At 31.7% G+C, this 70,347-nt stretch overlaps 11 protein-coding genes across 13 annotated transcripts in view; 10 read left to right on the forward strand and 1 right to left on the reverse strand.

The window, feature by feature from the left end:
• The window catches only part of LOC115723383 (NADPH-dependent aldehyde reductase-like protein, chloroplastic), a 1,354-nt gene extending 1,093 nt beyond the window's left edge, over nucleotides 1-261 (forward strand). Inside the window, exon 2 of the mRNA XM_030652856.2 lies at nucleotides 1-261. This exon is cut by the window's left edge and continues 381 nt beyond it. Coding sequence (XP_030508716.2) covers nucleotides 1-28 — 28 coding nt within the window. The 3' untranslated portion in view covers nucleotides 29-261.
• Nucleotides 262-1,318: 1,057 nt separating this feature from the next.
• LOC115724190 (NADPH-dependent aldehyde reductase-like protein, chloroplastic) lies at nucleotides 1,319-3,959 on the forward strand. Its single transcript, XM_030653664.2, has 3 exons — nucleotides 1,319-1,782; nucleotides 2,554-3,005; nucleotides 3,281-3,959. Exons 1-2 carry the CDS (start codon nucleotides 1,382-1,384, stop codon nucleotides 2,960-2,962), a joined length of 810 nt encoding a protein of 269 aa, XP_030509524.2. The 5' UTR covers nucleotides 1,319-1,381; the 3' UTR covers nucleotides 2,963-3,005; nucleotides 3,281-3,959.
• On the reverse strand, nucleotides 3,175-6,134 carry LOC115724189 (probable glycosyltransferase At5g03795). The gene is made up of 5 exons (XM_030653663.2): nucleotides 6,004-6,134; nucleotides 5,689-5,887; nucleotides 5,500-5,602; nucleotides 4,773-5,343; nucleotides 3,175-3,756 (listed from the first exon to the last, which is right to left on the reverse strand). The coding sequence occupies exons 2-5, from the start codon at nucleotides 5,857-5,859 to the stop codon at nucleotides 3,267-3,269; spliced, it is 1,335 nt and encodes a 444-aa protein (XP_030509523.2). The 5' UTR covers nucleotides 5,860-5,887; nucleotides 6,004-6,134; the 3' UTR covers nucleotides 3,175-3,266.
• A 2,024-nt stretch (nucleotides 6,135-8,158) lies between these two features.
• Nucleotides 8,159-12,297, forward strand: LOC115723244 (uncharacterized). Of its 2 annotated transcripts, none has more exons than XM_030652685.2 (7): nucleotides 8,159-8,640; nucleotides 9,533-9,587; nucleotides 10,250-10,324; nucleotides 10,441-10,532; nucleotides 11,164-11,245; nucleotides 11,815-11,898; nucleotides 11,995-12,297. In XM_030652685.2, the coding sequence occupies exons 1-7, from the start codon at nucleotides 8,285-8,287 to the stop codon at nucleotides 12,100-12,102; spliced, it is 852 nt and encodes a 283-aa protein (XP_030508545.2). In that variant the 5' UTR covers nucleotides 8,159-8,284; the 3' UTR covers nucleotides 12,103-12,297. The 2 variants fall into 2 exon arrangements, with proteins under 2 accessions (XP_030508545.2, XP_030508546.2); XM_030652686.2 differs by having other exon boundaries at nucleotides 11,815-11,889.
• Nucleotides 12,298-13,113: 816 nt separating this feature from the next.
• Nucleotides 13,114-15,093, forward strand: LOC115723964 (shikimate O-hydroxycinnamoyltransferase-like). Its single transcript, XM_030653423.2, has 2 exons — nucleotides 13,114-13,530; nucleotides 14,179-15,093. Exons 1-2 carry the CDS (start codon nucleotides 13,114-13,116, stop codon nucleotides 15,091-15,093), a joined length of 1,332 nt encoding a protein of 443 aa, XP_030509283.2.
• A 6,543-nt stretch (nucleotides 15,094-21,636) lies between these two features.
• On the forward strand, nucleotides 21,637-24,412 carry LOC133031069 (probable O-methyltransferase 3). The gene is made up of 2 exons (XM_061104324.1): nucleotides 21,637-22,477; nucleotides 23,844-24,412. The coding sequence occupies exons 1-2, from the start codon at nucleotides 21,668-21,670 to the stop codon at nucleotides 24,153-24,155; spliced, it is 1,122 nt and encodes a 373-aa protein (XP_060960307.1). The 5' UTR covers nucleotides 21,637-21,667; the 3' UTR covers nucleotides 24,156-24,412.
• A 705-nt stretch (nucleotides 24,413-25,117) lies between these two features.
• On the forward strand, nucleotides 25,118-27,054 carry LOC115723965 (shikimate O-hydroxycinnamoyltransferase-like). Its single transcript, XM_030653424.2, has 2 exons — nucleotides 25,118-25,534; nucleotides 26,140-27,054. The coding sequence occupies exons 1-2, from the start codon at nucleotides 25,118-25,120 to the stop codon at nucleotides 27,052-27,054; spliced, it is 1,332 nt and encodes a 443-aa protein (XP_030509284.2).
• A 5,816-nt stretch (nucleotides 27,055-32,870) lies between these two features.
• LOC115722957 (probable O-methyltransferase 3) lies at nucleotides 32,871-35,807 on the forward strand. Its single transcript, XM_061104325.1, has 2 exons — nucleotides 32,871-33,705; nucleotides 35,108-35,807. Exons 1-2 carry the CDS (start codon nucleotides 32,896-32,898, stop codon nucleotides 35,417-35,419), a joined length of 1,122 nt encoding a protein of 373 aa, XP_060960308.1. The 5' UTR covers nucleotides 32,871-32,895; the 3' UTR covers nucleotides 35,420-35,807.
• A 6,128-nt stretch (nucleotides 35,808-41,935) lies between these two features.
• LOC133031534 (shikimate O-hydroxycinnamoyltransferase-like) lies at nucleotides 41,936-44,705 on the forward strand. The gene is made up of 4 exons (XM_061105056.1): nucleotides 41,936-42,009; nucleotides 42,879-43,068; nucleotides 43,154-43,161; nucleotides 43,790-44,705. Exons 1-4 carry the CDS (start codon nucleotides 41,936-41,938, stop codon nucleotides 44,703-44,705), a joined length of 1,188 nt encoding a protein of 395 aa, XP_060961039.1.
• Nucleotides 44,706-49,596: 4,891 nt separating this feature from the next.
• On the forward strand, nucleotides 49,597-54,970 carry LOC115722956 (probable O-methyltransferase 3). Its single transcript, XM_061104326.1, has 2 exons — nucleotides 49,597-50,444; nucleotides 54,632-54,970. Exons 1-2 carry the CDS (start codon nucleotides 49,632-49,634, stop codon nucleotides 54,938-54,940), a joined length of 1,122 nt encoding a protein of 373 aa, XP_060960309.1. The 5' UTR covers nucleotides 49,597-49,631; the 3' UTR covers nucleotides 54,941-54,970.
• A 9,477-nt stretch (nucleotides 54,971-64,447) lies between these two features.
• LOC115723966 (shikimate O-hydroxycinnamoyltransferase-like) lies at nucleotides 64,448-66,976 on the forward strand. Of its 2 annotated transcripts, XM_061104312.1 has the most exons (3): nucleotides 64,448-64,962; nucleotides 65,286-65,512; nucleotides 66,127-66,959. In XM_061104312.1, exons 2-3 carry the CDS (start codon nucleotides 65,384-65,386, stop codon nucleotides 66,427-66,429), a joined length of 432 nt encoding a protein of 143 aa, XP_060960295.1. In that variant the 5' UTR covers nucleotides 64,448-64,962; nucleotides 65,286-65,383; the 3' UTR covers nucleotides 66,430-66,959. The 2 variants fall into 2 exon arrangements, with proteins under 2 accessions (XP_060960295.1, XP_030509285.1); XM_030653425.2 differs by lacking the exon at nucleotides 64,448-64,962 and having other exon boundaries at nucleotides 65,013-65,512; nucleotides 66,127-66,976.
• Nucleotides 66,977-70,347: the final 3,371 nt, after the last annotated feature.

Raw genomic sequence — 70,347 nt, forward strand, 5'->3', positions numbered from 1 at the left:
CATTCGTGCAAATGGGGGGTATGTTTAAGATCAAATCTATTGAAAAGATGCCAACTTTCAAAGATTTTGATCGTGGTTTTATCATAATAATAAGCATTAGAGTCTAAACTCGTTGAAAATGTGAAATAAAATCAATGGTTAGTGTTAGATGATACGATGATGATGAAAATGTATAATGGGAACTTTGTAATTTTTTTTAGTCAAAACTCAAATTGTAGTTGCTTGATTTTTCAATGAGAAGTGTAAGAGAGTGTTTGTAATTGGCACTTGTTTAAGCTGTGGATCAAGCTGTTTTTGGTACGGGTGTTCGTGGTGCGGGTGGTGCGAGTTGTAGTATTTTTTTAAATCAAACTGCAATTGCACTGCGAGATTTTAAAATTGCAAAAATACATTGTAGTGCGGTATGATTTGAACGTTTTCTTAAACAATATTGAATTGTCTCTAAAAAAAATAAAATAATATACGTATATTATATCTATTTGTTCTATTATAAAAATTAGTGATTTTATAATATAGTGCAGTGCGGTTTAAATTGTAATTATTAAATTCAAATTACAAACTGCATTGCATTGCACGATTTGACAAAAATACAAACTGCAATCGCACTATAAAAAATTTTAAACTACATTTTTTATACAGTGTAGTGTGGTACATTGCAGCTAATTTGTGCAATTTCAATGTTTCAATCAACGCTCCTAATTTTTGGTATAATTTTATTGTGGCATTGGGTGAAGTGGTGAACCTTTGGTTTTAAAATTGCATTATATTAATATAAGAGATAACTATTCAATCCTTTTAAGTAAGTCATAATTATTATTTATTTATTTTTTGAAAAAATGTTTTATGGTATAGTTATTAGTTCATATAAGATAGAAATTCTAGTAACTCTACATGTTTTTTGTCAAAATGATTTCAAATATAGGAATAAAAAAAAGTCAGCTATAGGACTTTAGTAATAGAGAAGGAAATAATATATTTCAAATTATTTTTAGCAAATAGAGTAATTTGCGTCATAAATACTTAAGTTTAACTCTTAATTATAAATAAATATTTAAGTTTAATTTTAAGTTTTAATTAAGTAACTAACTGTTGAGTGTAAAGAGAATTACTATATAACAATCTTTAATTGGTTCAAGTCATTAAATTTTTTATTTTTTTTAAAAAAAATTAATTTAAATATATCAATAAAAAAATAACATCTCAATAATAAATTAATTTATTTACAAAGAGACGAATTATGTTGCAAATTACTCTTAAAAAAAAAGAAAAAAAAGAGAAGGGGTATTTAGGTAATTTTCATTTTGATGGCATTGTCATTGTTAATAATATTGCTCCAATTCAATGGCCACCACCAATAATATCTTCTCCGTTATTAGTTCCGATGACCACACCAACTGAAACCCAAAACCCTTCTCCACTCCTACACCGAGTCGCCATTGTCACCGGCGCCTCCCGCGGAATCGGCCGAGCCATTGCTCTTCATCTGGCCTCACTCGGCGCTCGCATTGTCGTCAATTACACATCCAACTCCACTCAAGCCGAACAAGTAATTGCCGAAATCAACGCCTCATCTACCTCCACTGCCGCCGACGCCGCTGCACTTCGAGCCGTCGCAGTCCGAGCCGACGTGTCCGATCCAGACCAAGTCAAGTCCCTCTTCGATTCGGCTGAGCAGTTCTTCAATGTTCAACCTCACATTATGGTAAATTCAGCTGGAGTCATCGATTCCACATACCCTTCTATCTCTAACACCTCAATTGAAACCTTCGATCGCACATTCAGGTCCATACTCATATAAAAATTGTTTCTTTAATGAAATCTTCAACATAAACATCAAATATTTTGTCTCGTTATTAAACTTGTTAATAAACTTTTTGTCTTCACAATTTTTTTAATTGTTTAAACAATTGGTTATTGGAAATGTATTACAATAGGAATTTATTTTCAGGTAATTATTCATTTTCTGGGATTGTATAGTCCATGATTGCTTCTTACAAATTATAACTGTTTGAATAAATTCTTGTGGGGTTTTAGACACTTGATAACTGTGTCTTACTAACCAACTGAACTGTCATGTTAGTTAAGTTAGTTATGTCTGTTAGTTCTGTTAAGTTCTCTCTGTGTCAAGGTTAACTCCTACTCCTAGTGCTAGCCTATAAATGAGTTTGAAGCCTTGTCTTAGATGATGATGTTTTTAGAACTGTTTTCTTTGTAAAATCGATTGACAAAAGAGGATTGTTAAAGAGAGTCTATTGTGTTTGATATGTTAAGATAGAGCAAGTCACCATTGGAGTCGAAACCACTTGTTCTCAATCCTTGTAACTCTGTAATTCAATCTCCAAAGGGCAGTTCCTCCCAAGGATTAGACACCAGAAAAGGGTGTTGAACATCGTTACAACTTGTGTTACTTTTCTTTACTATATTCATTCTTGATCATTGTTCTAATGCAGTTTCTAGCAATCTGTTTCTTGTTTGTTTTTGATTCTTGACTAGTGTTTTGATACCACAATTCTCTATGATAATAGTTTGTACATTTTGTTTTTTATTTCTTAGTGTGAATGCAAGAGGGACATTCTTGTGCCTTAGAGAGGCAGCAAATAGATTAAAGCGAGGGGGCGGTGGTCGAATCATATCGGTTACTAGCCACCAAATGGGGGCATTGAGGCCAGGCTTTGGGGCATACGCGGGGTCAAAGGCTGCAGTGGAGTCTATGACGCAGATACTTGCAAAGGAGTTGAAGGGGACGGGGATCACAGCCAACTGCGTAGCCCCGGGGCCGATCGCAACAGATATGTTCTATATGGGAAAGACTGAGGAACAAATTCAGAAAGCGGCGGAGGATAATCCTCTGAACCGGCTCGGTAAGCCTGAGGATGTGGCGGCTGTGGTGGGATTCTTGGCCAGTGATGGTAGTGAATGGGTTAATGGACAAGTGATTCGTGCAAATGGTGGATATGTATGAAAATTTCTTGACTGTGGACTGAAAAATTATGCTCAAGAATGTGGTTAGTTAGCTAAAATAATCTCATTGAATGTAATTTCTATCTTTGAGTATTAAAGTTAACTATAATTAAACTACTTATGATCAAATTAATTTTTCAAAAAATTCACTTTTGTAAGTTATTTTGCTAATAAATATTCTCATAACATCCTATTTTACTCTAAAAAACCACATTTTCCCAACTCAGATTTCTTCAACATCTATTTTTTTGAAATTACAATTTATTCCACCAAAAAAAAGAAAAACATATAATCAATTCCATTGGTTAATAATTTTCAGGAAATCTCAAGAAACTTCTACGAAGCCAAAGCTCATACATAACCATGTGAAAAGCATCATAGTCAATAGGTTTAAGATGCCATTGAAAGTGTTTTCTCACCTTCAACACATTACTTTGTAACCTCAAATATTCATCATAACTGATATTTTTAAGGATTTCTTTGAGCAAAGGAATGTCCATAGTTGGAACAATGACTGAGAATGTTTTCCAATCCAATATGTCATTGAAAGGTAGATCATAGTAGTTGGCAATTACAACAGGAACACAACCATAGTAGAGTGAATCCGCAATTCGAGCTGTGTTTACTTCGAAACCTTTGACATGGAGACAAAACTTGCTCCCAAGAAGCTCATCAGCATAGGGTGTTTTAAGCCTACCATAGTGTACAAAGATTTCGGTGTCATTTCTCCACACTTGAAGAAGCTTTTCTCGTACTGGCGAGTTGATTCCTCCCGCGAAAAATGCAAGCTTTTTCCTGTAATTTTTTTACCACAAAAATGAAAAGTGACCTATTTGGTATGGGATAGATACATGATGACGCATAATGTGAGACTTTGTTTTGAGAAGTTTACACCATAATTTTCGAGTTCTTAGTAGATATTCGATTGAATACAATGATACTAAGAGGTACTAATAATGTTCAACACCATATTAATACAAATGAAGACATTGTGATAATTTAATGTTACGAGAATCTATCATATATATTGAGCATCACTGATGTTATGGGTATCGCTCTATCGACAACTAGACTATAGGCACGAGTTGATCAAGCCCATACCTACGACCTCCACTACGAAGCCCTCAAATTTTTAAAATACTATTTTTTTTGGAGTAAGTTGAAAAATGCCTCTTTTATTAATCTATTAACTAAATTTACCTCTAAAATTTTTTTAATTGAAACATACCTCTTTTTATATGTATTGTACCTAAAATGCCCTGACATAAGAGAGTCACATGGAGAGTTTCTTGAAATTAAAGGGGCAGAATTGGTACAGTGTTTAAAAAAAGAGGTAAAAGTAATAGACTTTTAAAAAGAGGGTAAAAATAAAAGAGTACAATATAAAAAAGGTATAGAGTCTAATTTCCTCATTTTTTTTTACATATAAAAGGGTCCTTGCTTTTTTAAAAACAACAAATTTTGTACTAAGCTCAAGATTGCTTTTAACTTTTAAAGATAGGTAGAGTAGGTCCATGGTTAGGGCCTCTATTTGCAGAGGCCCCCAAAAAGTCATTTTTTCATAAAAAAAATTGTAGTATAATAAATACAAATTTATTAGTGTTTCACTCAATTCAGATGAGACAAACCACATATTAAATAAAAATAAATTGTCAAATGAAGTAACAAAGAAACACAAAATGCATTTCTTAAGTTTCATTTAGTCTTAACATTATTCTACATGTTTCTTCTAGAAAATCATTCAACATAACATAACCCTTACAAAGGCCTTGTTATGATGCAGTAGAAAGAAATAACCTAGTTATTATTACCTCTTGGGTGAAAAAAGATTAGGAGGGTTATTTTTCCTTGGCCAAATTTGAGGAAGACAAGCATCTTTATGGGCAATGTAGGCAGCTACAAAATAGCTTGATGAACAAACAACTTGAATAACATTAAATTTCACTTCACTTGTTTTCTCCATAGCTGATTTTCCAATAGAATGACAAGCAACATAGAAATGGTCACCACCATCACTCCTATTCCAATAAGGATATTTCTGACTAACATTTGTTATGTAATCTCTGATGAAATTTTGTATGCCTTCAACACCAATTCGCGTGTCATGTCTCAACCGAGCAATCGAAAAGGGCAAGAAGAAGAGATCGGCCTCTTTCGGGTTCTTGGTGATGAATTGGCTGTTGAAGAGGGATTTCTTGAAGTAACTTTCACTTGCATAGTTACCACTTGGCTCAAAATTTACTGGCAAGAGAATATTTGCAAAAGGGTCATTTTTTTTGTGGGGATAGACATATATTTTGAAGCTCTTTTTCATTTGTTTGTAATCTTCTTGGAATATGTTCTCATCATGGAACACATTGTTGGTGTTATTGACATAGTTTCCTATACCAATAAAAAAAGAATAGGTAAGATTTCTATACATATGTGATTTGGGTTTTCATGGATTAGAAGATAATAAGATTAGCAAAAGTGTCCATAAAAGAAGTTAAGTATTCTTATTAACTAATTAATAACAAAACTAATAAAATTTATAATTACCATTATCAATGCTTAGACTTAGACTTTGATTATGGAGATTAGGCTGTGAAGATTGGAGATGTTTTTTTATAACCCCTTCTCCTAATTTTCCATTATGAATTTTCTGTTACATTGTAAGAACATTAAGCATATATAAATATAAAATATATGATACTCTATAATCATATATAGATACAAAAACCCACAAACCTTTTTCTTTGTTTTCCTTGGAATTGAATGAATATTAGCTCCAGATTTTGCATAATTAAGCAAAGTAAGAGATGAAAACCTAGCAAAAAATAAGTGTTGAAATAGAGAGAAAAATGATAATATTATGACAAGGAAAGCTATCCATTTTGCATTATTAGATTTCACCACCATCTTCCTTCTTCATTCTACCATCACAATTCTGCACCCAATAAACAAAATATATATTCAAATAAAAAAAATTGTTACTTTAATATTTATAAGAGTATTATAATAACATGAAAATTTAATGATGGTATGAGAGAAAGAATGACTCACCTTGTAGAGAGAGAAAGAGAGAGAGATGAAAGTGAAGAAGTTTTAAGTTAACTCTAGCCTTTGTTTTGGTTACAAAACATGAAATTGGGTTAAGTTTATATATACTAGTTAGTTACCTACTCTACTCTACTTTTCTCCCTCTCCTAATTTTGAAGAATGATGTGCTTATTTTCTAAATTTGTTCACCCAAAAATATTACCATTTTGTTTACTTAAACCATTTTTTCAAAATCACATATTTGTAACATTTTAGTTTTAGACTGTTTTATAAAATTTATAAATTAGATGAGAAAATAAATCTTGTATTTTTTAAAATAAAATAAATAGATTTTTGAATTCAATTTTTGATAATTTTTTTTAATATAACTAACTTAATTAATTTTATGATCATGTTCATATGTTATTCACAGTTTTAATATTAATTATATATATATATCTATAATTAATTTTCATAAGAAAATATATTGATATTAAAAGATGTAAGTGGTTAATATGTAAATTCATATAATTAATTACTTTCTATAATTGAGAACTATATGGAAAGTAGTTTTTATGTATAATTCTTTGATTTTAATATGATTAATGAATAATTTGATTGTTCATTGAAATCTAAGTACGTAGTTTACTTGCAAAAACAACACAATATATAATAATATCATTATCAACATTAATTGCTTTCAAATTCAAACAGAAATTATAAGAGTTTTACACGCTTACTACTATACTCATTTTGTTTTTATTTAGCCTTTCGTACATAATAATTTAACTAAACTTGGAAAGAAAGAATCATATATAAATATATTATATGTAGGTCATCAATTCAAAATGATGAAATTTTTCATTGATAATGACCAAGCATGTTAACTATTCAGAAACAAAATCAACAAAGTTTTAAGCTCAAAGCCATTCATTTCGGCCTTAGATGGGCTATTTAATCGCCTAGCGAAATTACTTGTGAAGTTGAATTGTCTTATCACGTTTATTTTGTTTAAGAGTCTCTTTAGTAAACGTGTTGTGTTGTATTTTAATGTATAACATTTTGTGTTGGGTTGAGTTGTAACGTATCACTTGTACAAGAGTGTACACATAAATATAAGCAATTTACGGTGGCAGTTAACTATGAAAAATAGATGATATTTTAAATTTACAAACAGTTCAATAGTTTGGAAGGTTTTATCGCAAAAATTTGAGCTTTAAGAGTTAAGTGCAAGTAAAATGATGGTTGAGAGAGTTTAGTTGCCAAAACTCTATCATTTAATACAAAACTATATTTGGTATTGACTTGTATTAATAGGTCATATAAAATTATATTATCTTTATAATATATTATCTTTATAATAAACAAACCCTCCATCTTGGACATTGAACTCTGCCCTAGACATCGGATCTGGATTCGATCCCTAGACCTCGGATCCAGACTCGGCTCTTGGCTCAAACCCAAACCTGACCTCAGCCCCCGACCCCAGCCATGGACCTCGAACCATCGATTCAAACCATGGCCCCCAACCTTGGACCCCAGACTCCAAAACCTAGACCACGACCTCGACCCGACCTAGGACCCCAGCTCCGGATCTCAACCCCAACTTTGGACTTGGACCCAGACTTTGACCCAAACTCAGCCCCGACCTCTGACCTCGGCCCTAACCTCAACATCGACTCCAGACTCTGACCCGACCCTAGTCTTAGGGTAGGCCTTGGGACTCCGAACCCCAACCTTAGGCCATTTAAATGTGTAGAACTATTGACACCTATGTTGTTGGTGTTGTGCTATCTGACATTTTGTTGATTTGTAATGTAATGACTTTGCTCATGTTCATTTCATCTTTAGTCCTAGGGAGACCAATATAGTATATCACACTCACTCACTAATTTGACTATCTTTTCATCTAATAACATGTGTGTGATGGTCGGACAGTCCTAACTCGGTTGATTGTTTGATCTTGGCTAATTTATAGCATTCTTAATGAATTACTTCCTTTCAAGGAAAATGTGGTAAATTTGAGAATTCTAATAAATTTTTATGTTAAAGCTAAAAACACATGTTTAAATATGAAACTACTGTGTGAAGGTCATTTTGGTAAATGAACCTAAAATTATGAAAGATATTATTGGTATATTGTGAAAAAGGAATATGTGGTAACGGTTTGTTCCGTGCTCATAACCATTTTTATATTTTTTCAAACTTAAAATTTTGATCAATCAAAGAAAAGAAAAATCAAGCAACAATTTTTACACAAACCCATCTCAGAGACTCAGATAAAGCTTCAAACTTTGTAACTTTAATGGCACAATTCACTGCCCAAGGACGCGTTAAGCTGCTCTTCAATGGCGGTGATGGAGGAGTCTCATTTGGGTTAGAACCCAATGACCCATTTCACTTTCAGGTCAGATCAATCCAACCCCAAAAGCGGAAGCTCAAGCTTTCAGGTTCCACTACTCGAATTTACTCTTCTTCTTCTTCTTCTTTCTTAAATAACCCCACAAGTTTCAGTAGTAGCGAAGCCCACTTGAATGTTGGTGATGATGAAGTTGTTGTTGATCGTGGTTATGGTGGTGGTGACGAGTATGATGGTGATCTTGAGTTTCAGAGGGATGAACTTGCTTGTTTCAGAGGTCTAGTCTTGGATATTTCTTACAGGTCATTTCTTTTCTTGTTTTGTAAATGTCCCATTTGCTTATTTCATGCAAGTTTGGATTTTTGTAAAGTATGTGAGCTCTTAATAGGTTGGTTTTGAACTCTGCTGAACTATTTTAATGAGCATGTTGGTTAAATTAATGGAGAAAAATGAGTGTATCTTAAAAAGAATCAAATTTACATCAACTTGAGTATGATGAAATCATGACTCTGTAAAGTGCTGTGATGTGGCTAATGGTGTAAATTTATTTTCCTAAAGGTAAACAGTGGGATTAGTACTCAAAACTTTGATATTGTAATCAGCATAAACTTATGATTTTTTTGAGCGGCATATGTATCCAATAATTGTAAAATTGTAATTTTACTTCAATTTCAATACTACAAAAGACTCTATTATTGTCATAGGATACATATATAGTCGAAATTCTAGATCATTGGCTGTGGAGGAAAAAATATAGTATCAGTTACTTCCAAATCGTCTTTTAATAAATTCTAATCGGATTCTGTACTTACGAAATTGAAGGGAAATTACAGTTTTACAACTATTGGACACTTATGCTGCTAAAAACATCATTGGATTTATGCTGCTCACAAACTCAAAACTTTGATTATATAGTTTCCATGTTAGTATAAGCTGAGTTTTGGCCTTTTCTTGTTTCTCCTGGTGTTTTCATGTTTTGAATTGTTAGCTAAAGGAGGATAAGTGTCTTAGTTTTCCTTAATACAAGAATTTGTGTTAGTGTTAGTTGGGTTGCAATGTAGGCGAAATTTGCTTTGGTTCATCAGTGCTTGAGTTATTTCTTCTTTGTTTTCTTTTCTTCCTACCACTTCAGAAGGATTTCAGATAAAAGAAAGTCTGCTTGCTGTTTTGATTGTTGTTGTCCTCCTGCATCAGGCCAGTCAATGTTGTCTGCTGGAAGCGTGCAATTTGTTTGGAATTTATGGACAAGGTGGGACTGCAAAAGCTCGAGTTTTCACGTTCGATGATCAAATCATAGCAACATATATTTGCTTTGGTGATGTTATTGGTTGCTCATCTAGTTACTAGTTTGTTCTCTATTCTTAGTTCATCTATTTGACATTGATGACTAGATTTAGATCCACTTGAAATAGTTATTACCATTGCTTCTATGACCTTCACTTGCCTCTGTGATAGGATATTCCGAACAACTCGTTTACCAGCTTGTTTATTCTCTTTTTCTCTGTCTATGAGATAGGTGTAGTTTATGTTGAGCATTGTGTTCCTATATGAATCGAATATCGATATTAAACTCATAGCTTTTGCGGTATGATAATCTTAGAGGTTTAAGGGAAGGCGTTTCTTGTTTTGTTTTGTGTTTCACTTTGCTTTAGAAGGTGGAGCATTTTGCCTCTCCAAGCCTATCATTCTCTTAATTAAACACAATCTTGTTTCATATGAGATATTATGTAAGTGTGATAATTATGGATTTGAGGCTATCTTATCTATCATTGTAGAATTTCTTATACTCAGATATGTATTACTTAAATATTGGTGTCTAGTTATGTCCAACTTCTCAAACATCATTAGTTTTTGTTCATTTAATAAAGAAATTGCTATTGAATGAGTTTTCAAAACTTACTACTATTCCAGGCTGATGTACTAGAGTATTATGATCAGACTGTAAACTCCCCAAGTGGATCTTTCTACATACCAGCTGTCTTGAGGGTATGTGAATGAAGTTGTTTATTGCTTATTGTTCTGCTATTGCAACCCTTACAAAAGAAAAGAACAAACCTTTTAGAATTTTACTTAATCTAAATGTGGTTTTACTCTGCTTTCAGGTTCCACATTTACTGCAAGTAGTTAAGCGAAGAAGGATTAAGAGTAATCTCAGTCGTAAAAATATATTGTACAGAGACAATTACACATGCCAGTAAGTAAACTGAATCTCATGTTAAAGGGTTTTTTTCCCCTTTACATATAGGTTTTATCTCTCAAGTATTAGACTTCATTAGGTACTTGGGAAATGGGCATCGCCGAAACTAGGAGGGGGTAAGCCAGCCTTGAAACTCTAGTCGTTGGCTTCACAAACCGTAGTTTGGCAGTGAGCCTTGCAACTCTATTAAAATGCCCGCGTAAAAGATACTCCTAGTATAGGTTACTACATCACATTAAGTAAGCGGTTGAGGTTTAGGACGAAGTAGATTTCGACGCCTAAAAGGCGCCTAACTGAGCTTGAGGCCGCTTTAATTTCGATTATATTGCTACCCCTTTAGTTGGGGAGCCCTTACTTATGTCATCCTAACATCGTCGACACACTTTTTCTCGGAGAAAAGCATATGATTATGTACTTTTTTGCAAACAAGTGTGTGTGACATAGATGGTTGAGAGCTCATAAACAATGAGTTTCTTGATACTGTGGTACTTCTTGTTTAGTTTGAATCTATTACGACTATCTTTATGTTATATAAGGCTAATTTTTATGATTATCTTACTTGTTAGGAAAATATGTTTGATTAGCAAAAAATGTTGGCATACTAATTTTATGTTCCTTTTCTCGGAAGGTACTGTTATTCTCAAGAGAACTTGACCATTGATCATGTTTTGCCAATTTCACGCGGTGGCGAATGGGAATGGGAAAATTTGGTAAGACGAAAACAATCCATTATTACTTGATGCAAACTGCTTCTACAAACAATAGGAATATTTCAAACACCTCTTGTCAAACACAAAAATATGAGTTGCAGGCCACAACTTGTGTAACTGCTTAAAATGATTCTATGAATATCGATACGAATGCTGGCATAATACTTCCGCATTGTTAGGCCCTGCTTTTCCATCTTATTGGGCCGTCATTTCACCTTAACTTCTATATTAGTATGATATCGTCCGTTTTGAACCTAAGTCCTTACGATTTTTAGTTTTGGACACCTTTTCAAAAGGCCTCAAGTAGTGGGACTTTGCATGATCTCAAATTCTCGCAGGAGGATGCCTGGCAAGATTTTCTTTACCTTAGTAGATCATGCTACCCGAAATTGTGAGATTTGTTTTTTCTTCATACCATTTTCTTAATCCTAAAAAGCTTTAAAGAGGAGAATCTGAAACCATTGATTTTCTCTTAAGGGAACAGTGTTGTGCTAGTTACGGTTCTAACCAACAAACAATATCTTTTCCAGGTGCTTGAAGGTTTTTGCAATGTTGTGTTTTGTTAACAGGTTACAGCTTGTTCTAAATGCAACTCAAAGAAAGGACACAAAACAATTGAAGAAGCAAATATGAAGCTAATTAAGGTACCCAAGGTAAAACTTGTTCGGGTTTTATTTTATTTATCGAAAACTACAAAAACTGTTTTGTGTTCTCGAAAAAGACTTGACAAACACTCGTTGATTTTGCAGGCCCCGAAAGAATTCGACATACTTGCCATACCCCTTACAAATGCAGCCATAAGAATGCTGAAAATGAGGAAGGGAACTCCCGAAGAATGGCGTCAATATCTACCATAACTTTCTTTTTCGTCTTTGTCATTTACAGTCATTCAATCATGGCTGTTGTACATTCATTTGTTCTGTACATCTGTGGAGATAATTATCTCAGATGAATGAAAATTTGTATAGCAACAAGTACTTAACCACCAATGCTAATGTAAGGATTAAAGAACAATAATATTTACATGTATATACATATTTTGTTTCCTCTTATAGTGACTCCAAATCCAATTTGGTATTGTCTTTATGGATCAAATCTAAAATCTTGACTTACTTATTCAACCATCTAGCTTATCCTGCAAAATTTAATTTGCTTAAGCCAAGTAATTATAAAAAATATTCACTACTATAGGAAATTCTTTTCCATATTCAATGTAAAAACTCCATCTTTATCGTCTTTGTTGATACATGTGATTACGTGACATGAAAGTTCAGTTTTGTAACACTATACAGATTGTGAGACTGTTCTAATTAAAATATGAATTATAATGGTTATATTTCATCACCATGTTTCCATAATATATAGTTTCATGCTTGTCAACTCTTTTATTTTTCATTTTTTGAAAATTTTGTCAACTCTTAATTAAGTGGTTTTGTTTCTTCTTGTTAAATTTTTTAATGTATATATATATAAATATTGAGGATAACATTTTTTTTTTTGTTGTACCAAGAACAATATGCATGCTTGTTCGTTATGTCTTAAGTAAGATTATTGACCAAATTTATATTAAGATCGGCCATAGATGCTTTTCTTGATCTTCACCAAAATCTTTGCCGTCAAATGATTCCAACATATATATCCATGAACAAATTGAGAATACATCTCAAGCAAAATACCTTAAAAATACAGCTAAATAGAGAAAAAAAAATCATAGAAACTATCAATGATTTTGACCTTATTAAACTTGGCTTAGCTTATATATAAATAGAGGTATACTAAATATAACATAACATGCACTACACATCACATAAAATCTCTTATATTGATTTTGTATAAAGAAATAATAGTAATAATATTTCATAATAATAATGGATATGGTGATTAACATTAAGGAGAGGGCAATGGTGAAGCCAGCAAAAGAGACACCAAAAGATCCAATTTGGTTGTCAAACTTGGATTTAATGACTACAAGTGTGCATATAACTAATATATACTTGTATAGAAACAATAATGGTGATGCCAAGTTTTTTGACACTGAGCTTCTTAAACATGCCTTAGCAAAGGTGTTGGTGCCCTTTTATCCCTTGGCGGGTCGGCTAAGGTATGACAATGGCGGTCGCCTTGAAATCAATTGTAATTCGGAGGGTGTCCTTTTTATGGTGGCCGAGACAGATTCTGTTATGGATGATTTGGTTGGATGTGCTCCCACTGTTGAGCTTCTAAAGCTTACTCCTTTTATTGATCGTTCTGCTGGTGTTTCTTCATTTCCTCTTTTAGCTGCACAGGTATACATAACTTAACTAATCATATTTATTTAAGATAGATTTCTTTATACTAATAAGATATATCATATAGTTTAGATTAAAAGAAATGTAACCCTAAACATAATAAAATTCAACAACTGCTAGATCAATCCAATCATTAATTAGAGTATTTGAATCAAAGGAACTAAATCCCGAATGTAAGAGCATTCTAATTAGCTACTCTTCTTTATACTTTAAAATAGCTCACTAAGACACTCACTTTTTTTTATTTTATTTTATCTCATATATTTACATTATCATATATTAAATTCTTTATATTTAAACCTTTAGTAATTAAATAGTAGAAAATTAACAACAATAATAATGAGGGATATTTACATCAAATCTCCTTAACATTTTGTAATTGTTACACATATGACCTTAATAAAAAAAATAACATTAAAAATACTATATCTTACGATTTTATTACAGTCATACTTTTTTTTACCGTTAAGTGTCAATTAAGCCTCTTAAGTATTAGTTTAAAAACACGTAGCCATATATTTCTTTAACTTATTTAATACGTGATCTAATAATATATCACTACATGTTTTTATACAGACACTTAATGATCGAAAAAAATAGTAAATTGTTAATCGAAATAGGTAAATTGTTTTTTTTTTTTTGTAGATTACTCAGTTCAAATGTGGTACAGTATCAGTAGGTTTCAGTAACCAACACCGTTTGGCCGATGGCACAGCAGCCATGTACTTCGTCAACGCATGGTCCGAAGTGGCTCGTGGTCTTCACCTATCACAACACCCAATCCTCGACCGAGCATTACTTCGTGCTAGAAACCCACCACAACCAAATTTCGATCACATAGAGTACCAACAATCACCACTACCACTCTCTAAATCTACTCAACAACAAGAGCCCAATCCAATAGTCAAAGTTTTCAAATTCACTAGGGACCAAATCAAGATTCTCAAAGCCAAATCTCAACAAAATGGTACCAATAACTATAGCACATTTGAGATTCTATCAACTCATATTTGGAGATGTGCATCTAAAGCAAGGTCACTTCCAAGTAACCAAGTTACTAAATTGTTCACTCTAATTAATGGTAGGACTAAATTGGACCCACCACTCCAACCTCATTTATTTGCCAATGTTTTATATGCAACTTCAACTGTTGTTACCATTGGTGATCTTGTAACCAACCCAATAAATTATGGTGCTAGTAAGATTCGCCAAACTTTGGTTAAAATGGATAATAGTTACTTGAGATCGGCTATTGATTACTTAGAGCTTAGGCCCAATCTCATTAATGGGCCTGGTCGTGGGGCTGATGTTTACGAAAGCCCAAATTTTGGGATAGTTTGTTGGATTGGGCTGCCAATGTATGATTCTGATTTTGGATGGGGTCGGCCTTTTTATGTGACCCCTGTTGGGCTTCGTTTAGAGGGTAAAGCTTACATTTTACCTCCCGGCCCAATTAATAATGGTAACTTATTTGTTGCTATTGCTTTGAAAGTTGAACACATGAAAGTGTTTGAGAAGTTGTTATATGATGGTGTGTGTGTTGGGAATTCTACTCTTTAATGTATATTTTTGTTTTGTTGAGAAAAACCTAATAAAAACAATAAAGGTTTATGTCTTTTTAATATTTTGTATTGCTAGTTGTTTGGACCATGTGATATAATAAAGAGACTATTTCATAAATATACAAAAATGATAAAGTTTTTATATTTTTACAGATCTATTGTTTTATTTTTTCATATTTCTACGATTTTTTTTTTCACAACGGTATTGTTTTCCGTTGTTTTCGACCGTTGTTTTGAAGTTGTTCTTACGGGAAAGCAAAGTGTTTTTTTTACAACAATATGAAATGTTGTTTTATAAGAAAGTTGTTTTGATATTGTTGTTATAGGAAGGCAACAAAGAAGCAACATTTTTCTCTAAAAAAAATAGGTTAAAACTTGTAAAAAAAATTTGTAAGAAAATTTGTAAAAAAAAAAAAAGTTTTTAAGTGTATTGTGTAAAATTTTCTTATAATAAACTATAAATTTTTAGACTCTATGTTTTTTAAAAATCTTTTTGACTAAAATATTTATAAGCATGACAAAAATATTTTTTCATATAAAAATGAAAAATATTTTTTCACATGACCAAAATATTTATAAAAATGACAAAATATTTTGTTGGATTTGGAGCTCCTCCATTTTTTTTTTATTTGGTTAAGAATTTCTTGGATCTATTTATATTAAGAAAATATTTTGATCAAATTGCTCCCAACCTTTATGCAAAAAATATTTTATTTAAAATACAAAATTCAAATTGGTAATAAACTCTCTTTTTAAGATATTGACAGTAAAACCTTCAAATCTTCACATAGTTCTTTTTGCATATTTGAAGTGTTATTTGTTTTTTGTTTGTTTGATATCAAGATGGATTGCCACTATGTTGATATTGCAAGTTTTTATTATTTCAAATAATTTTAATAATTTAAATATTATGATAGCTTTTGGTAATATTTTTTTTAATCAGTTTTCTGTTTTTAAAAATAGAAAAGTGAAAATATTTTTTAAGGAAAATTTACATTATATACCGAATTTTTCTATTTTATTACATTTATACTGCTAGGCGGTAATATTTTTATTTTTACTGTATATGATGTTTGAGTTTATACTACTGCCTTTTTAAACAATTTTATATATCAATTTTTGATAGTGACATGAGTTGTCACTTTTAATGTATTTCAATTTTTTATAAATGTTTTTTTAATATTATTTATTTTACTTAAAATTAACAATGATAAAAGAAGTCTTGATTTGATTGATGTTGTCACCCTGTGACAAGTTTTTTTTTTATTATTTTTACTTTTTTACTTAATGATGATAAAGATGAGACCCAAAACGTTTTGTTCTCATTTCACTTTTGATTATATTTCCTTTTCTTTTCTCTCTCCATGTTCATCGTCATCTTTTTCTTCTTCATGGGTTTCTCTTATTTTTTCTTTCAAAATCCATACACTTATTTTTTTGGGTTAATTTCACAAATGCATAAAAACAACAAAAATACGGTTTCACGGAATTTTAAACATTTTTACGATTTTTTTGATTTTATTTACATAAAATACGGTCTTTTATGTTGAAATTTTGTTCATTTGTTGTTAATTTTTTGTTACATGTATGTTATTTTTTGTTGTTTTTTTGTTGTTATTTTCATGTTACTTTAATATTGTTTTCTTGTTGATTTTATGTTGTTTTCGTGTTATTTTTTGGAAAACTGTAAAAATGTAAAAAAACATTCTTTGAACGTAAAAATGTAAATATTTTACAAAAAAAGGTGCCTTATGTAATTATTCCTATTTTTTTTCTCACTATCTTCTTCCTTAAGTTCTCTCTCTCTCTGTTCAGTTCTTATTCTTCTTCATCTTCTTCTCATTTTCTTTTTTAGTTTTTCTAATTTTCAGTCACACTTTTGAGAGAAAATAAGAGTGGATTTTTTTATTTTGATTTTCCAGATCTGTTCTTGCAAATATAGCTACTGTTACATTTGGTGTTGAGGTTGTGCAGAAGGTGGTTAGTTTTTTTAGTCCTTTTTTCTTTTGTTTTTTTTTATTTGTTTTAGTGTTGTTTTACGGTTGTTTTGCCATAATTTATTTATTTGACGTCAATTTTACTGTTCTTGTTCCATCTAGCCAGAATTAATGATTGTTTTTCAAGTGTTCTCGTGTCGATGTGGTAGTTTTATACGTGTGTGTGGAAGATGGAGGCTATAAATATATTTCTTATTCCTTCTCTATGACTGTTTTTGTGTTTTTTTTATTCTGATTCTCTTATAAATACATTTGACAAGCTCATTGGCAAAAAAAAATTTGAGGGGTGTGGTTATTTTATATTTTTTTAAGTGATTATATCTACTTCATTGTTTTACATATGTTTTTGTGTTGTTTTAGTAGTTTTTTTATTCTGATTTTCCAGGACTGACCTTGCAAATATAGTCACTATTATATCTTAAAATAGGTTGTGCAGAAGATGGTTAACTATTTTTCGATCCTTTTTTTCTTTTGTTTTTTAATTTGTTTTAGTGTTGTTTTACAGTTATTTTGCCACGATTATTTATTTGATGTCGATTTCTATATTTTTGTTCCATCTTGCCGGAACTAATTGTTGTTTTTCAGGTGTTCTCGTATTGTTGAGTAGTTCAGTTTGTGAGTGTAGAAGATAGAGGTTTGGTATGTGATTTTTGACATCTACATTATAAAAGAAAAAAAAAAAAGGCAAAGACCGTATAAATGTAATTTTTTCCGTGTGACTGTATAAATGTAAACATTTATTAAAAATTCAGTATTTTTGTAAGTTTCCCTTTTTTAATTAGAAATTAAAATTTTAAAAATAAAAAAGTCATTTTCAATATTTTTTTAAACAGTTTTTTTTTTTCTTAATCAATATTTTGAACTCCGACCACACCCGGACCCAAATCCCCTTCCCACGGCCTTGGCGCTGAACTCGGCTTCTCACCCGAAGTTGAATCCAACCCCGGACCTAGACCCGACTTAAATAAAATCAAAACATAAAAATAAAAATGAACTTTACAGAACATACTTTTATTTTCTGTTGTTAAAATTGAAAACAAAAGTGGTTACAGAACAAATTTTTATTTTTCAAAAATAAAATTTTTAAAACAAAAATTTTACTTTCATTTTGTGATTAAAAAATTTAAAACAAAAGTGTTACCAAACAACACCTATAAAAAATTATTTCATAATTTTAAAAGTAATTTAAATATGAATTAAAAATAATAAAAACATAAAAATTCTTTAATTTTTTTTCTTCATTTCTTTCGTCTATGACCATTTCTTATCTTCTTTCTTTATGTTTACATTTTTTTTATAATTTTATTTACAGATTATAAAGTTTTTTTTATGTATTTTTATGTTGTACTATTGTTAATTTTTTGTTGTCGTTTTGATGTTGATAAGATATTTTTTTATGTTACTTTTATGTAATTTTTTTGTATTTTTCGTAGTACTTTTATAAAATACCGTAAAAATATAATAAAAAAATTTTTGAACGTAAAAATATAAATTTTTACAAAAAAAATTGTGCTTTGTGTAATTATCCCTTAAAAAAACGTAACAAAAATAAGTGCCTAATTTTTTTTAGACCCTATATTTTTGTATAAATGCATGGGTTTTAAAAAAAAAAAAATTTAGACTTTGTGTTTGGTAAAAATGCTAAAATTAGGTATTTAATTAAAATTAATTTTTAGACTTTGTATTGTTATGGATGGAGACTTCATAGACAAAGACTTTGTAGAGATTTTATGTAAAATTATTAAGACCACACATATAATTGTTCGGTAAAATTGATACATAAGTATACGCAATCAAATTAAGTAACATAATGATAAAGTAAAGTATTGTTTCTACAAGAAAAATATTAGAGAAAAGTAAATAAACAAAATAAATAATTAAAAGAGTAATTTGCGGCATAAATACCTAAGTTTAATTACCAGTTGCAAATAAATACCTAAGTTTAATTTTTGGCCTAAGTTATATTTTTGGAACTTTGTAGGTACCTAACCGTTAAAATATTATGTCATTATCCACGTGTCATTTTTTTATTGGTATATTTTAATTAATTTTTTTTAAAAAATAAAAATTTAATGACTTGGACCAATTAGGAATTGTCACGTGGCAATTTACTTAACAATTAACAGTCAGTTACTTACAAAAGTTCAAGAATTATAACTTAGGTATTATTACCGCCAAAAATTAAACTTAGGTATTTATTTGCAACTGAGAGTTAAACTTAGGTATTTATGCCGCAAAAATTACTCATAATTAAAATTTAGAAAAATAAACAATGAGAAAAATAAAAATTATTATGATCCCCAACTATCTTTTATTTTATTTTCTAATGCAATTACTTAATTTTTTTTTCTTTCTATTCAATTGACAAGTTGAATTAAACATGCCTGCCTGTTTCGATCAATGTTCAAATTCGTGCTTTATTGTTTCATTTTTTTTACAATTCTCAACTATATATGTATATTTTATAGCTTTAGTTATATTTATATAAATATCTCAAGAATATTTTACTGATTACCATATATATATATTTTTGATATAGTATAAAAAGAGATATTTTTTATATTTTTTTAATTCAGTAGTTAAACTAAATATAAAAATTCAAATTTCTCTTTTATTATTCGTTATTAAATCAAAATTTGATAATTTAATATTTTTAAAATTAATGTTTATAGTTAAATTTGTTTAGTAACCATTCATGAGTAATACCCATTAAGAAATGATCTATATATATAGATTACTAATATTATTATATCATGTACTCTATAAATAAATTTATACATATTTATAGTTTTAAATGTTTTAATAGTTTTAATATAAAATATAATATTTAATATTATATTTAAATTTTATTATTATTTTAATTTATTTATAATTGATAAATACATATTAATAATAATAAATTTTAGAATTTTTTAATATGTTGTGTTGTGTTTTTTGAGCTTGTCGAGTGCCGTATTATTCAGACTAGTCTATTTGTGCGTGCTTACGTGTCGTGCATTTCGTGCTTCTTGTCCTGTGTCGTGCATTTCGTGCTTCTCGTCCCGTGTCGTGCTTAAGCACATATTTTCATGCCTTGTTGTGCCAATTTATAATATCGTGTCATGTCATGTCCAAGTCTCATATTTTTTCGTGCTTTCTGAGCTCGTGTCAGTTTCGTGTCGTGTCAAAAAACCCGACTCGTATTTACAGCACTACATAAGGTTAGTGGCATCCATATTCACTCAATTAAGATTACTAGCTATTTATTTTAGGTGTGGCAATCTGTGTTGTCTCGTGTCATACACATTCGTATTATGTAGGTTGACATGCATATTTTATTGATCAACCTTAGATCCATATATATTTCATGTCAAGAAATCTAGCCTTAACCCGACATGTCGTGTTCTCGTGTCGACCCATTATGTCCGTGTGTTGAATATACTTATGTTACAATATACATTGATCAACATCAGGGTCGGCCCCAAGCATAGGCGGGCTAGGCCCGTTCCTAGAGCCCACTCATTTTAGGGGCTCAAATAAAAAAAATACCTTTAAAAAAATATATATTTTTTTAATAATACCATTTATCTTTGTAGTAAAGGCTAATTTTTTTTTTGGTTAATTTCACAAATGCACAAAAACAACAAAAATACGGTTTCACGGAATTTTAAACATTTTTACGATTTTTTTTTATTTTATTTACATAAAATACGGTCCTTTTATGTTAAAATTTTGTTCATTTGTTGTTAATTTTTTGTTATATGTATGTTATTTTTTGTTGTTTTTTGTTGTTATTTTGATATTATTTTCATGTTACTTTTATGTTATTTTTTTGTTGATTTTATGTTGTTTTTGTGTTATTTTTTGGAAAACCGTAAAAATGTAAAAAAACATTCTTTGAACGTAAAAATGTAAATATTTTACAAAAAATAGTGTCTTATGTAATGATTCCTTCTTTTTTTTGCTTATGACTCATTTTAACTCAGAGTCGGTCCAAATCAGCATAAGTAGTATCGCATATTTAATTTATATATATTTTTTTAATTATATCAAACTCATTTAAATAATATACTAAATAAAAATATATCAACAAATAAATAATATTTATTAATTATATTAATAATCAATACAATGAATAAAATTCAATTATCTATCTTATATTCTTATACACAATTTTCTTTCTAATTATATATTTTTTTTATGAAAATAAACAATAATTTTACTATAAATAAATAATTTTTATAATATATTAAATATAAATAGGTTAATTCGTGCTCATTTTGTGTCACATATGTTAATCCTAACCCAACTCAAATAATAATTGTCACTTGAATTCGACCCAATTTTGACCCCTATCAATTTACAATAATTCTTATCGAATTCTTGTCGTGTTATGACCTGAATTGCCATCCTTTATTTTTTTTATATACTTATAAAAATAATAATAATTTAGATATAAAAATTTAATTATAGTTCACCCCACATATCTTGTTTGGATACTCAACACAATTTAATTCACATCAAAAACTTATAAATAGAGCTACAAGTTATAACAATATTCATTCAGTTCATATTTAATACACATTTCATAGTATAATGGAGAAATTAAGGAATTCTAGTAGTCATGTAGATTTGGTTGTGAATGAAGACAACAACACAAAATTACTAAGAGCTCAAGCCCACATATGGAACCATATCTTCAATTTCATCAATTCCATGTCCCTAAAATGTGCAGTTGAATTAGGCATACCAGATATTATCAACAACCATGGAAAACCCATGACCATTTCTCAACTCACACTTGCACTCCCCATCAATAAAAACAAATTCCAATGTCTCTATCGCCTTATGCGACTTTTAACTCACTCTGGCTTTTTCGCTTTAGAAAAAGCCAAAATAGAAGGAGAAGAAGAAGAAGAATGTTATGTAATTACTGAAGCGTCCAAATTACTCCTCAAGGACAATCCTATGAGTGTCACACCCTTCTTGCTACTCGTGCTCAACCCTGTCTTGACCAAATCTTTCGATGTTCTCAATACTTGGTTCCAAAACGACGATTCAACCCCGTTTGTCACGACCAACAGAATGGCAATTTGGGATTATTGTAGCCATGAACCAAAACTAGCACAAAGTTTCAATGAAGCAATGGCTAGTGATGCGCGATTGGTGACAAGTGTACTAATCAAGAAGTGTAAGGGAGTGTTTGAAGAAGTTGATTCGTTGGTTGATGTTGGAGGAGGCACTGGGACTGTGGCCAAGTTTATTGCAACAACATTTCCTCAAATTCAATGTAGTGTTTTGGATTTACCACATGTTGTAGCTGGTTTACAAGGTGAGAAGAATCTCAACTTCATTGATGGGGACATGTTTGTTGAAGTTCCTACTGCTCAAGTAGTTTTGTTGAAGGTACACACACATACTCATATATTTTGTATCGTTTTATTTTGGGTAAATACTATTTTGAACCCTGTATTTTGTAAAAATTACTAATTGGAATCTTTATTTTGTTAAATGACAAATCAAATCCTGTGTTTTTCAAAATAGTACAAAATAGACGGTAAGCTTAATTTTTTATCAAATTAAAACTTGACTTGGAGGTATTGTGATAAGAATAGTTATATTATTTTTACATCTGTTTGTGTTAGAAATTTTTTTTAAGTTGCTTATATTAAAAAAAATAAAAAAAACTTAAGTTCATGGTCTATTTTCTACTATTTTAAAAAATACAGAGTCCAAATTAAAATTTAATAAAATAGATAGTTCAATCTATACAGAGTCCAAAACACAAGACTCACATAAATATAATTCTATGAACAAATTACAAAAACTATTTATGATTTTTTTTAGTAGAAGTATGAATTATGTATTATTGTGTTCATATATTTTTCATTAAAAATAGTTCACAAACTATTTATAGAGTTGTAAAGTAATTTTTCTATTAAGTTCTGTTACATATAACAAATAAAATGATTGATGTGGTTGTTTAGACTATTGTCATGTCAAAATTGACATGATTCTTCTAAATAGCCTCAAACAAACTAGTTACTACAAAAATACAAACAATATTTAATAATATACATATAGTGAGAAATCTCTCAATTTATTTTATTTTTGGATGTTGTGTTTTGTTATATAATTATAATGAGCTCTTAAATTTGATTGTAATAAAAATATCTTAGTCATACTAAAAGACATTTTGACAAAATTCGGGTATAGAGGTCTAATTTTTATTTTTATTATTACAAAATATAGGATTCAAAGTCAATTTTAAAATGGTAAATACTATTTTATAAAAGTTATTTATTGGACCCTTGTTTTATTAAATGATAAAATAGACTTTATATTTTTTAAAATGGTATAAATAGGATCCTGATCATGAGTTCAATTTTCAATAATTTTTTAATATAACTAATTTGAAGACAATTCTTAATATAAAGAGATACAGAAAATACAATTAGATTTTTCATAACACATCTAAATCGGATTATATTAAATTTTATTTTGATAAAAAATCAATTTATGAGGGTTCTATTTGTATAATTTTAAAAAATACAAGGTCTATTATGTCGTTTAATAAAATATAAGGTTCAATCGGTAACTTTTATAAAACAGAAGGTGTAAAATAATATTTATCCATTTTAAAATACATTGTCCAAACAAATAATGATGCAAAACAAAAGATCAAATTTGTATATAAATTAATCCTAATTATAAATATTTGTGTAATATTATTTTTACTGAATAATGGTTAAATGTTACCTTTGATAAATAGTGGATATTACATGATTGGAGCGACGAAAATAGCATCAAAATACTAAAAAAATGCAAAGAGGCCATAACTAGAAGCGAGAAGAAAATTGGAAAGGTGGTTGTTATCGACATGATTATTGAAAATGAGAAAGATGAAATCGATGATGAATCATATGAAACTCAACTCTTCATGGATATGGCACTATTGACTTTGTTTAGTGGACAAGAAAGAAATGAGAAAGAATTGTCTAAGCTCTTTAAAGATGCTGGGTTCTCTCATTATAAAATTACTCCTATTTTGGGTCTAAGATCTCTCATTGAGATTTATCCATAATTAATATAAATAAGTTATGATGTTCTCTCATTGAGGTCGATTCATAATTAATGGTTGGCAATGTAATGAAGATATATAAATTATTAATCTATGAGTTATAATTATATGTAATAACTCAAATGGGGGAACAAATATTTTCCGTTGAAGATTTCTCATTGAGTTTGAGACTTTATGTTCTATCTATAATTAATATATAAATAAGTTGTAATGTTATTTTTATAATTTTATCAATTAATAATGGTTGGTATTGTAATAAAGATATTTAAAGTATTAATCTATGACTTATATAATTATAAAGAAAATTACGGATTTTAAAAGTTCTTATGATAAATATGACACATTTAAGTTTGACCAATTTATATAATATTTTTTTTTTATTTTCAGGTCTTTTTATGGTATTTGATATGTCATATATATATGTAAATTAGGTTTTCAAATTTTATATTTAATATTTTTATTTATTTAGATAGTTTTATTTGTCACTGATGCCGGAAAAATCATCGGGGTTTCTGCTGGTGCCGGAAAAATCATCGGAGTAGCGGTCGGTACCGGAAAAGTCGTCGAAGTTGCTATCGACGTCGAAAAATTCATTGAAATTGGCATTGTCGCCGGAAAAATCATTGAAAAAACTGGCAGTTTCTTGATGAAGAAACCACTTTCTTGGAGATTTTTTCAGTGATAATGCCAATTCTGACGATTTTTCTGACACTGGCAGCTACTTCGGCGACTTTTTCTGGTACCGACAACAAACTTTAAAAAAACATCAAAATTGGCATAGTCAACCAGAAAAAGTAACAAAAAACTGGTTTCTTAATGAAGAAATCAGTTTCTTGATAAAGAAACCAGTTTGAGCGAACATTGATCAATTCAGTCGAGTTATTATATATTTTGATAGAGGTATACAAAATATAACATTAAATGAACTACACATATCATAAAATCTATAATAGTTCATAATAATAATGGTTACGGTGATTAACATTGACGAAAGGACAATTGTGAAGCCAGCAAAAGAGACACCAAGAGATCCAATTTGGCTGTCAAATTTGGATTTAATGACTACAAGTGTGCATATCACTAATATATACTTGTATAGAAACAACAATGGTGATGCCAAGTTTTTTGACACTGAGCTTCTTAAACATGCCTTAGCTAAGGTGTTGGTGCCCTTTTATCCCTTGGCGGGTCGGCTAAGGTATGACAATGGCGGTCGCCTTGAAATCAATTGTAATTCGGAGGGTGTCCTTTTTATGGTGGCCGAGACAGATTCTGTTATGGATGATTTGGTTGGATGTGCTCCCACTGTTGAGCTTCTAAAGCTTACTCCTTTTATTGATCGTTCTGTTGGTGTTTCTTCATTTCCTCTTTTAGCTGCACAGGTATACATAATTTAACTAATCATATTTATTTAAGATAGGTTTCTTTATACTAATAAGATATATCATATAGTTTAGATTAAAAGAAATGTAACCCTAAACATAATAAAATTCAACAACTGCTAGATCAATCCAATCATTAATTAGACTATTTGAATCAAAGGAACTAAATCCCGAATATAAGAGCATTCTAATTAACTACTCTACTTTATACTTTAAAATAGCTCACTAAGACACTCACTTTTTTTATTTTATTTTACCTCATATATTTACATTATCATATATTAAATTCTCCATATTTAAATCTTTATTAATTAAATAGTAAAAAATTACAATTATAATAATTAGGGATATTTACAGTGAAATCTCCTAATAGCGTTAAAAGTACTTTATCTTACGATTTTATTACAGTCATACTTTTTTTTACCGTTAAGTGTCAATTAAGCCTCTTAAGTATTAGTTTAAAAACACGTAGCCATATATTTCTTTAACTTATTTAATACGTGATCTAATAATATATCACTACATGTTTTTATACAGACACTTAATGATCGAAAAAAATAGTAAATTGTTAATCGAAATAGGTAAATTGTTTTTTTTTTTTGTAGATTACTCGGTTCAAATGTGGTGCAGTATCAGTAGGTTTCAGTAACCAACACCGTTTGGCCGATGGCACAGCAGCCATGTACTTCGTCAACGCATGGTCCGAAGTGGCTCGTGGTCTTCACCTATCACAACACCCAATCCTCGACCGAGCATTACTTCGTGCTAGAAACCCACCACAACCAAATTTCGATCACATAGAGTACCAACAATCACCACTACCACTCTCTAAATCTACTCAACAACAAGAGCCCAATCCAATAGTCAAAGTTTTCAAATTCACTAGGGACCAAATCAAGATTCTCAAAGCCAAATCTCAACAAAATGGTACCAATAACTATAGCACATTTGAGATTCTATCAACTCATATTTGGAGATGTGCATCTAAAGCAAGGTCACTTCCAAGTAACCAAGTTACTAAATTGTTCACTCTAATTAATGGTAGGACTAAATTGGACCCACCACTCCAACCTCATTTATTTGCCAATGTTTTATATGCAACTTCAACTGTTGTTACCATTGGTGATCTTGTAACCAACCCAATAAATTATGGTGCTAGTAAGATTCGCCAAACTTTGGTTAAAATGGATAATAGATACTTGAGATCGGCTATTGATTACTTAGAGCTTAGGCCCAATCTCATTAATGGGCCTGGTCGTGGGGCTGATGTTTACGAAAGCCCAAATTTTGGGATAGTTTGTTGGATTGGGCTGCCAATGTATGATTCTGATTTTGGATGGGGTCGGCCTTTTTATGTGACCCCTGTTGGGCTTCGTTTAGAGGGTAAAGCTTACATTTTACCTCCCGGCCCAATTAATAATGGTAACTTATTTGTTGCTATTGCTTTGAAAGTTGAACACATGAAAGTGTTTGAGAAGTTGTTATATGATGGTGTGTGTGTTGGGAATTCTACTCTTTAATGTATATTTTTGTTTTGTTGAGAAAAACCTAATAAAAACAATAAAGGTTTATGTCTTTTTAATATTTTGTATTGCTAGTTGTTTGGACCATGTGATATAATAAAGAGACTATTTCATAAATATACAAAAATGATAAAGTTTTTATATTTTTACAGATCTATTGTTTTGTTTTTTCATATTTCTACGATTTTTTTTTTTCACAACGGTATTGTTTTCCGTTGTTTTCGACCGTTGTTTTGAAGTTGTTCTTACGGGAAAGCAAAGTGTTTTTTTTACAACAATATGAAATGTTGTTTTTATAAGAAAGTTGTTTTGATATTGTTGTTATAGGAAGGCTACAAAGAAGCAACATTTTTCTCTAAAAAAAATAAGTTAAAACTTGTAAAAAAATTTGTAAGAAAGTCTTTTACAATGTAAAAAAAAAAAAAAAGTCTTTAAGTGTATTGTGTAAATTTTCTTATAATAAATTATAAATTTTTAGCCTCTATGTTTTTTAAAAATCTTTTTGACCAAATATTTATAAGCATGACAAAAATATTTTTTCATATAAAAATGAAAAATATTTTTCACATGACCAAAATATTAATAAAAAATATTTATAAAAATGACAAAATATTTTGTTGGATTTGGAGCTCCTCCATTTTTTTTATTTGGTTAAGAATTTCTTGGATCTATTTATATTAAGAAAATATTTTGATCAAATTGCTCCCAACCTTTATGCAAAAAATATTGGGATAATTTCACAAATACATAAAAATAACAAAAAATTACAAAAATACGGTTTTACGGAATTTTAAATATTTTTACGGGTTTTTTGATTTTATTTACAGAAAATAAGGTCTTTTTATGTTGTTATCTTGTTAATTTTTTGTTATATGTATGTTATTTATTGTTATTATTTTGATGTTATTTAAATGTTACTTTCATTTACTTTTATGTAGTTTTCTTGTTATTTTCATGTTATTTATATGGAAAACTGTAAGAATGTAAAAAAAAATTCTTTAAATGTAAAAATATAATTTTTTTACAAAAAAAATAGTATCTTGTATAATTATTCCTTATAAAATTTTATTTAAAATACAAAATTCAAATTGGTAATCACAAACACATGTAAAAATAAAGGTGTTTGGTAAAATAATCTCTGATATTGACAGTAACACCCTCAAATCTTCACATAGTTCTTTTTGCATATTTGAAGTGTTATTTGTTTTTTGTTTGTTTGATATCAAGATGGATTGCCACTATGTTGACATATTGCAAGTTTTTATTATTTCAAATAATTTTAATGACTTAAATATTATGATGACGTTTAATAATACTTTTTTAATTAGTTTTCTGTTTTTAAAAGGGAAATTTGATTTTTTATGCTTACATTTGGTTAAAAAAAAATTTCTAAACAAATAATAACTAATATTTGTAAAATATGACAATTTTTATGATATCCCTAAAATACCCCCATTTACATCACCCCATTTACACCATCAGACCACCCATCGGGCCACCCCATCGGGCCACCATCGGACCACCCATCGGGCCACCCATCGGACCACCCATCGGACTACCATCGGACCAAATCTGCTACTAATTTTTTTTTATGTTTTTGTACATACAAAAGTAGCATCAGGTGATCATCGGACCACCATCGGACTACCATCGGACCCCATCGGACTACCAATTTTTTTTTTTTTTTTGATGTTTTTGCACTAAAAAAAAGTATGGAAAATTTGAGAGGGGTATTTTTGGGTTTTAGATAAAGTGGTCATATATTTTCAATGATGATATGTATTAGTTTAGAAATAAAATATTAGGTATATGTAAGTTTAGAAAATCAAATTTCCCTTTTAAAATTGGAAAAGTAAAAATATTTTTCAAAAACATGTTCTATAAAACTGTTTTTACTTTTCAATTTTTTAATTAGAAATCAAAATTTTATAAACAAAAAAAGTCACTTTCAATATATTTTTTAAACAGATTTTTTCTTAATCAATATTTTGGACTCCGACCAGACCCGGACCCAAATCCCCTCCCCAGGGCCCTAGCGCTGAACCCGGCTTCTGACCCGAACCCGAATCCGACCCTGGGCCTAAACCCGACTTAAATAAAATCAAAAAATAAAAATGAAAATGAACTTTACAGAACACACTTTTATTTTCTGTTTTTAAAATTGAAAAACAAAAGTGGTTATAGAACACAATTTTATTTTTTAAAAATAAAAATTTTACTTTCATTTTGTGATTAAAAAATTTAAAAATAAAAGTGTTACCAAACAGCACCTATAAAAAATTATTTTATAATTTTAAAAATAATTTAAATATAAATTAAAAATAATAAAAACAAAAAAAATCTTTAATTTTTGTTTTCATTTCTTTCGTCTATGACCATTTCTTATCTCATTTCTTAATGTTTACAATTTTTTTTTATAATTTTATTTACAAATTATATAGTTTTTTGATGTATTTTTATGTTGTACTATTGTTAATTTATTGTTGATTTTTTATTGTCGTTTTGATGTTGCTAATATATTATTTTTATGTTACCTTTATGTAATTTTCTTGTATTTTTCGTGTTACTTTTATAAAATACCGTAAAATGTAATAAAAAAAATCTTTAAACGTAAAAATGTAAAATTTTTACAAAAAAAATTATGCTTCGTGTAATTAACCCTTAGAAAAACATAACAAAAATATGTGCCTAATTTTTTTTAGACCCTATCTTTTGTATAAATGCATGGGTTTTAAAAAAAATAATTTTTTAGACTTTGTGTTTGGTAAAAATGCTAAAATTAGGTATTTAATTAATATTAATTTTTAGACTTTGTATTGTTATGGATGGAGGCTTCATAGACAAAGATATTGTAGAGATTTTATGTAAAATTGTTAAGACCACAAATATAATTGTTTGGTAAAATTGATACATAATAATAGGTAATCAAATTAAGTAATATAATGATAAAGTAGAACACGTTTCTACAAAGACATTGTAGAGATTTTATGTAAAGTTATTAAGACCACAAATATAATTGTTCGGTAAAATTGATGCATAAATATATGAAATTAAATTAAGTAATATAATGATAAAGTAGAGTATCGTTTCTACAAAAAAAGAAATTAGAAAAAGTAAATAAATAAAATAAATAATTAAAATTTAGAAAAATAAACAATGAGAAAAATAAAAATTATTATGATCACCAACTATCTTTTATTTTATTTCCTAATGCAATTACTTAATTTTTTTTTCTTCTTTCTATTCAATTGACAAGTTGAATTAAACATACCTACTTGTTTCGATCAATGTTCAAATTCGTGCGTTACTTTTTCATTTTTTTTTTTACAATTCTAAACTATATATGTATATTTTATAACTTTAGTTATATTTATGTAAACTTCTCAAAAATATTTTTCAGATTACCATATATATACAAAAATTACTAATATTATTAGAATTTAAATATTTATTTATATATACTCAATTTTTTTAGGGTTAATTTCACAAATGCACAAAAATAACAAAAAAAAAAAACAACAAAAATACTTCACGGAATTTTAATCATTTTTACGATTTTTTTGATTTTATTTACATAAAATACGGTCTTTTTATGTTGAAATTTTGTTCATTTGTTGTTAATTTTTTGTTATATGTATGTTATTTTTTGTTATTTTTTTGTTGTTATTTTCATGTTACTTTTATGTTGTTTTCTTGTTGATTTTATGTTGTTTTCGTGTTATTTTTTAGAAAACCGTAAAAATGTAAAAAAATATTCTTTGAACGTAAAATGTAAATATTTTACAAAAAATAGCACCTTATGTAATTATACTTTTTTTTTATTATATCATGTACTCTATAAATAAATTGATACATATTTATAGTTTTAAATGTTTTAATAGTTTTAATATAAAATATAATATTTAGTATTATATTTAAATTTTATTATTATTTTAATTCATTTATAATTGATAAATACATATTAATAATAATAAATTTTAGAATTTTTTAATATGTCGTGCTGTGTTTTTTGGGCTTGTCGCGTGCCGTATTTTTTAGACTAGTCTATTCGTGCGTGCTTACGTGTCGTGTAGTTCGTGCTTCTCGTCCTGTGTCGTGCATTTCGTGCTTCTCGTCCCGTGTCGTGCTTAAGCACATATTTTCATGCCATGTTGTGCCAATTTATAGCATCATGTCATGTCATGTCCAAGTTCATATTTTTTTCGTACCTTCTGAGCTCGTGTCAATTTCGTGTCGTGTCAAAAAACTCAACATGTGGCATCCATAAGGTTAGTGGCATCCATATTCACTCAATTAAGATTACTGGCTATTTATTTTAGGTGTGGCAATTTGTGTTGTCTCGTGACATACACATTCGTATTATGTAGGTTGACATGTATATTTTATTGATCAACCTTATAAAATATATTTCATGTCAAGAAATATCAACCTTAACCCGACATGTCGTGTTCTCGTGTCGATCCATCATGTCCGTGTGTTGAATATACTTATGTTACAATATACATTGATCAACATCAGGGTCTGTCCCAGGTATAGGCGGGCTAGGCCCGCGCGTAGGGCTCACTCATTTTAGGGACCAAATGAAAAAAAATATTTTTTTAATAATTTTTAAAAATACCATTTATCTTTATAGTAATGGTCAATTTTTTTTTTCCTATGACTCATTTTAACTCAGAGCTGGTCCAAATCAACAGAAGTAGTAGGGTTGTACATCGGTCGGTTTGGGCAGTTTATCCTATATATTTTCTAACTCAATCTAAAGTTCGGGTTGCTAAAATTTAAGTGCAACCCGCCCAATTTAAAAAAAAAAATCTATAAACCGACCAAACTTTTTTTTTTTTTTAGTTTTAGAGTCAAAATCAACAAAAATCAAAAAAATAAATTAAAAATATCACATTCCACCAAAGTACAATACCATATATATGACTTTAAAACTAATAATTAAGTATATAACTTTATATTATTATATATTTAATCATTTATATTATATATAATAAAAACTAAAAAGTTTTTTTTAAAAAATAAAGGTGCAAAATCGGGTTGGTCGGTTTAATTGGGCGGGTTGGACCTATTTTCAACCCGCCCAATTAACAGATTGGGCGGTTTGTAATTTTTTCGGGTTATTTCGGTTTGTAATTTTTATCGGTTTTTTCGGTTCGGTTTGAGCGGGTTATTCACTTAAGGTAGTTTACAAATTTTTTTGTACAGCCCTAAGAAGTAGTATCACATATTTAATTTATATAAATATATATATTTTTAGTTATATCAAACTCATTTGAATAATATACTAAATAAATAACATATCAACAAATAAATAATATTTATTAATTATTTTAATAATCATGAATAAAATTCAAATACCTATCTTATATTCTTATACACAATTTTCTTTCTAATTATATATTTTTTTTATGAAAATAAACAATAATTTAACTATAAATTAATAATTTTAATAATATATTATATATAAATAGGCTAATTCGTGTTCATTTAGTGTCGCGTGTGTTAATCCTAACCTAACTCAAATAATAATTGTGTCGCTCGGATTCAATCTAATTTTAGCCCCTATCAATTTTTTATGACCCGAACTCACAATAATTCGTATTGAATTCTTGTCATGTTGTCGTGTGTTATGACCTGAATTGCCATTCCTAATTTTGTATATACTTATAAGAGTAATAATTAGAAGGTAGATATAAAAATATTTAATTATAGTTTACCCCACATATCTTGTTTGGATACTCAACACAATTTAATTCACACCAAAAACTTATAAATAGAGCTACAAGTTATAACAATATTCATTCAGTTCATATATAATACTTATTTCATAGTATAATGGAGAAATCAAGGAATTCTAGTAGTCATGTAGATTTGGTTGTGAATGAAGACAACAACACAAAATTGCTAAGAGCTCAAGCCCACATATGGAACCATATCTTCAATTTCATCAATTCCATGTCCCTAAAATGTGCAGTTGAATTAGGCATACCAGATATTATCAATAACCATGGAAAACCCACGACCATTTCTCAACTCACACTTGCACTCCTCATCAACAAAAACAAATCTCATTGTCTTTATCGCCTTATGCGACTTTTAACCCACTCTGGCTTTTTCGCTTTAGAAAAAATCAAAATAAAAGGAGAAGAAGAAGAAGAAGGTTATGTAATTACTGAAGCCTCCAAATTACTCCTTAAGGACAATCCCATGAGTGTCACACCCTTATTGCTAGTCCTGCTCGATCCTACCTTAACCAAACCTTATGATGTTCTCAGCACTTGGTTTCGAAACGACGATTCCACCCCGTTTGTCACGACCAACGGAATGGCGATTTGGGATTATTATAGCCATGAACCAAAACTAGCACAAAGTTTCAATGAAGCAATGGCTAGTGATGCGCGATTGGTGACAAGTGTACTAATTGAGAAGTGTAAGGGAGTGTTTGAGGGAGTTGATTCGTTGGTTGATGTTGGAGGAGGCACTGGGACTGTGGCCAAGTCTATTGCAATAACATTTCCTCAAATTCAATGTAGTGTTTTGGATTTACCACATGTTGTAGCTGGTTTACAAGGTGAGAAGAATCTCAACTTCATTGCTGGGGACATGTTTGTTGAAGTTCCTACTGCTCAAGTAGTTTTGTTGAAGGTACACACACATACTCATATATATATTTTGTATCATTTTATTTTGAACCCTGTGTTTTGTAAAAATCACTAATTAGACTATTTATTTTGTTAAATAACAAGTCAGATCTTGTGTTTTTCAAAATAGTATAAAATAGACCGTAAGTTATTTTTTATCAAATTAAAACTTGACTTGGAAGTATTGTGATAAGAATGGTTATATCTTTTTACATCATTTGTTTGTGTTAGAAATTTGTTTCAAGTTGGTTATATTAAAAGAAAAACAAAAACTTAAGTTTAAGGTCTATTTTGTACTATTTTAAAAAATACATGGTCTAAATTGAATTTAACAAAATAGATAGTCTAATTTACACAGAATCCAAAACACAGGATCTCACATAAATATAATTCTATGAACAAATTACAAAGGCTATTTATAATTTTTTTCTCACAGGAAGTATGAATTATGCATTATTGTGTTCATATATTTTTCAGCTCTAAATATAATTTAGAAACTATTTATAGAGTTGTAAAGTAATTTTTCTTTTAAATTCTCTAAATAAAATCATCCATGTGACTGTTTAGACTATTTTCATGTCAATTTTGACATGATTATTAACAAACTAGCTACTATAAAAACACAAACAATATTTAATATTATACATATAATGAGAAATCTCTCAATTTATTTTTCACTAATGAAAAAATGATTATAGATGTTTTGGATCATATATGTTAAAAAGTTAATTTTGGATGTTGTGTTTTATTATATAATTATAATGAACTCTTAAATTTGATTGTAATAAAAATATTTTAGTCATACTAAAAGACATTTTGACAAAATTCGAGTATAGAGATCTAATTTTTATTTTTATTATTACAAAATAATATAGGATTCAAATTATATTTTGAAAGACTAAATACTATTTTGGAGTGTATTTTGTAAACATTATTTATTGGACCATCTATTTTGTTAAATGATAAAATAGACCTTATATTTTTTAAATTAGTATAAGTAGGATCTTCACGAGCTCAATTTTCGATATTATTTTTTTTTAATATAACTAACTTAAAGATAATTCTTAACACAAATAGATATAGAAATTGTAACTTATTTTGTCATACACCTCTAGATTAGGCTATATATTAAGTTTTATTTTAACAAAAAATGAATTCAGGGTCCTATTTGTATTATTTTGGAAAATACAAGGTCAATTTTATCATTTAACAAAATAGAATGTCCATTAATCAATAACTTTTGCAAAACACAGTGTCCAAAATAGTTATTCACTTTAAAATACATTGTCCAAACAAGTAATGATACAAAACAAAAGATCAAATTTGTATAAATTAATCCTAATTATAAATATTTGTGTAATATTATTTTTACTGAATAATGGTTAAATGTTACCTTTGATAAACAGTGGATATTACATGATTGGAGCGACGAAAATAGCGTCAAAATACTAAAAAAATGCAAAGAGGCCATAACCAAAAGCGAGAAGAAAATTGGAAAGGTAGTTGTCATCGACATGATTATTGAAAATGAGAAAGATGAAATCGATGATGAATCATATGAAACTCAACTCTTCATGGATATAGAACTAATGACTTTGTTTAGTGGACGAGAGAGAAATGAGAAAGAATTGTCTAAGCTCTTTAAAGATGCTGGGTTCTCTCATTATAAAATTACTCCTATTTTGGGTCTAAGATCTCTCATTGAGATTTATCCATAATTAATATAAATAAGTTATAATGTTCTCTCATTGAGGTCGATCCATAATTAATGGTTGGCAATGTAATAAAAATATATAAATTATTAATCTATGAGTTATAATTATATGTAATAACTCAAATGGGGGAACAAATATCTTCCGTTGAAGATTTCTCATTGAGTTTGAGACTTTATGTTCTATCTATAATTAATATATAAATAAGTTGTAATGTTATTTTTATGATTTTATCAATTAATAATGGTTGGTATTGTAATAAAGATATTTAAAGTATTAATCTATGACTTATATAATTATAGAGGGAATTACATTTACTATGGGATTTTAAAAGTTCTTATGATAAATATGGCACATTTAAGTTTGACCAATTTATATAATATTTTTTTTTTTATTTTCAGGTCTTTTTATTATATTTGATATGTCATATATATGTAAATTAGGTTTTCAAATTTCATATTTAATGTTTTTATTTATTTAGATAGTTTTATTTGTCACTGATGCCGGAAAAATCATCGGGGTTTCTGCTGGTGCCGGAAAAATCATCGGAGTAGCGGTCGGTACCGGAAAAGTCGTCGAAGTTGCTACCGACGTCAAAAAATTCATTGAAATTGGCATTGTCGCCGGAAAAATCATTGAAAAAACTGGCAGTTTCTTGATGAAGAAACCACTTTCTTGGAGATTTTTCCGGTAATAATGCCAATTCTGACGACTTTTCTGACACTGGCAGCTACTTCGGCGACTTTTTCTGGCACCGACAGCAAACTTTGAAAAAATCATCAAAATTGGCGTAGTCAACCAGAAAAATTAACAAAAAACTGGTTTCTTAATGAAGAAATCAGTTTCTTGATGAAGAAACCAGTTTGAGCGAACATTGATCAATTCAGTCGAGTTATTACATATTTTGATAGAGGTATACAAAATATAACATTAAATGAACTACACATATCATAAAATCTATAATAGTTCATAATAATAATGGATATGGTGATTAACATTGACGAAAGTGTAGGAATTTTACTTGGTGAAATTCCAAGTTTGACCTACACCACTCAAGAAAAATATCAAAACGACAGGGACAAACTTGTCCCAGAAAATTCAATTTAAAATCTCAATCAACGACAAAGAAACTTTGGTCGTTTTCTCCTGCACGACAATGGAACTTGTCGTTCTTCACTCACACGACAAATCGTTTAAACCAAACGGTTTGTCGTTCTTGATTGAACAAAAGTAAGTTCAATCAGAGCTAACCCTAGCTCATTTGCACCTTCGAACATTCGAGAGTTTCTCAAACTCTCTCTCTTTCTCTCTGCCTTCTCTCTGGTTCTCAAACCCTAGAACCAGAGATCCTTCTCGATCTATTGATCGATCTTACCCAGAAACCTTCCCAGAAACAACCCAAAACACACACATACAAATATCAAACATAGATCATTAGGTTAGGGTTAGAAAATGAACACCAGAGATTATAGAGGTTCGCCCTAAATCAGGGTACATCCTCTTTGAGCTTGCCTTGAAGATCGACCTCAGATCTTTCACTATGAAGCATGAATATTACAACAGGTAAGAAATCCAAGTCACTGATCGACTGGTATTTCTAGGTTTTCTCTCTTTTTTTGTTTTCTGTGTTTGTTTTTCTTTTCCTTTCTGGTTTATCTCACTAACTCACTTCTGTTTCTTGTGCATGAACTTGAAAACAACATATGGAGCTGAACAATCTCTCAGATCTGGTAACCTAGGGTTTTAGCTTCTGGTATATCTCTCCTCTCTTCTCTTCTGTTCCTTTTATAGTTGTAGTTCTAGGGTTGATCACAGAACTAGGAGTTAGTTACAACTTCGGTTGTAACTAACAACTAGTTCTTGATCCACTAGAGGCGAAGCCACCTAGGATCTGATTTCTGTTGTATTCTGTTTGCTTTTATTTGTAATTTTCACTTCATCTGTAAAACTGTAATAATAAAGGTTACAGTGAGGTCTAATTTTAACAATTTCCACCTTAGATCTCATCTGTAATCTTTATTATCATAGTTCTTCGTCCTCAAGGGTCTTAGCTCATAGTGGTAGTGGTCATCCACCACTACCAACCCCTAACAAGTCCAAGCAGTGCTTGAACTTGGTTAAGGGTAGCACCTTAGTACCGATATCAGAAGGATTCTCTTCAGTGGGAACTTTCTCTATCTGTACAACCTTCTGTGTCACTTTATCTCGTATAAAGTGATACTTTATTTCCACATGTTTGGTTCTGTCATGAAAGACAGGATTCTTACACAAGTGGATACAACTTTGGCTGTCTGAATAGATTGTAGGTTCTTCATCTAGGAGTTTAAGTTCATCTAGTAGTCCTTTAAGCCAAATGGCTTCTTTAATAGCCTCTGTAACAGCTACATACTCAGATTCTGTTGTAGATAATGCTACAACAGGCTGCAGTTGTACTTTCCAGCTGATACAATTTCCCCATAGTGTAAAGAAATAGGCAGAGGTAGATTTTCTACTATCTCTGTCACCTGCATAGTCTGCATCACTGTACCCAGTGATCATTCTGTTGTTGTCCCTTCTTTTGTAGTTTAATCCCACTTCTGTAGATCCCAGTAAGTATCTTAGTAGCCATTTCATAGCCTCCCAGTGTTGTTTACCTGGGTTAGCCATGTACTTACTTAGTACACTAATGGCATAGGCTAAGTCAGGTCTGGTGCTTACCATTAGGTACATCACTGATCCCACTGCACTAGAATAAGGCACTTCACTCATAGATTCTTTCTCTGCTGTAGTTTTAGGACATTGCTCCTTGCTTAGGTAGTACTGATTAGTCATAGGTTGCTTAGTTTGCTTTGCATTAGTCATAGAGAAATTCTCTAAGACTTTCTTAATGTAGTTTTTCTGATGTAGCCTTAGTGTCCCATGTTCCCTGTCCCTAGAGATGTTAATGCCTAGGATCTTAGCAGCCTTGCCTAAGTCCTTCATCTCAAACTCTTCCCTTAGCCAACCTTTCATTAGGTCAATCCTGGTCCTTTCCTTGCTCACAATGAGCATGTCATCTACATACAGCAGTAAGTAGATGACTTCATCAATCTTAGTGCCTTTGTAGTATAGACAGGTGTCATAATAGCTCCTAGAAAACCCTTTCTTGATCATGAACTCATCAAACCTTTTGTTCCATTGTCTTGGTGACTGTTTAAGTCCATACAGGGACTTAATCAGTTTGCAGACCAAGTCTTCTTTCCCTTTTTCCTCATATCCTTTAGGTTGTTGCATGTAGATTTCTTCCTCAAGTTCCCCATGTAGAAATGCAGTAGTTACATCCATTTGATCAACTTCTAGGTCAAATTGAGTAGCTATGGTAAGTATAATTCTGATGGTTTTATACTTAGCCACAGGTGAGAATATCTCATTAAAATCTATCCCTTCTTTCTGTGTAAATCCCTTAGCCACTAGTCTTGCCTTAAACTTCTTAGGATCTGTCTCAGTGAGTCCTTCTTTGTGTTTGAAAAGCCACTTGCATGAAACTATGCTCTTTCCTTTAGGTTTCTTCACTAGTATCCAGGTTTTGTTCTTTCTCAGAGATTCCATCTCTGTGTCCATTGCCTTGGACCATTTCTTGGCATCTTTATCAGTCATAGCTTCTTCATAGGACTTAGGTTCTGTCATTTCCACTCCCATAGCACAAAAGAATGCATAGGCTAGCACTTCTTCCCAAGCTGTGAAGCTGAATCTCTGTGTAGGTCTAGGAACCCTTCTAGTTCTATCTCTGGTCAGTTGGTAGTCTTGGATTTCCTCATTTTCTTGTCCTTCTTCAGTAATAGGTTCCACCTGAATGTTGTCATCCTGAACTTGGTCATTTCCTACCAAGTTTTCATCTCCCTGAGTATTTTCCACCTGTTCTGGTTCCACCTGAACAGTATTAGGTTGAGTGTTCCTTGTTTGCATGTCCACAGATGTGCCTGCAGGGTTAGTGTCTAAAATAGGACTAGATATTGCATTATTATTAGTAATACAAGGGAATAAATCTTCCTTAAAAACAACATCCCTACTGTTTATGGTTTTAAAACCTTGTTTCTCTCTTACCCATAATCTGTAGCCTTTAGTACCTTCAGGATAGCCTAGGAACACACATTTTAGAGCTCTAGGCTCTAACTTACCAACACTCTGATGTGCATAGGCTGCACATCCAAATACTCTTAAGTTTGAGAGATCAGGAGGCTTACCTGACCAGATCTCCTCTGGTGTCTTGAATTCAATGGCACTGGATGGACTTCTGTTCACCAGGTAGGCTGCTGTTAACACAGCTTCTCCCCAAAATCCTTTAGTAAGCCCAGATTGCAATAATAGGCATCTGACCTTGTTCATCAAGGTCCTATTCATTCTCTCAGCTACCCCATTCTGTTGAGGAGTAATTCTCACAGTTCTGTGCCTTTGAATTCCAACAGAGCCACAATACCTGTTAAATTCATCACTGCAAAACTCTAAGCCATTGTCAGTCCTTAGGGTTTTAACCCTTTGATTAGTTAAATTTTCCATTAGGGTTTTCCATTGTATGAATTTAGATAAAGCCTCATTTTTATGTTTAAGTAAAAATACCCAAACTTTTCTAGAATGGTCATCAACAATAGACATAAAATACACATTTCCACCATGTGTTGGAGTTTTCTCTGGTCCCCAAAGATCAGAGTGAACATACTCCAATATGTGCTTAGTTTTGTGAATACCAGTTTTAAACTTTAACCTATGATGTTTACCTAGGACACAGGATTCACAGAAATCCACTTTACTTACTCTGTCCTTACCCAGTAGCCTTTGATCACTCATGATCTGTAGGCCTTTCTCACTGATATGCCCCAGCCTTCTGTGCCATAGGACAGCTTTTAGGTCTTCTGGATTGCTGGTGACTGCATTGTTGCAGTGAGTCACTGGTTCTCCATCTAAGTAGTATAACCCTTCATGTTTGTGGCCTTTGATTATTGTCATAGCACCCTTACTTAGCTTCATTGAACCTGCTTCAATTTTGCTAACAATACCCATGTCATCTAGAACACTTATAGAAATTAAATTTCTAGCAAGATTAGGTACATACCTTACACCAGTTAGGGTTCTGACAATCCCATCAAACATTTTAAAATTTACACTACCTGAACCTTCTATATTGCATGTGTTGTTATTTCCCAGAATTACTTTGCCACCATTAGAATTTCTGTAATCAGTTAGGATTTCCCTAGAATTTGTCATGTGAAAAGTACACCCAGAATCCAAAATCCAGTCATCTTTGAAAGATGTAGATGCAACATAGACTTCACCACTATCATAGCCATCTGAGTAGTTTGCTTCTTGTTGCTTGTCATTTTGCTGTCTGTTTTGATCTGATCTTTCTGGAAACCTTCCACCTTTCTTGTTCTTGTATTTGTTGTTGTAGAAATAGCAGTCTTTCTTATAGTGTCCAGGTTTTCCACAATAGAAACACCCTGTAGAATCACCAGAATCTCTTGATGGTGATCTACTCTTCCCTTTGTTTGAGTTTCTATGATGATGTGCACTATTACTTCTACCCCTGTTCTGGTAGGATTTCTTGTGAGATGGCCTTCCCCTACTTAGGTTCATTTCACCATGTCCAGAATTGGATTTTTCACTCTTCATCTCTAAGTCTTTAGATTTTAGGGCTGAGATGACTTCATCAAGTGTGATTGAAGTCCTTCCATACTTGATTGCTGTCTTTACCTCTCTGTATGAATCAGGCAATGAATTCAAAATGATTATTGCCTGATTTTCATCACTTAGAGCTTCATTCTCTCCTGAATTTGCCAATTCAATGTGCATTCTGAGAAACTCATCAAGATTCTGATCTAGGGTTTTAGTGTGACTCATCTTAAACCCAAAGATCCTTTCTTTTAGGTAGATCTTGTTAGTTAGGGATTTTTGTTGAAACTGCTCTTCAAGTTTCTTCCAAATTTTAGCTGGTGTTTCTTCTTTATCAACCAATCTGATAATGGCATCAGAAAGGTTGAAAATTATGATTCCAGTGGCTGTTTCCAACAGTTCTTCTTGTTGAATCTTTGAAGTGTTTTCTGGCCATTCAATAGGGTCTTCAAGAACCCTAAGTAGTTTCTGTTGAGCCAGCAGGGATCTGATCTTTCTCCTCCAGATCCTGTAATCACCAGATCCATCAAAACGATCAATGTCAACTTTGATATTGCTCATGTTAGAAAAATCAAAATTAAATTGAGTTGAGTTTAGAAAGATTTGTTTATTATCAGTTTGTGGAATTTCCACAGGTTTCCCACTGTCCACAACTTCTTGTTGTGTTTCTTCTTCTTCTCCCAGTCTTGATCACTTTCTTGATTCTTTCTTGAGTTGATTTAAGCTTGAACCAAAGCTCTGATACCACTGTAGGAATTTTACTTGGTGAAATTCCAAGTTTGACCTACACCACTCAAGAAATATGTCAAAACGACAGGGACAAACTTGTCCCAGAAAATTCAATTTAAAACCTCAATCAACGACAAAGAAACTTTGGTCGTTTTCTCCTGCACGACAATGGAACTTGTCGTTCTTCACTCACACGACAAATCGTTTAAACCAAACGATTTGTCGTTCTTGATTGAACAAAAGTAAGTTCAATCAGAGCTAACCCTAGCTCATTTGCACCTTCGAACATTCGAGAGTTTCTCAAACTCTCTCTCTTTCTCTCTGCCTTCTCTCTGGTTCTCAAACCCTAGAACCAGAGATCCTTCTCGATCTATTGATCGATCTTACCCAGAAACCTTCCCAGAAACAACCCAAAACACACACATACAAATATCAAACATAGATCATTAGGTTAGGGTTAGAAAATGAACACCAGAGATTATAGAGGTTCGCCCTAAATCAGGGGTACATCCTCTTTGAGCTCGCCTTGAAGATCGACCTCAGATCTTTCACTATGAAGCATGAATATTACAACAGGTAAGAAATCCAAGTCACAGATCGACTGGTATTTCTAGGTTTTCTCTCTTTTTTTTGTTTTCTGTGTTTGTTTTTCTTTTCCTTTCTGGTTTATCTCACTAACTCACTTCTGTTTCTTGTGCATGAACTTGAAAACAACATATGGAGCTGAACAATCTCTCAGATCTGGTAACCTAGGGTTTTAGCTTCTGGTATATCTCTCCTCTCTTCTCTTCTGTTCCTTTTATAGTTGTAGTTCTAGGGTTGATCACAGAACTAGGAGTTAGTTACAACTTCGGTTGTAACTAACAACTAGTTCTTGATCCACTAGAGGCGAAGCCACCTAGGATCTGATTTCTGTTGTATTCTGTTTGCTTTTATTTGTAATTTTCACTTCATCTGTAAAACTGTAATAATAAAGGTTGCAGTGAGGTCTAATTTTAACAGAAAGGACAATTGTGAAGCCAGCAAAAGAGACACCAAAAGATCCAATTTGGCTGTCAAATTTGGATTTAATGACTACAAGTGTGCATATCACTAATATATACTTGTATAGAAACAATAATGGTGATGTCAAGTGTTTTGACACTGAGCTTCTTAAACATGCCTTAGCTAAGGTGTTGGTGCCCTTTTATCCCTTGGCGGATCGGCTAAGGTATGACAATGGCGGTCGCCTTGAAATCAATTGTAACTCGGAGGGATTCCTTTTTATGGTAGCTGAGACAGAATCTGTTATGGATGATTTGGTTGGATGTGCGCCCACTGTTGAGCTTCTAAAGCTTACTCCTTTTATTGATCGTTCTGCTGGTGTTTTTTTATTTTCTCTTTTAGCTGCACAGGTATACATAGCTTAACTAATCATATTTATTTAAGATAGATTTCTTTATACTAATAAGATATATCATATAGTTTAGATTAAAAGAAATGTAATCCTAAACATAATAAAATTCGACACTGTTAGATCAATCCAATCATTAATTAGACTATTTGAATCAAAGGAACTAAATCCCGAATATAAAAGCATTCTAATTCGCTACTCTTCTTTATACTTTAAAATAGCTCACTAAGACACTAACTTTTTTTATTTTATTTTACCTCATATATTTACATTATTATATTTAAACCTTTATTAATTAAATAGTAGAAAATTAACAACAATAATAATAAGGGATATTTACATGAAATCTCCTTAACATTTTGTAATTATTACACATGTAACCTTAATAAAAAAAAAATAGCGTTAAAAGTACTTTATTTTAGAATTTTATTGTAGTCATATTTTTTTTTTGTTGTTAAAAGTACTAGCTTAAATACACATAGCCATATATTTCTTTAACTTATTTAATACGTGATTTAATAATGTATCACTACATGTTTCTAAGCAGACACTTAATGACCGAAAAATAGTAAATTGTTAATCGAAATAGGTAAATTGTTTTTTTTTTTTTTTTTTTTTTTTTTTTGTAGATTACTCGATTCAAATGTGAGTGCAGTATCAATTGGTTTCAGTAACCAACACCGTTTAGCCGATGGCACAGCAGCCATGTACTTCGTCAACGCATGGTCCGAAGTGGCTCGTGGTCTTCACCTATCACAACACCCAATCCTCGACCGAGCATTACTTCGTGCTAGAAACCCACCACAACCAAATTTCAATCACATAGAGTACCAACAATCACCACAACCACTCTCCAAATCTACTCAACAACAAGAGCCCAATCCAATAGTCAAAGTTTTCAAATTCACTAAGGACCAAATCAAGATTCTCAAAGCCAAATCTCAACAAAATGGCACCAATAACTATAGCACATTTGAGATTCTATCAACTCATATTTGGAGATGTGCATCTAAAGCAAGGTCACTTCCAAGTAACCAAGTTACTAAATTGTTCACTCTAATTAATGGTAGGACTAAATTGGACCCACCACTCCAACCTCATTTATTTGCTAATGTTTTATATGCAACTTCAACTGTTGTTACCATTGGTGATCTTGTAACTAACCCAATAAATTATGGTGCTAGTAAGATTCATCAAACTTTGGTTAAAATAGATAATAGTTACTTGAGATCAGCTATTGATTACTTGGAGCTTAGGCCCAATCTCATTCATGGGCCTGGTCGTGGGGCTGATGTTTACGAAAGCCCAAATTTTGGGAGAGTTTGTTGGATTGGGCTGCCAATGTATGATTCTGATTTTGGATGGGGTCGGCCCTTTTATGTGACCCCTGTTGGGCTTCGTTTAGAGGGTAAAGCTTACATTTTACCTCCAGGCCCAATTAATAATGGTAACTTATTTGTTGCTATTGCTTTGAAAGTTGAACACATGAAAGTGTTTGAGAAGTTGTTATATGATGGTGTGTGTGTTGGGAATTCTACTCTTTAATGTATATTTTTGTTTTGTTGAGAAAAACCTAATAAAAACAATAAAGGTTTATGTCTTTTTAATATTTTGTATTGCTAGTTGTTTGGACCATGTGATATAATAAAGAGACTATTTCATAAATATACAAAAATGATAAAGTTTTTATATTTTTACAGATCTATTCTTTTGTTTTTTCATATTTCTCCGATTTTTTTTTTTACAACGGTATTGTTTTCCGTTGTTTTCGACCGTTGTTTTGAAGTTGTTCTTACGGGAAAGCAAAGTGTTTTTTTTCAACAATATGAAATGTTGTTTTAACATTTTTCTCTAAAAGAATAAGTTAAAACTTGTAAAAAATTGTAAGAAAGTCTGTAAAAATGTACAAAAAAAAAAAAAAAAGTTCTTAAGTGTATTGTGTAAATTTTCTTATAATAAATTATCAATTTTTAGACTCTATGTTTTTTAAAATTCTTTTTGACCAAATATTTATAAGCATGACAAAAATATTTTTTCATATAAAAATGAAAAATATTTTTCACATGACCAAAATATTAATAAAAAATATTTATAAAAATGACAAAATATTTTGTTGGATTTGGAGCTCCTCCATTTTTTTTTATTTGGTTAAGAATTTCTTGGATCTATTTATATTAAGAAAATATTTTGATCAAATTGCTCCCAACCTTTATGCAAAAAATACTGGGATAATTTCACAAATACATAAAAATAACAAAAAAATTACAAAAATACGGTTTTACGGAATTTTAAATATTTTTACGGGTTTTTTGATTTTATTTACAGAAAATAAGGTCTTTTTATGTTGTTATCTTGTTAATTTGTTGTTAATTTTTTATTATATGTATGTTATTTATTGTTTTTATGTTGATGTTATTTAAATGTTACTTTCATGTAGTTTTTTTGTTATTTTCATGTTATTTATATGGAAAACTGTAAGAATATGAAAAAATCTTTAAATGTAAAAATATAATTTTTTTTACAAAAAATAGTGTCTTGTATAATTATCCCTTATAAAATTTTATTTAAAATACAAAATTCAAATTGGTAATCACAAACACATGTAAAAATAAAGGTGTTTGGTAAAATAATCTCTCATATTGACAATAACACCCTCAAATCTTCACATAGTTCTTTTTGCATATTTGAAGTGTTATTTGTTTTTCGTTTGTTTGATATCAAGATGGATTGCCACTATGTTGACATATTGCAAGTTTTTATTATTTCAAATAATTTTAATGACTTAAATATTATGATGGCGTTTAATAATACTTTTTTAATCAGTATTCTGTTTTTAAAATTAGAAAAGTAAAAATATTTTTCAAAAACATGTTCTATAAAACTGTTTTTACTTTTCAATTTTTTAATTAGAAATCAAAATTTTAAAAACAAAAAAAGTCACTTTCAATATATTTTTTAAACAGATTTTTTCTTAATCAATATTTTGGACTCCGACCAGACCCGGACCCAAATCCCCTCCCCAGGGCCCTAGCGCTGAACCCGGCTTCTGACCCGAACCCGAATCCGACCCTAGGCCTAAACCCGACTTAAATAAAATCAAAAAATAAAAATAAAAAATGAACTTTACAGTACACACTTTTATTTTCTGTTTTTAAAATTGAAAAACAAAAGTGGTTACAGAACACAATTTTATTTTTTAAAAATAAAAATTTTACTTTCATTTTGTGATTAAAAAATTTAAAAATAAAAGTGTTACCAAACAGCACCTATAAAACATTATTTTATAATTTTAAAAATAATTTAAATATGAATTAAAAATAATAAAAACAAAGGAAATCTTTAATTTTTGTTTTCATTTCTTTCGTCTATGACCATTTCTTATCTCATTTCTTAATGTTTACATTTTTTTTTATAATTTTATTCACAAATTATATAGTTTTTTGATGTATTTTTATGTTGTACTATTGTTAATTAATTGTTAATTTTTTATTGTCGTTTTGATGTTGCTAAGATATTATTTTTATGTTACTTTTATGTAATTTTCTTGTATTTGTCGTGTTACTTTTATAAAATACCGTAAAATGTAATAAAAAAAATCTTTAAAAGTAAAAATGTAAAATCTTTACAAAAAAAAAAAAAAAATTATGCTTTGTGTAATTATCCCTTAGAAAAACATAACAAAAATATGTGCCTAATTTTTTTTAGACCCTATCTTTGTATAAATGCATGGGTTTTAAAAAAATAATTTTTTAGACTTTGTGTTTGGTAAAAATGCTAAAATTAGGTATTTAATTAATATTAATTTTTAGACTTTGTATTGTTATGGATGGAGGTTTCATAGACAAAGATATTGTAGAGATTTTATGTAAAATTATTAAGACCACAAATATAATTGTTTGGTAAAATTGATACATAATAATAGGTAATCAAATTAAGTAATATAATAATAAAGTAGAATATCGTTTCTACAAAGATATTGTAGAGATTTTATGTAAAGTTATTAAGACCACAAATATAATTGTTCGGTAAAATTGATAAATAAATATACGAAATAAAATTAAGTAATATAATGATAAAGTAGAATATCGTTTCTACAAAAAAAAAAATTAGAAAAAGTAAATAAATAAAATAAATAATTAAAATTTAGAAAAATAAACAATGAGAAAAATAAAAATTATTATGATCACCAACTATCTTTTATTTTATTTCCTAATGCAATTACTTAATTTTTTTTTCTTCTTTCTATTCAATTGACAAGTTGAATTAAACATGCCTGCTTGTTTCGATCAATGTTCAAATTCGTGCTTTACTTTTTCATTTTTTTTTACAATTCTAAACTATATATGTATATTTTATAACTTTAGTTATATTTATATAAACTTCTCAAAAATATTTTACAGATTACCATATATATACAAAAATTACTAATATTATTAGAATTTAAATATTTATTTATATATACTCAATTTTTTTAGGGTTAATTTCACAAATGCACAAAAATAACAAAAAAAACAACAAAAATACGGTTTCACGAAATTTTAAACATTTTTACGATTTTTTTGATTTTATTTACATAAAATACGGTCTTTTTATGTTGAAATTTTGTTCATTTGTTGTTAATTTTTTGTTATATGTATGTTATTTTTTGTTATTTTTTTGTTGTTATTTTGATGTTATTTTCATGTTACTTTTCTGTTGTTTTCTTGTTGATTTTATGTTGTTTTCGTGTTATTTTTTAGAAAACTGTTAAAATATAAAAAAAATATTCTTTGAACGTAAAATGTAAATATTTTACAAAAAATGAAACCTTATGTAATTATACCTTTTTTTTTTTATTATATCATGTACTCTATAAATAAATTGATACATATTTATAGTTTTAAATGTTTTAATAGTTTTAATATAAAATATAATATTTAGTATTATATTTAAATTTTATTATTATTTTAATTCATTTATAATTGATAAATACATATCAATAATAATAAATTTTAGAATTTTTTAATATGTCGTGCTGTGTTTTTTGGGCTTGTCGCGTGCCGTATTTTTTAGACTAGTCTATTCGTGCGTGCTTACGTGCAGGCCCGGCCCTGGGCATAGGCGGGCTAGGCCTGTGCCTAGGGCCCACCCAGCCCAGGGGCCCAAATTTTTTTTTCCTCTTTTAAAATTATACATTTTTTTTACCGATTTTGAAAAATACCACATTTTTTCTAACATAAGGGTCCAAAATTTTTTTTTTCCTTATAGCCCACTTTGTTTCAGGGCCGGCCCTGCTTACGTGTCGTGCATTTCGTGCTTTTCGTCCTGTGTCGTGCTTAAGCACATATTTTCATCATGTCATGTCATGTCCAAGTTCATATTTTTTTCATACCTTCTAAGCTCGTGTCAATTTCGTGTCGTGTCAAAAAACTCAACATGTGGCATCCATAAGGTTAGTGGCATCCATATTCACTCAATTAAGATTACTAGCTATTTATTTTAGGTGTGGCAATTTGTATTGTCTCGTGACATACACATTCGTATTATGTAGGTTGACATGTATATTTTATTGATCAATCTTAGACCCATATATATTTCATGTCAAGAAATATCAACCTTAACCCGACATGTCGTGTTCTCGTGTCGATCCATCATGTCCGTGTGTTGAATATACTTATGTTACAATATACATTGATCAACATCAGGGTCTGTCCCAGGTATAGGCGGGCTAGGCCCGCGCGTAGGGCCCACTCATTTTAGGGGCCCAAATAAAAAAAAATATTTTTTTAATAATTTTTAAAAATACCATTTATCTTTATAGTAATGGTCAAATTTTTTTTCCTATGACTCATTTTAACTCAGAGCCGGTCAAAATCAACAGAAGTAGTATCACATATTTAATTTATATATATTTTTAGTTATATCAAACTCATTTGAATAATATACTAAATAAATAATATATCAACAAATAAATAATATTTATTAATTATTTTAATAATCATGAATAAAATTCAATTACCTATCTTATATTCTTATACACAATTTTCTTTCTAATTATATATTTTTTTTATGAAAATAAACAATAATTTAACTATAAATTAATAATTTTAATAATATATTATATATAAATAGGCTAATTCGTGTTCATTTAGTGTCACGTGTGTTAATCCTAACCTAACTCAAATAATAATTGTGTCACTCGGATTCGATCTAATTTTAACCCCTATCAACTTTTTATGACCCTAACTCACAATAATTCGTATTGAATTCTTGTCATGTTGTAATGTTATGACCTGAATTGTCATTCCTAATTTTGTATATACTTATAAGAGTAATAATTAGAAGGTAGATATAAAAATTTAATTATAGCTTACCCCACATATCTTGTTTGGATACTCAACACAATTTAATTCACACCAAAAACTTATAAATAGAGCTACAAGTTATAACAATATTCATTCAGTTCATATATAATACATATTTCATAGTATAATGGAGAAATCAAGGAATTCTAGTAGTCATGTAGATTTGGTTGTGAATGAAGACAACAACACAAAATTGCTAAGAGCTCAAGCCCACATATGGAACCATATCTTCAAGTTTATCAATTCCATGTCCCTAAAATGTGCAGTTGAATTAGGCATACCAGATATTGTCAACAACCATGGAAAACCCATGACCATTTCTCAACTCACACTTGCACTCCCCATCAACAAAAACAAATCTCATTGTCTTTATCGCCTTATGCAACTTTTAACCCACTCTGGCTTTTTCGCTTTAGAAAAAACCAAAATAAAAGGAGAAGAAGAAGAAGAAGAAGGTTATGTAATTACTGAAGCCTCCAAATTACTCCTTAAGGACAATCCCATGAGTGTCACACCCTTATTGCTAGTCTTGCTCGATCCTACCTTAACCAAGCCTTATGATGTTCTCAGCACTTGGTTTCGAAACGACGATTCCACCCCGTTTGTCACGACCAACGGAATGGCAATTTGGGATTATTATAGCCATGAACCAAAACTAGCACAAAGTTTCAATGAAGCAATGGCTAGTGATGCGCGATTGGTGACAAGTGTACTAATTGAGAAGTGTAAGGGAGTGTTTGAGGGAGTTGATTCGTTGGTTGATGTTGGAGGAGGCACTGGGACTGTGGCCAAGTCTATTGCAACAACATTTCCTCAAATTCAATGTAGTGTTTTGGATTTACCACATGTTGTAGCTGGTTTACAAGGTGAGAAGAATCTCAACTTCATTGCTGGGGACATGTTTGTTGAAGTTCCTACTGCTCAAGTAGTTTTGTTGAAGGTACACACACATACTCATATATTTTGTATCATTTTATTTTGGCTAAATACTATTTTGAACCCTGTGTTTTGTAAAAATTACTAATTAGACTATTTATTTTTTTAAATAACAAGTCAAATCTTGTGTCTTTCAAAATAATATAAAATAGACAGTAAGTTATTTTTTATCAAATTAAAACTTGACTTGGAGGTATTGTGATAAGAATAGTTATATTTTTTTTACATGTTAGAAATTTGTTTCAGGTTGGTTATATTAAAAGAAAAACAAAAACTTAAGTTTAAGGTCTATTTTATACTATTTTAAAAAAGATATGGTCTAAATTGAATTTAACAAATTGGATAGTATAATCTATCTCACATAAATATAATTCTATGAACAAATTACAAAGGCTATTTATAATTTTTTCTCACGGAAGTAGGAATTATGCATTATTGTGTTCATATATTTTTTAGCTCCAAAATAATTTAGAAACTATTTATAGAGTTGTAAAGTAATTTTTCTTTTAAATTCTATTTCATGTAACAAATAAAATCATTGATGTGACTGTTTAGACTATTTTCATGTCAATTTTGACATGATTATTAACAAACTAGCTACTATAAAAACACAAACAATATTTAATATTATACATATAATGAGAAATCTCTCAATTTATTTTTCACTAATGAAAAAATGATTATAGATGTTTTGGATCATATATGTTAAAAAGTTAATTTTTGGATGTTGTGTTTTATCATATAATTATAATGAACTCTTAAATTTGATTGTAATAAAAATATTTTAGTCTTACTAAAAGACATTTTGACAAAATTCGAGTATAGAGGTCTAATTTTTATTTTTATTATTACAAAATATAGGATTCAAAGTATATTTTGAAAGAGCAAATACTATTTTGGAGTGTATTTTGTTAACGTTATCTATTGGATGATCTATTTTGTTAAATGATAAAATAGATCTTATATTTTTTAAAATAGTATAAATAGGATCCTCATGAGCTCAATTTTCGTTATTATTTTTTTAATATAACTAACTTAAAGATAATTTTTAATACAAATAGATATAGAAAATTATAACTTATTTTGTCATACACCTCTAGATTTGGGCTATATATTAAGTTTTATTTTAACAAAAAATGAAGGTCCATTAATCAATAACTTTTGCAAAACACAGGGTCCAAAATAGTATTTATTCACTTTTAAATACATTGTCCAAACAAATCAATATATAAATATAAAGGAAGGTTTTAAGGAGTTTATGTGGCATGCTTAACCCTCCTCTTTTTTCAAATACTTATTTTTCTAATTTTCTAATTTCTTTTTTAAAAAATTAGTATGTAATTAATAAATAACACTAAATTAATACCTACTAATTAAAAGAAATCAAATCAAAGACCTATAGTATTCTAAAATAATTACCATGTACACTAAATTAAAAGAAATCATTAAAAAATCAAACTAAGGACTTATATTTTAAAATAATTACCACCTATTTTATTATTATAAACATACATAATAATATACAAAATAATTAGAAAAAGAAAAAAAAAAATCTGGCCATGTGTCATCACACATAGTTTTTTTTTACCTTTTTCATTTTCTCAATTTTTTTATTTATTTCTATTATTATATTAAAACTATTTGTATTCTTTAAACTAAAAAAAAATTATTTATATTATTTATGTATGGCTCTTATCATTTATATTTATATTAATGTCCTATTATTATGATAAAATTATTTGTATTCTTTAATTAAAAAAGTCTATTTGTATTCTTATGTAACTCTTATTATTTATGTGTATATTAATATTCTATTATGATATTAAAACTATTTGTATTCTTTAATTGAAAAGAAAATTATTGTATTCTTCCACTACAAAAAAACCTATATATAGTGTCCAAGATTAAGTTAAACTTTATAGAATTTTTGTTATGTTAATTTTTATTCCTTCTAATTTTTGATGTTGATCTATTTTTATTACTTAGCAATATATATTTATTTTTTTGAAGTTTTGTAATTTTTTTTTTTAAATTCTTGATGTTCTATATTTTCAGATTTCGAAGAAGATCAATCATTGAAAAATTCTTCTCCAATGGATACTTTGCAGCAAAATTATTAGGTAATTTTTTCTCTTGCTATGAAAGATTATATTATTTTTATTTGGTTTTTAATAACAAATTTTTTTGTCAAAGTTTTTAATTACAAATTAAGTATTAAGTTTTTCTCTATTAGATTTTTTGGTAACAAAGTCCACTCATAGTTTTGAAATTTTTGTTATATTAATTTTATTTCTTTTTAATTCTTGATGTTGATTATTTTCACTACTTAGTAATGTATGTTCATTTTTTAAGTTTTTATTATGTTTTTTCTTATTTTTTGATGTTTTATATTTTTCAGATTACTTGGAAAAGACTATTCATTCATATATTATTCCCCAATAGATATTCTGTAATAAAATTATTGGACAATTTTTTCTCTTTCTTTGAAAAATTATATTACTTTGATATATATATATATATATATATATATAAGTATCAAGTTCTTCTTTAATAGATTTTTTTGCAACAAAGTTATTAATAATTTTTTCTACTTTAAAATTCTATATTAATTTGATTTTTATTTAGTTTTTAATTACAAAGTATATTAAAATGATAAATTTCTATCTCTCTCTATAAAATTTATATATATTATAATAGACATATATATATATATGTGTATATCTAAGAAAATCTAAAAAAAGATTATATAAAAGTTAATATGATTTTTTTTTAATTTATTTTTATAAATTTTTATAATAAATAATTAAAATTTTATTATATTTCTCCCCTTCAATCATGAGCTTTAAATTTTATTATGTTAACTATTTTGTAATAAATTACATACATTAATATTAATTTTAGTGATGCCTTTTGATTTTTTTAATAATTTACACTATATAATTAATATATTGAAGATCATATTTTAGCATTTTTTTATTAATTTTAATCATTTAAATTTATAAAAAAAAACATCACAATACATTTATATTAATTTTTTTTTTTTGAAAATTATATTAATTTTTTATAATTTACACCATATAATTATTATATTGAAAATGATATATGTATTATATATTTTTTTAATTAATTTTAATTATTTAACTTTCTAAAAAATTATTAATTTAAGAAATTTTTTTAGTTATCGATAAACTTAATTTTGAATTATTAATATTTAATTTTAAGTTATATTCTAATCGATCTATTTATCTATATATTTTTATATCTACATATGAATCTGAAAGAAAAATAAGTGTGGTGACTTCATCTCCTTTTAATTTTCTACTTTACCTAATTTGTTGTTTTTTTTATAATTTTTTTCATTTAATAATATTAGAAAAAGTATATAACAACCCGATTAAATATATACTCAGATCTTACTACTTCTTCATTATACAATTAACTAAATCAATATCACCCTTATATATTGCCCTTTCACTGAAATCAATGAGAAATTTATTGACTACTATTTATATTTCTCTGTCCATTAAATTCCTACAAATTTTTCTTTTTTCCAATTATTTATTTTCTAATAAATACTTTTCAACTTTTAATCATGCAAAATAGTATGTATATAAATAGAGAACAACACAAATTAGTCTTATATTAAAAGTAAGTATTCTTGATCACTACTTTTGATTTGTTATATATATATAAACAAGTCTCTCTTATATGTTTTTTAAATAGATTTTCATTTCATTTGAAGGTCTGCTATAAAAATATACATAGAGATTCATGCAAAAAAAAAAAAAAATTATACATTGAGGAAATAAGGACTAAATTTTCTATTAGAAACAAAGTTTAACTTAATTGTGGTGCTCCTTTAATAAGGAAATAATATATATGAAAAATTAGTGATTTTTTTGCTATTTATATGTACTTTTAATATTCAAAATATTTTTAGTATTAAGTTGTAATTCTATTATTTTTATGTGTAATAAAAAAAATTGTATTTTGTTGTCCTAACAAAAAAAAAATATTTTAAGTATGAATAAAAATTTTAAAATTATTATTCATGCCGCACGAAGTGCGGCTTTGTTCACTAGTAATGATATAAAACAAAAGATTAAATTTGTATAAATTAATATTAATTATAAATATTTGTGTGATATTATTTTCACTGAATAATGATTAAATGTTACGTTTGATAATTAGTGGATATTACATGATTGGAGCGACGAAAATAGCGTGAAAATACTAAAAAAATGCAAAGAGGCCATAACCAAAAGCGGGAAGAAAATTGGAAAAGTGGTTGTCATCGAGATGATTATTGAAAATGAGAAAGGTGAAATCGATGATGAGTCATATGAAACTCAACTCTTCATGAATATGAGAATGATTTTGGTTAGTGGACGAGAGAGAAATGAGAAAGAATTGTCTAAGCTCTTTAAAGATGCTGGGTTCTCTCATTATAAGATTACTCCTATTTTGGGTCTAAGATCTCTCATTGAGATTTTTCCATAATTAATATAAATAAGTTATAATGTTCTCTCATTGAGGTCGATCCATAATTAATGGTTGGTGTTATAGTGAGATTTCTCTCACCTAGAAACTCGAGACCAGACTCCTCTTTAAAGGACACGTGTATTCAGATTTCCAATGAAGGCTGAATGTCCATGAGAGATTTCTCGAAGTTTAGACCTCGCTCAGGATAAAAACAGCGAGATACTGTGAGTGTGACTTAAGTCGCACTGCATAACCATAATTCTCATCATGCAGGGTAGATCCAACTCGCATATGTCAGAACATGTGCGATTGTCCCCTCTATATTTCCGCGACAAGTATAGAGACCAATCCCCTATGATGCAGTTTTGGTCCCAACGACCCAATAGCCCTGACAGACCAGTATAAGTTCGCATGGCCAGACTTTACTAGCTCCAACATGCGAAGTCTACAAAGGGCGATTACCTGAGGACGCAGACGTTCCAAACGTACTGGCGATCCTGCGAGCTCAACAAACGGAACATGAACGGTCAATTCGCAGATGCAGAAGACGCATACGTTGATGAATTTAGTAACTGTCATACATTTTATGTTAACGTTGTTTGAGTTCAGTTATTGCAAATCAATGTGTAAATAATGGATTAACAATGAATGTGATCCTCATGTAACCGATTGGACACCTACTTTGTATATAAAGGGGTGATCCACCATGAAAATGCACCTACGAATCCCTTGCTACAGTGGACTAAGCAGAACAAAATCTGACTGAACCACTATAATTCATCGTCTTGTTTACTTTTTCCAGCCTTGTTGTTTGTTCTTGCATTCCCATTCGAGTACTCGCCATTTTAGGTTGAATACTCGCACTTGTCATTTCTCAAATAATTCTCTTTCTTATCGATTAAATTATACTTTTTGGTGTTGCGAAATTTGCTCGACAACATTTGGCGCCGTCTGTGGGAATCGACTGTAAGATTTTATTCACTTCAAAGAACACCACTCATCATGGCTGGAAATCACGCTAATGGAGCTAACAACGGATCCATCAATATTGGAATGATGAGCGTACCATTGCCTGGAGCTGGAGTGCCACCTGTAGACGTCATCAACGGCGGGGTAGGGAGGAGCAACATCAGACCTCTCAACCTATTCCCAGAAACAACTGGTCCTCAAGTCGGAGGCACGTCCACACCACCAGCAACCATGCACTTTCCCCCCGTCACCCCGGCGGTAGTGTCCGAAGGAGTGGTCCAGCTCAAGACTGATCAATACGCTGCAATCCAGGATTAGCTGCGAGCACTACAAGCCGAGGTAGATGGACAGAGCCGAGCTCGATGCCCTCCTCGAGTTCCTGCCATTCGCAACGAAAACCCTCAGGTAACAGTTTCCAGACGTCAAACTAACCGTGCACGCAGGGAACGAAGAACTGATCCTGAAATCTTGGACTTGAATCACCCGACGTCAAGAGACCAATCTGCAAGGTTGCCTAACCAGAGCGCGCAAATCGACGAGGATCCTGAGCGCCGCAACCCTCGCAGTCGTCCACCTCGAGATAACGACGCAGAGTCAGCCTCTTCATCCTCGCATGGCCGCACTCCGAGCAGGTATACGAGGTCTGGCTCTGTACAGACACAGCAAGGAGGACACTATCGTGTACACCGAGGTGATCTGCGTGATCACCTCAACGCAGTCTTTAGGGCGCGCTCCCGCGGCCCGCATAACACTGAGACGCTCCATGATCCCCATACGGGCGATCAGGGTGTCAATACAGTTAACAACCCGCCTATCGCGCCGATCGCGACCACTGGGATTAATATCCCCTCGAACCTTGCCGCAGTGGCTGCAAGCCCCGCAGTTGTAGCGACTCCAACCCCTGCGACAGGAGGAATCGATCAAAGCATGCTTCTGCAAGCCTTGAAGATGCTCGAGCAGCAGCGTAAGCCCATATACAAGCTGCACGGCACCTCGCCTTTTACCGCAGAAGTGCGGCAGGCCCAACTTCCAAAGGGGTTTCGTTTATCCGAATCCCTCAAATATAAAGGTACTTCTAACCCGTTAGATTACCTAGAAAAGTTTAACACTATAATGGAAGTGGACCAGGTACCGCAACTTGCGAAGTGTCGCATTCTCGCGGCCACACTCGAGGAGAATGCCCATGATTGGTTCACCCAATTACCAGAGGCATCGATATCGACGTGGGAAAACTTCGTCGACTTATTCCTCACACATTTCCAGGCCACGATGACGTATAGGCCACCCTATACGACTTTGGCCAATATCAAACAAGAGCCTGGTGAGTCTTTGCAAAATTATTTCAAGCGTTTTAACGCCGAAGTAACAAAGGTTGAGAAGGCCCCCGAGTCTTCGCTTGTTTGCATGCTAATAACAGGTATCTTGCCAAGAACCGACTTCTGGAAAGAGCTACAGGCCCGAAGGCCAGAATCCTTGGTAGAGTTCTTCGCCATGGCCGAACCTCATAAGAGAATCGAGAATTCCTTGGCAGAGTTAGAGAAGGGCAAGAACAAACGGCGATCGCCCATACCGCGGTCGCGGTCCCGCAGTCCGCGAGGAAAGAATTCCAGGGGCCGAAGCCCAAGAAGACGCAGTCCACGCAGACCGCGGAGCCCGAAGTTGGCTAAGTCACCCCCAAAAAAGGAGTCCTCGCCAAAAAGAAAAGGGGGACCTCGCTTCGTCAATTATACCGAACTTGCCGTACCTCGAGACCATATCTATGCGATTGAGGAAAGGAACGGCGTCTTCAAGAAGCCGCCCCCCATCAGGGGAAATCGCGACCGAAGAGATCCCAAAAAGTTCTGTAAGTACCACAAAGACATTGGTCACACTACCCTTGAGTGTTGGGTCTTGCAGGACGAGATTGAGGAACTGATCAGAAGAGGAAAGTTCGACAAGTATAAGAGAAACGAGGAGAGACATCCCCAAGCGGATGGCAAAGAAGATAGTCAGAACGCGAGTGGCTCGAGAACGCCTCGCAACATTTTAACTATAATCGGAGGACCGCACATCGCAGGCGACTCTCGCAAGTCACAAGAAAGGTATGCTAGAGAAGCCAAGGAGAGGCCGTTAACCAATGTAAACAATCTTGGTGAACGGCCAGAGAAGCTCTTCAAGAAAGAATGCGAGGACATTGTCTTTATGGAGAGCAATGCGAGATGGGTCCACCACCCGCACTCTGACGCACTCGTGATAGTCGCCAATATAGGTGGAGACAACGTCCATCGCATATTGGTCGACAATGGAAGTTCGGTGAATTTACTGAACTTCCAAGCCTTCAAGCAAATGGGGTTACAAGAAAAGGATTTGCGGCCTATGACATCGAGCATCTATGGCTTCTCGGGAGATGTCATAACAATCAAAGGAATGATCAAACTCCCAATCACTTTGGGGACTGCCCCAATAACTGCCAAGTCGATGGCCGACTTCGCAGTAATCGACCAATACTCAGCGTATAACGCCGTGATTGGACGACCAATTCTGAAGGAGATGAAGATCATAACCTCGATCTATCATCTAACAATGAAGTTCCCCACTCCCTCTGGAGTAGGATCAGTGAGGGGAGTCCAAGCTGACTCTCGAGAATGTTACAATGCAGCTGTCAAGCTCGCAGAAAAAAGGACAGTTAATGTTATTCACCTCTTGAATGCACCACCACCTCGCCAGGAGATCCTCAGGATCGAGGAGGTACCGCACGTGGACAAACCAGACTTGGATCCAAGAATCCTTGATCACACCGCCGCAGCCCAAGCCGCGGAAGACACAATCGAGGTACCTATAGATCCTATAGATAATAATAAGGTTTTAAAGATTGGTTCTAGATTAAATATACAGTTGCGAGAACACTTGACGACTTTTCTAAAACAAAATCTTGACATTTTTGCCTGGAAACATTCAGATATGGTCGGGATATCTCCACAGGTCATGTGTCATCGCTTGAACATTGACCCAGAAGTGCGAGGTGTCCGACAAAAGCGCCGCAAAATGGACCCCGCGAGGTACCAAGCGCTGAAAGAAGTTGACCGCCTCCTTGCTTGCGGCTTTATACGGGAGTCATTTTACCCCGACTGGTTAGCTAACCCAGTACTCGTGCCAAAGCCCAATGGCTCATGGCGTACATGCGTTGACTTTACAGATCTGAACAAAGCCTGTCCCAAAGACAGCTTTCCTCTTCCTAGCATTGACCAGCTTGTCGATGCCACTGCAGGTCACGCACTTTTAAGCTTCATGGATGCATACTCGGGATACAATCAAATCCCGATGTACGAACCAGACCAAGAACATACATCGTTCATTACTGATCGAGGATTATACTGCTACAAAGTAATGCCTTTCGGTTTGATAAACGCAGGTGCGACTTATCAAAGGCTCGTGAATATGATGTTCGCAGATCTAATTGGAAAGACAATGGAGGTATATGTTGACGATATGCTCGTAAAATCGCAACATGCGGAGGATCATATTACACACTTACAGGCCATGTTCGACATATTGCGACGATACAAGATGCGTCTAAACCCATTAAAATGCGTCTTTGGAGTGGGTTCCGGAAAATTCCTTGGTTTTATGGTAAATCAGCGAGGAATAGAGGCCAATCCTGCGAAGATTAGAGCGTTGGTAGAAATGCCGTCACCGACTTAGCCAAAGGAGGTTCAGAGCCTCACAGGCAAAGTCGCGGCTTTAAACCGCTTCATATCCAGATCCTCTGACAAGTGTAAAGAGTTTTTTCAGACTTTGAAGGGTAACAAAAGGTTTCAATGGGATGAGAAATGCGAGCAGGCTTTTCAAGCGTTAAAAACGCATCTGGGGCAACCTCCAGTTCTATCAAAACCGTTGCCCGGAGAAGTTTTGTCTATTTATTTGGCCGTCTCCGAATACGCGATTAGTTCAGTACTAGTCCGCGAGGACCAAGGACGTCAACACCCGGTGTACTACGTCAGTAAGCGATTATTAGACGCCGAGACGCGTTATCCTCAAATGGAGAAACTGGCTTTCGCCTTGATAATATCCTCAAGAAAATTGCGACCTTATTTCCAGGCTCACAGCATTGAAGTTTTGACAAACTTCCCCTTAAGGCAGGTTTTGGCAAAGCCAGAGGCATCGGGGAGATTGTTAAAATGGGCGATGGAGTTAAGTCAGTTCGACATCAGGTATAAACCAAGAACTGCGATCAAGGGGCAAGCCTTGGCAGATTTTATACTTGAATTCCCAAGCACAGAGGTGGCAGTTGTAGAAGGTGGAAATGACATTGCCGTGGCAAGCAAAGAGGTATGGACATTGTATGTCGATGGAGCCTCAAATAATGAAGGTTCTGGCAGCGGGATCTTGTTAATCAGTCCCAATAATTTCAAGGTACACGCTGCTCTGCGTTTTGAATTCTCTGCATCTAACAATGAAGCCGAGTATGAGGCTTTAATCGCAGGTCTGAAATTGGCTCTCGAGATGAAAGTCGAGTATCTACAAGCATTTAGCGACTCTCAAATCGTGGTATGCCAAGTGAGTGGAGAATACCTAGCGAGAGGCGGAAGATTGGTTAAATACTTAGCCATCGTTCGTGAAATAATGCAGAAGTTCAAACATGTAGTTGTGTCTCGAGTACCGCGTACTCAAAATGCCCACGCAGACGCATTGGCCCGACTGGCCTCCACCAGAGAAGCCGAATTACTCGATGTAATTCCGGTAGATGTATTGGCTCATCCAACCATAGATCGAGAAACAATCATGGAGATCGATGACGTTCAGGAGATTACCTGGATGACTCCTATCCTCACATACCTTGACAAGGGGCTCCTACCTGATGATAAAATAGAAGCAAGGAAATTGCGACAACGAGCAGCCCGTTATGTGATATATGACCAGAGTTTGTATCGCCGAAGTTTTAGTCAACCACTTCTCAAATGTATCAGTGGAGAAGGTTGCGGTTACATACTGCGTGAAGTGCACGAGGGAATTTGTGGCAATCATACTGGAGGTAATTCCCTTGCCTTAAAAATTATGCGGCAAGGGTATTACTGGCCAACATTGCGACAAGATGCCCTCGCATTTGCAAAAAGGTGTGATAGATGCCAGCGAATAGCCACTTACACACACCAGCCCCCGAGTAACCTCCATTCTATCACGAGTCCCTGGCCCTTTGCAATATGGGGAATTGATTTAATTGGCGAGTTACCCAAGGGAAAAGGCGGAGTCAAATATGCTGTGGTCGCGGTTGACTATTTCACGAAGTGGGCTGAAGCAAAAGCACTCGCGACCATCACTGCAACGAAGTTACGCGAGTTCGTCTACACTTCCATCATTTGTCGTTTTGGCATTCCGCACAAACTCATTTCAGATAATGGAAAACAGTTTGACTGTAAAGAGATGCGACAGCTATGCGATGATTTAGGGATTAAAAAAGCCTTTTCCGCAGTCGCTTACCCGCAGAGTAATGGACAGACTGAAGCAGTCAATAAAATAATTAAGCACACCATAAAGGGAAAATTAGAAGATCGCAAAGGGGCATGGCCAGATGAATTATCGCAAGTCCTATGGTCTTATAATACAACCCCTCGATCTACAACTGGCGAAACACCCTTCTCGCTTTCTTACGGGTGCGAAGCCATGTTGCCAGTAGAAGTTGGGGCAGGTTCCTTACGCAGAAATACTTTCAATATCTCGCAGAACAACGAGAATCAGTTGTTTTGCCTTGATCTTTTGGAAGAAAAGCGTGATAAAGCGCAACTACAAAACGCGGCTTATCAACAACGAACAGCAAGGTACTTTAACTCCAAAGTAAAGATAAAGACTCTGCGAGTAGGAGACTTGGTCCTTAGAAAAGTAATGCCAAACACCAAAATCCCATCTCATGGAGTCTTTGGGGATAATTGGGAAGGACCATACATAATCGCAAATCAAATTGGTGTTGCAACTTATCGACTCGCAACACTCGATGGAACCGCGATTCCACGAGCATGGAATAGCGAAAGCTTGAAATTTTATTATCAGTAATATTCGCGTTATTCGATTATGTTAATTCGAGTACTTATACTTAGATATTTTTTGTTCAAAAAATCCTAAGTATAGGGGGATGTATGCCCGCATGTACTACTGATTGCATGAATAAAATTACTTACTAAGTTTTTCGAGTGATTTAAATTTACTTTACCAACTTTAAAAATTTTCCTACTTTATTACACCAAGCTGTAATTAAAGTCGCATATGTATATAAAATTGCGATTACACCAAGCTGTAATCAAAGTTAAAAATATATAAAATCGCAAGTACCAGTGTACTGCGTAAATATTAAAATGTAAGCTATCCCCGCGAGGATAGAAATTTGTTCAAAAGGTAAAATAAATTTGTTCAAGTACAGAAGTGCGAGTACCCATGTACCCATGTACCGCATATACAGAAGTGCGAGTACCAATGTAACAAAGATATATAAATTATTAATCTATGAGTTATAATTATATGTAATAACTCAAATGGGGGAACAAATATTTTCGGTTGAAGATTTCTCTTTGAGTTTGACACTTTGAGTTCTATCCATAATTAATATAAATAAGTTGTAATGTTATTTTTATAATTTTATCAATTAATAATGGTTGGTATTGTAATAAAGATATTTAAAGTATTAACCTATGACTTATATAATTATAGAGAAAATTACATTTACTATGGGATTTTAAAAGTTCTTATGATAAATATGGTACATTTAAGTTTGACCAATTTATATAATATTTTTTTGTTTTCAGTTCTTTTTATGGTATTTGATATGCCATATATATGTAAATTAGGTTTTCAAATTTCATATTTAATGTTTTTATTTATTTAGGTAGTTTTATTTGTCACTGATGCTGGAAAAATCGTCAGGGTTTGCTGCCAGTGCCGGAAAAATCATCGGAGTAGCGGTCGGTACCGAAAAAGTTGTCGGAGTTGCCACCGACATCGAAAAAATTCATTGAAATTGCCATTGTCGCCAGAAAAATCATTGAAAACATCACCAAGAAACTGGTGATGTTTTTCCGGTGACAATGCCAATTCTGACGATTTTTCTGACACTGGCAGCTACTTCGACGACTTTTTCCAGCACCGACAGCAAACTTTGAAAAAATCATTAAAATTGGCATAGTCAACCAGAAAAAGTAACAAGAAACTGGTTTCTTAATGAAGAAATCAGTTTCTTGATGAAGAAACTAGTTTGAGCGAACATTGATCAATTCAGTCGAGTTATTACATATTTTGATAGAGGTATACAAAATATAACATTAAATGAACTACACATAGCATAAAATCTATAATAGTGTTGGGTTTTATGCCCTAAATAAAACTCTATTTCAATGTAATCCAGATTATTCAATATCAATAAAATAACAGAAGTATTTTTCATTCATTTGTGTATGTTTTGGTTCATCTTATCAATCGCTTGTCTATTTGATTTATAAATTCATTCAAACTCTTTTCACATACTTGATCATATTTATTGTGTTGTCAACACAGTGGAAAGTAAACATGACTATGTGAATAAAGATTCCTAGATTTATCAGAACACTGGGTTTTACTGATATGATAATCTACAACAGAGTTTACTTGCATTTAGAGAAATGCTATGTTCTTTTCAGAACATTGGTTAAAGTAAAGCTTGGGTTGGATGCATGGAGTATGCATTGGAATGGACCGATATTGAATTTTGATATAGATTCATTAAACTTATTGTAATATCTATTCAATTCAATATCACTAAGTTGATCCTAGATCAAATGATCTAAATTCTGATATGATTAGGTTCAATCTCAAGACTATTATTCGTGTTCTTTGATTTGTTAGTTAAGCCTACTTTTGGGTCAGGGTGATACATACATTTTGGGAACACGGTAGTGCAATTGAGTGGGAGCGCTAACATAAATATAGAATCTATAGCTTCTATCTGGCGAATAGAAAGTAAAGGATGATTTCCTTCGAGCTTAACCAAACGAAAATAAATGGTGGAGTACTCATTTCACTTAGTTGAGATATCATTTATACAGGGTTAAGTGTTTTAAGGATAAGATACATTGTAGGGTGTTACGGTAATTAAATTCTTTTACAGTGTAAATCATCCATATAGAGGATCATTGATCAAATTAGGATTATAACAATGGATAACTAATGACGTGTCTATATGGTGGAACATATAGAACGTTCTATATAACTGAGAGTGCAATTCTAAGTTCTATGCGTGGATTCAATGAAGAATTAATAAGTCAGTGAATTTAAGTTGTAAATTCTTAATCTGCTTATTGGAAGCTCGGATATATAGATCCATGGTCCCCTCACTAGTTGGGACAATATTACTTGTAAGACTCATTTATTTGATTTTAATTAATCAATTATAATTCTTAAAGTTAGACTATGTCTATTTGAGAATTTATCACTTATTAAGGGTAAAACAGTAAATAGAGAATTTGAAGGGTATATTTATTAATTGAGAAACTTTAATTAGTTTTATTATTAATAAATAAATGACAATATATTATTTGATAATTAAATATAATTATTAAATAATTAGATTTGACATTTATGTGGTTGAATAAAAGAATTGGCAGTTTTTGACAAAATGGAAAACTAGGAATGATGGAAAAGGAAAGTTGGAAAAGTGGAAGGCTTGTTTCCACATTGCCTAGGTCGGCCACCTTTGCTTCCCTTTTTTCCATTTATTTTTCATTTTTTAATGCCAAGTAATTCAACCATAACCCTATGTGGTCTTCTATAAATAGAAGGTAAAGGCTTCAGGTTTTACACACACTTTGTCATTATTTTCTTTCACTCAAAATCTCTGTTGAAGCCGCCACTCTCTCTCTCTCTACCTTCTCTGTTTTTCGAAATCCTCTAAGTGATAGAGTAGTGCCCACACACATCAAGTAATACCTCAATCATAGTGAGGAAGGCTGTGTAGAATTCAGAGTCAACAAAGAAGGACATTCGGACTCAGATCTTGATTATACTCTGCGACAGAAAGGAATCAAGGGTTAGAGATCTGAGTGGGAGGAGACATATATTCCGCTGCACCCAATGTAAGATTTCTCATACTTTTATGTGTTTAATTTTCTATCGTTTTAGAAGTTCATATTTAGGTTGTTAAATCAACATACTTGTGAGTAGATCTTAGATCCTGGTAAAATAATTTCCAACAAATAGTTCATAATAATAATGGATATGGTGATTAACATTGAGGAAACAATGGTGAAGCCAGCAAAAGAGACACCAAAAGATCCAATTGGCTGTCAAATTTGGATTTAATGACTACAAGTGTGCATATCACTAATATATACTTGTATAGAAACAATAATGGTGATGCCAAGTTTTTTTGACACTGAGCTTCTTAAACATGCCTTAGCTAAGGTGTTGGTGCCCTTTTATCCCTTGGTGGGTCGGCTAAGGTATGACAATGGCGGTCGCCTTGAAATCAATTGTAATTTGGAGGGTGTCCTTTTTATGGTGGCTGAGACAGAATCTGTTATGGATGATTTGGTTGGATGTGCGCCCACTGTTGAGCTTCTAAAGCTTACTCCTTTTATTGATCGTTCTGCTGGTGTTTCTTCATTTTCTCTTTTAGCTGCACAGGTATACATAACTTAACTAATCATATTTATTTAAGATAGATTTCTTTATACTAATAAGATATATCATATAGTTTAGATTAAAAGAAATGTAATCCTAAACATAATAAAATTCGACAACTGTTAGATCAATCCAATCATTAATTAGACTATCTGAATCAAAGGAACTAAATCCCGAATATAAAAGCATTCTAATTCGCTACTCTTCTTTATACTTTAAAATAGCTCACTAAGACACTCACTTTTTTTATTTTATTTTACCTCATATATTTACATTATTATATTTAAACCTTCATTAATTAAATAGTAGAAAATTAACAACAATAATAATAAGGGATATTTACATGAAATCTCCTTAACATTTTGTAATTATTACACATGTAACCTTAATAAAAAAAAATAGCGTTAAAAGTATTTTATTTTGGAATTTTATTGCAGTCATATTTTTTTGTTGTTGTTAAAAGTACTAGCTTAAATACACATAGCCATATATTTCTTTAACTTATTTAATATGTGATTTAATAATATATCACTACATGTTTCTAAGATGACACTTAATGACCGAAAAATAGTAAATTGTTAATCGAAAGAGGTAAATTTTTTTTTTTTTTTTTGTAGATTACTCAATTCAAATGTGGTGCAGTATCAGTTGGTTTCAGTAACCAACACCGTTTAGCCGATGGCACAGTAGCCATGTACTTCGTCAACGCATGGTCTGAAGTGGCTCGTGGTCTTCACCTATCACAACACCCAATCCTCGACCGATCATTACTTCGTGCTAGAAACCCACCTCACCCAAATTTCGATCACATAGAGTACCAACAATCACCACCACCACTCTCCAAATCTACTCAACAACAAGAGCCCGATCCAATAGTCAAAGTTTTCAAACTCACTAAGGTTAAACCTCCGATCCATTGAACTGTAATACCATTAAACATGAAGAACAAAGTTGCAGAAGAAAGGGAGTTGAAGGAAGAAGAAAGAGCAGAGAAAGAAACAGAGAAAGAATGGAGAAAGGAAAGAATCATCTCCTTGAATCTAAACAATGTACAACCTTATATACAAGAGAGATTACTGAATAACAAAACAGAAATCATAACAACCAACTGAAAGCCATAACAGATAACCAACAAACAAACTAACTGCTAACTAACTCAAACAGTAACAGACTTAACAACTAACTGTTTGATTAGTCTTAACACCTCCCCTCAAACTCTGAATTGGATGGCCTCTAATTCTGAGTTTGTCACGAAACATAGAGAATCTTTGGCTGGAAATGGCTTTAGTTAACCCAACTGCAATTTGATCAAAGGCTGCCACATGTTTGATTTGCACCATCTTGTTTATGACCTTTTCTCTCACAAAGTATAGGTCCAATTCTATGTGTTTAGTTCTAGCATGTAGAACTGGATTCTGAGTGAGCATTATGGTACTTAGGTTGTCACACCAAATTGTAGGAGTCTGAGGTATTTGAATGTGAAGTTCAGAGAATAAGTAATGCAACCATGTGAGTTCAGCTGTCACATTAGCTACACTTCTGTACTCAGCTTCAGTACTTGAGCGAGAGATGGTTTGTTGCTTCTTGCTTTTCCAAGCAATTAGATTAGAACCAAAGAAAATAGCATAGCCAGAGGTAGACTTCCTGTCATCGGGGTCTGAAGCCCAATCGGCATCACAGTAAGCAACAAGGTCATAACTTTTTGGTTTTGTAAACCTGAGGCAGAAGTCCATAGTGCCACTGATATATCTTAAAATTCGCTTACCAGCCAGCCAGTGTGTCGAGAGAGACTTTTGCATAAACTGGCATACCTTGTTAACACTAAAGGACAATTCGGGTCTTGTAATTGTAAGGTATTGCAATGCTCCTACAATGGATCTGTACAATTGAACATCGGCAAGAGGTTCCCCCTGGTGAGCAGATAAGCGAAGACCACTTGTCATGGGTGTTGGAGAAGGCTTTGAGTCAAGCATTTGAGCCCTTATAAGCAAGTCTCGATCATATTTAGTCTGACAGAGATGAATTCTTTCATCAGAATAGGCAACCTCAATGCCTAGGAAATATCTCAAAGGACCAAGGTCCTTCAAAGAGAATTGAGTGTTGAGATCTGCAACAAGAGTGTCAATAATAGTTTGGTCACTCCCTGTTATTAAAATATCATCAACATACACAAGAACAAGTGTTGTTGAGGTGTTGGTGTGATTAATAAACAAGGAGTGATCAGACTTTGAAGAAACAAATCCAAAGGATGTTAAACTCTGTTGCAATTTGTCAAACCATGCTCTAGGTGCTTGCTTTAGACCATAAAGAGCCTTGTTCAGCTTGCACACTAAATGTTCTTGTCCAGGGACTTCAAAGCCGGGTGGTTGAGTCATATAGACCTCCTCTTGCAAATCACCATTTAGAAAGGCATTGTTGACATCTAGTTGTCTAATTTTCCAACCATTAGACAAGGCTAGAGTCAAAACAACCCTTATGGTAACAGGCTTAACCACTGGACTAAAAGTCTCTGTGAAGTCAAAACCTGCTTGTTGGTGGAATCCTTTAGCCACAAGACGAGCCTTGTTTTTAAGAACACTTCCATCGGGGTTTTCTTTGATCTTATACACCCATTTACACCCTATTGCTTGTCTTCCTTCAGGAAGTCTCACCAAGATCCAAGTTTTGTTTCTAGCTAAGGCAAGGATTTCATCACTCATAGCACTATTCCATTGCTCTTGTTGAAGAGCTTCTTTGAGAGAGGAGGGTTCTCTAGAAGCCAAAAATGCCCTAGGTTTGAAAATTCCTAACTTGGATCTGGTGGTCATGTGATGCTTGTTAACTCTGCCTGGTGCATTCAAACAGCAGGCAACAAGAGGCAATGCAGCTGGAGAAGAGCAGATAGGAGGAGGTCTAGAATCTGATGTTGCAGAACTTAAAGTACCAGAATTTAGAGATGTTGAACAAGGCTGTAAGCTGGTTCTTGTGACAGTAACAGCTTCAGTACCCTAATTAGTTGGACTAGCAGTAGCCTCTTCATGAACACTATCACCACTTGCTAAAGTTGCACCTGCATTACAGACAGCAGTAACTCCTACAACAGGCTGCACAAGCACTGGAAATTGACTGTTAGAGGGACAAATATCTATAGGAGGATCAGGTACAGAAGTATTGTCACACAAAGCATGTTGGTCAATAGTATTTGGGCTATTTAAAACACCTGAAAAATTACCAGCAGTAGGTACAGAAGTAACTGGTGCAGTAAGATCATGGATGGTGTATGGATGTCTGTAATGAGAACATGTAGGAATTAATGCTGATATGAGAAATGATTTTTCAGATGCATCTGTGGGAGCAGTGGATTGAGAAGTTTGCTCATGTGGAAAAGAGAACTCATCAAAGATAACATCTCTCGAGATGTATAGCCTACCTTTAGAGTCAAGACACTTGTACCCCTTGTGATTCAAACTATATCCCAAAAAAGTACAAGGGGAAGACCTAAACTCTAACTTGTGTTTATTGTAAGGTCTAATGTTGGGATAACATTTGCAACCAAAGGTTTTGAAGGTTGTGTAGTCGGGCTTAGTGTGAAATAGAGTTTCCAAGGGTGTAGACTGCTGCAATAAGGGTGTAGGAAGTCTATTGTGTAAATATACAGCAGTTCTAAAGGCTTCATCCCAGAATTTTAGAGGTAAGGAGGCTTGTGCAAGAAGAGCTAGGCCATTTTCAACAATGTGCCTATGCTTTCTTTCAGCAAGACCATTTTGTTGATGAGTAGTAGGACAAGGGTGCCTATGATGAATACCACATTCAGCAAGAAAGTTGGTAAAGGATCTAAACTCTCCTCCCCAATCGGTTTGGAGGGTTTTGATGGATTTACCAAGCTGTAGTTCAGCTTCAGCCTTAAAATGTTGGAATGTTTTAAGGGCATCAGATTTGTTTTTGAGAAGGTAAAGCCAAGTAAACCTAGAATAGGCATCAACAAAATGAATGTAGTATTTATAGCCATTAAAGGATGGTGTGTGTGATGGTCCCCAAAGATCAGAGACCACCAACTGAAGGGGTTCAGAAATAATAGATTGAGATGCCTTTGGGAAGGGAAACTTATGGATTTTACCAAGACAGCAAGCAGAGCAAACAGAAAATTCAGATTCTTTATTAATGCCTGTTACATAATTTCAATACATTTTGGACAACCTTCTCGGAAGGATGTCCCAACCTATTGTGCCAAAGAGTGAATTCATTTTGTACATTGTTGTTACACTTAAAGCAATTTGATACTTTAACAGTAGAACCATTTAGTGTAGCAACAAAGGTACATTTGGAACTAGGTTGGGCTGAACTACTATAGGAAACATGACTGGTTTGTTGAGGACTTTGCTGCTGTAAATCTTGAGAAGACAGACTGGAAATGGGGCTGGAGTGAATAGGACCAAGTTAAGTAGGGTCAAAAGTATATAGGCCATTCTTGTGCATCCCCATCAGCAAGGTAGTATGACTCACTTTGTCCTTGACAAAACACAAATCATCATGAAACTCAAAATACACATTATTGTCTTTAGCAAATTTAGCAACACTAATGAGATTCTTTGTGATGTCTGGGACATGAAGTAAGTTATTAAGAACTAAAGAATGAGATGCATGCTGAGGTGTAAAATAAGATTGACCAATATGCTTTATTGACAAACCTGTACCATCTCCAACATGCATTTGATCTTGTCCTCCATAATCATAGCAATTTCCTAGATTTTGAGCTTGGGGAGTACAGTGATTAGTGGCTCCTGAATCGGGATACCAGTTGGGATCACTTGAATTGTTGTTGCTAGTGGTGAGGTTAATTTGAGGTTTCTATGTTCCAG

This window comes from Cannabis sativa, chromosome 9 (genome assembly GCF_029168945.1).
Source record: "Cannabis sativa cultivar Pink pepper isolate KNU-18-1 chromosome 9, ASM2916894v1, whole genome shotgun sequence".
Lineage (NCBI taxonomy): Eukaryota > Viridiplantae > Streptophyta > Magnoliopsida > Rosales > Cannabaceae > Cannabis > Cannabis sativa.

Bases quoted from the DNA above. Each gene is read 5' to 3' on its own strand.
- LOC115723966 (XM_030653425.2), top strand. From the start codon at position 65,237: ATGGTGATGCCAAGTTTTTTTGACACTGAGCTTCTTAAACATGCCTTA. The intron at 65,513-66,126 runs GTATACATAACT...TTTTTTTTGTAG, and splicing joins TTTCTCTTTTAGCTGCACAG to ATTACTCAATTCAAATGTGG.
- LOC115723965 (XM_030653424.2), top strand. From the start codon at position 25,118: ATGGTTACGGTGATTAACATTGACGAAAGGACAATTGTGAAGCCAGCA. The intron at 25,535-26,139 runs GTATACATAATT...TTTTTTTTGTAG, and splicing joins TTCCTCTTTTAGCTGCACAG to ATTACTCGGTTCAAATGTGG.
- LOC115723244 (XM_030652685.2), top strand. From the start codon at position 8,285: ATGGCACAATTCACTGCCCAAGGACGCGTTAAGCTGCTCTTCAATGGC. The intron at 8,641-9,532 runs GTCATTTCTTTT...CTCCTGCATCAG, and splicing joins GTCTTGGATATTTCTTACAG to GCCAGTCAATGTTGTCTGCT. The intron at 11,899-11,994 runs GTAAAACTTGTT...TTGATTTTGCAG, and splicing joins AGCTAATTAAGGTACCCAAG to GCCCCGAAAGAATTCGACAT.
- LOC133031534 (XM_061105056.1), top strand. From the start codon at position 41,936: ATGGAACTTGTCGTTCTTCACTCACACGACAAATCGTTTAAACCAAAC. The intron at 42,010-42,878 runs GTAAGTTCAATC...ATACTTGTATAG, and splicing joins TCGTTCTTGATTGAACAAAA to AAACAATAATGGTGATGTCA.
- LOC115723964 (XM_030653423.2), top strand. From the start codon at position 13,114: ATGGATATGGTGATTAACATTAAGGAGAGGGCAATGGTGAAGCCAGCA. The intron at 13,531-14,178 runs GTATACATAACT...TTTTTTTTGTAG, and splicing joins TTCCTCTTTTAGCTGCACAG to ATTACTCAGTTCAAATGTGG.
- LOC115722956 (XM_061104326.1), top strand. From the start codon at position 49,632: ATGGAGAAATCAAGGAATTCTAGTAGTCATGTAGATTTGGTTGTGAAT. The intron at 50,445-54,631 runs GTACACACACAT...TTTGATAATTAG, and splicing joins CTCAAGTAGTTTTGTTGAAG to TGGATATTACATGATTGGAG.
- LOC115724190 (XM_030653664.2), top strand. From the start codon at position 1,382: ATGACCACACCAACTGAAACCCAAAACCCTTCTCCACTCCTACACCGA. The intron at 1,783-2,553 runs GTCCATACTCAT...TTTATTTCTTAG, and splicing joins ACCTTCGATCGCACATTCAG to TGTGAATGCAAGAGGGACAT.
- LOC115724189 (XM_030653663.2), bottom strand. From the start codon at position 5,859: ATGGTGGTGAAATCTAATAATGCAAAATGGATAGCTTTCCTTGTCATA. The intron at 5,603-5,688 runs GTTTGTGGGTTT...ACAATGTAACAG, and splicing joins CAAGGAAAACAAAGAAAAAG to AAAATTCATAATGGAAAATT. The intron at 3,757-4,772 runs GTAATAATAACT...AAAAAATTACAG, and splicing joins AATCTTTTTTCACCCAAGAG to GAAAAAGCTTGCATTTTTCG.
- LOC115722957 (XM_061104325.1), top strand. From the start codon at position 32,896: ATGGAGAAATCAAGGAATTCTAGTAGTCATGTAGATTTGGTTGTGAAT. The intron at 33,706-35,107 runs GTACACACACAT...TTTGATAAACAG, and splicing joins CTCAAGTAGTTTTGTTGAAG to TGGATATTACATGATTGGAG.
- LOC133031069 (XM_061104324.1), top strand. From the start codon at position 21,668: ATGGAGAAATTAAGGAATTCTAGTAGTCATGTAGATTTGGTTGTGAAT. The intron at 22,478-23,843 runs GTACACACACAT...TTTGATAAATAG, and splicing joins CTCAAGTAGTTTTGTTGAAG to TGGATATTACATGATTGGAG.